We start from the raw sequence: 63281 nt of genomic DNA on the forward strand, positions 1-63281 counted from the left end.
CTTTTGACGTCACACACCCACCCAGCGTTCGCCCAGCCACGCCTGCGTTTTCCCCGACACACCTGCGTGTTTCTAAGCACTCCCTAAAAACGGTCAGTTGACACCCAGAAACGCCCACTTCATGTCAATATTCCTGCATTCTGCCGTGCGACTGAAAGCTTCGCTAGAACCTGTGCAAAACCACAAAGGACTTTGTACCCGTACGTCTTGCGCATGCGCATTGCGGTGCATACGCATGTGCAGAAATGCCAATTTTTAGCCTGATCGCAGCTCTGCGAACAACGGCAGCTAGCGATCAACTTGGAATGACCCTCATTGTAAAAATATGATTAGCATACAGTATACATTCGTACTTAATGGTGTGCATCTCCTTACCTGCCCATCAGAACATCCTGCTGGCCTCTGGAGGTAGCCCCAGTGGGGTGCGCAGCAGCAAGTTGTAAAGTCCCATACCCACGTCTAAATACAGAGAATCATGGCAGAGGGAGCGGAGGTATAATGACACAACTCATGTAGAATTGCACCATTACACACACACAGTTGCACAAATTGTGAGTAGTGTGCCCAAGTGTGAAAATATGCTTTGGGCCCTGTAGTGGCCGCTCCACCTCAAGTTTATAATGATGCAACATGGCAGAGGGTGACAGAGAGAGGGAGATAGGAAGAGGCAGCAGGTGACAAAGAGAGGCAGTGGGGGACAGGGACAGGCAGTGGGTGACTGGGAGAGGGTGACACCGGGAAGAGTTAGTAGATGATGGGAAGAGGGTGATGCTGGGAAGAGGTAGTTGTTGACAGGGAGAGAGTGCCATGGAGAGGCAGTGGGTGACAGGGAGAAGGTGACAGGCAGTGAGTGACAGGAAATTGGTGACGGGGACAGGCAGCGGGTGATGCTAGTGAGGTAACTGGTAGGGAGAGGGTGCCATGGAGAGGCAGTGGGTAACAGGGAGAAGGTGACAGGCAGTGAGTGACAGGAAATTGGTGACGGGGACAGGCAGCGGGTGATGCTAGTGAGGTAACTGGTAGGGAGAGGGTGCCATGGAGAGGCAGTGGGTGACAGGGAGAAGGTGACAGGCAGTGAGTGACAGGAAATTGGTGATGGGGACAGGCAGCGGTTGATGCTAGTGAGGTAACTGGTAGGGAGAGGGTGACATGGAGAGGCAGTGGGTGACAGGGAGAAGGTGACAGGCAGTGAGTGACAGGAAATTGGTGACGGGGACAGGCAGCGGGTGATGCTAGTGAGGTAACTGGTAGGGAGAGGGTGCCATGGAGAGGCAGTGGGTGACAGGGAGAAGGTGATAGGCAGTGAGTGACAGGAAATTGGTGATGGGGACAGGCAGCGGTTGATGCTAGTGAGGTAACTGGTAGGGAGAGGGTGCCATGGAGAGGCAGTGGGTGACAGGGAGAAGGTGACAGGCAGTGAGTGACAGGAAATTGGTGATAGGGACAGGAAGAGGGTGATGCTAGTGAGGTAACTAACTGGTAGGGAGAGGGTGACAGGGAGAAGGTGACAGGCAGTGAGTGACAGGAAATTGGTGATGGGGACAGGCAGCGGGTGATGCTAGTGAGGTAACTGGTATGGAGAGGGTGCCATGGAGAGGCAGTGGGTGACAGGCAGTGAGTGACAGGAAATTGGTGATGGGGACAGGCAGCGGGTGATGCTAGTGAGGTAACTGGTAGGGAGAGGGTGCCATGGAGAGGCAGTTGGTGACAGGGAGAAAGTGACAGGCAGTGAGTGACAGGAAATTGGTGATGGGGACAGGCAGCAGTCGATGCTAGTGAGGTAACTGGTAGGGAGAGGGTGCCATGGAGAGGCAGTGGGTGACAGGGAGAAGGTGACAGGCAGTGAGTGACAGGAAATTGGTGATGGGGACAGGCAGCGGTTGATGCTAGTGAGGTAACTGGTAGGGAGAGGGTGACATGGAGAGGCAGTGGGTGACAGGGAGAAGGTGACAGGCAGTGAGTGACAGGAAATTGGTGACGGGGACAGGCAGCGGGTGATGCTAGTGAGGTAACTGGTAGGGAGAGGGTGCCATGGAGAGGCAGTGGGTGACAGGGAGAAGGTGATAGGCAGTGAGTGACAGGAAATTGGTGATGGGGACAGGCAGCGGTTGATGCTAGTGAGGTAACTGGTAGGGAGAGGGTGCCATGGAGAGGCAGTGGGTGACAGGGAGAAGGTGACAGGCAGTGAGTGACAGGAAATTGGTGATAGGGACAGGAAGAGGGTGATGCTAGTGAGGTAACTAACTGGTAGGGAGAGGGTGACAGGGAGAAGGTGACAGGCAGTGAGTGACAGGAAATTGGTGATGGGGACAGGCAGCGGGTGATGCTAGTGAGGTAACTGGTAGGGAGAGGGTGCCATGGAGAGGCAGTGGGTGACAGGGAGAAGGTGATAGGCAGTGAGTGACAGGAAATTGGTGATGGGGACAGGCAGCGGTTGATGCTAGTGAGGTAACTGGTAGGGAGAGGGTGACATGGAGAGGCAGTGGGTGACAGGGAGAAGGTGACAGGCAGTGAGTGACAGGAAATTGGTGATAGGGACAGGAAGCGGGTGATGCTAGTGAGGTAACTGGTAGGGAGAGGGTGCCATGGAGAGGCAGTGGGTGACAGGGAGAAGGTGACAGGCAGTGAGTGACAGGAAATTGGTGATGGGGACAGGCAGCGGGTGATGCTAGTGAGGTAACTGGTAGGGAGAGGGTGCCATGGAGAGGCAGTTGGTGACAGGGAGAAAGTGACAGGCAGTGAGTGACAGGAAATTGGTGATGGGGACAGGCAGCAGTCGATGCTAGTGAGGTAACTGGTAGGGAGAGGGTGCCATGGAGAGGCAGTGGGTGACAGGGAGAAGGTGACAGGCAGTGAGTGACAGGAAATTGATGACAGGGACAGGCAGCGGGTGATGCTAGTGAGGGAACTGGTTGGGAGAGGGTGTCATGGAGAGGCAATGGGTGACAGGGAGAAGGTGGCAGGCAGTGAGTGACAGGAAATTGGTGATAGGGACAGGAAGCGGGTGATGCTAGTGAGGTAACTGGTAGGGAGAGGGTGCCATGGAGAGGCAGTGGGTGACAGGGAGAAGGTGACAGGCAGTGAGTGACAGGAAATTGGTGATAGGGACAGGAAGCGGGTGATGCTAGTGAGGTAACTGGTAGGGAGAGGGTGCCATGGAGAGGCAGTGGGTGACAGGAAGAAGGTGACAGGCAGTGAGTGACAGGAAATTGGTGATAGGGACAGGAAGCGGGTGATGCTAGTGAGGTAACTGGTAGGGAGAGGGTGCCATGGAGAGGCAGTGGGTTACAGGGAGAAGGTGACACGCAGTGAGTGACAGGAAATTGGTGACGGGGACAGGCAGCGGGTGATGCTAGTGAGGTAACTGGTAGGGAGAGGGTGCCATGGAGAGGCAGTGGGTGACAGGGAGAAGGTGATAGGCAGTGAGTGACAGGAAATTGGTGATAGGGACAGGAAGCGGTTGATGCTAGTGAGGTAACTGGTAGGGAGAGGGTGTCATGGAGAGGCAGTGGGTGACAGGGAGAAGGTGACAGGCAGTGAGTGACAGGAAATTGGTGATGGGGACAGGCAGCGGGTGATGCTAGTGAGGGAACTGGTTGGGAGAGGGTGTCTTGTAGAGGCAATGGGTGACAGGGAGAAGGTGGCAGGCAGTGAGTGACAGGAAATTGGTGATGGGAAAGGCAGTGGGTGATGCTAGTGAGGTAACTGGTTGGGAGAGGGTGCCATGGAGAGGCAGTGGGTGACAGGGAGAAGGTGACAGGTAGTGAGTGACAGAAAATTGGTGATGGGGGCAGGCAGCGGGTGATGCTAGTCAGGTAACTGGTAGTGGATGACAGGGAGAAGGTGACAGAGATACGCAGTGGGTGACATCAGGGAGATGGTGACTGGCAGTGTGTGGCAGGGAGAGGCTGATGGAGAGAGGCAGTGGGTGAGGCCAGGGAGAGGGTGACTGGCAGTGGGTGACAGGGAGATAGTGACAAACAGTGGTTGGTAAAGAGAGGCAGTGGGTGACAGGCAGAGGGTGATGGAGAGAGGCGGGGGTGATGACAGGGAGAGGGTGACTATTCTTAAATATATTGTACACTTTCAGGTTGCGTTGTAAATAATGGGTGATGCAGTTACAATACCGACTGTCGGGATCCCGGCGTTCAGGATACCAATGCCGAAATCCCAACAGCTGACAATGGCTCTCATTCCGAGTTGTTCGCTCGTTCTTTTTCTTCGCATCGGTGCGATAAGTCACAAACTGCGCATGCGCAATGTTCGCAGTGCGTCTGCGCCAAGTAAATTAGCACAAAAGTTTGGTATTTTACTCACGGCCTAACGAAGATTTTTCATCGTTCTGCTGATCGTAGTGTGATTGACAGGAAGTGGGTGTTTCTGGGCGGAAACTGGCCGTTTTATGGGTGTGTGTGAAAAAACGCAGGCGTTTCTGGCAAAAACGTGGGAGTGTCTGGAGAAACGGCGGAGTGGCTGGGCAAACGCTGGGCGTGTGTGTGACGTCAAACCGGGAACGAAACTGACTGAACTGATCGCAGTGGCAGAGTAACTCCCGAGCTACTCAGAAACTGCAAAGAAATTTCTAATCGCTATTCTATTCGCAATTCTGCACAGCTAATATTCACTCCCAGTAGGCGGCGGCTTAGCGTGTGCAAAGCTGCTAAAAGCAGCTAGCGAGCGAACAACTCGGAATGAGGGCCGATGGGCCTAATTCAGACCTAGTCACTGCAGTGGCAGCATACGCAGGCTGAAGACCTGTGCGACGGCATCTCACTTGTGTCGATCACCTCTGTCTGATTGACAGGCTGTGGCGAGGTGTTGCGGTGGCGTTTTCGGGGCATGGTCTGGACAATGCAGGCATGTCCAGACAGTTTGTGGGGTGAGCCGAAGCGGCTGTGTGACATCACACACAGCCACTGCGACCCTCAATATGGTGGGCACAGAGCTACTTGGCAGGTGCAAAAGTATCGCAGCTGTGTGATGCTTTTGCACGTCTGCGGGGGAGGGGGGAAGGACCTGACATGTGTGCCGGACTTACCCTGTCCTGAGCGTACCCCCGCATGTCAGAGATTTTGATCGTAGATGTGCCTTTTTTCACACATCTGCGATCAGGTCTGAATTAGGCCCCATGCCGGCAGCCGGAATCCTGGTGCACCAGGGCTATTCCCACTCGTGGGTGTCCAAGACAGCAAGCCCGCAAGTGGACTCTTAGTACTCGCCCTGCTACCGGCATTCTGGTGGGTGGCATTTCGCGCGCCGGGATTATGTATGTAACCCAGTAATGGGTATAGCATATCAATACCTGCCAGGCCCAGATTTTCCACAAGGCAACCTAGGCACCCTCCTAGGGCCCAATGAGTCCCAAGGGGCTTGCAGCCTGGCCGCACAAAATCTGTAGTCCATGATCCAACACAAAGGTTGGCTTGTAGTTATGTGTGTTACAGAGGCTCAGTACCGGGGCTCAGACCAATACTAATATCACAAGGATGCGGCCGCAATGTGATTGACAGAGGCAGGCATTTGCGGGGCAGCAACGCAACGGTGAGGGGGGCGAATGGGGGCGGTACAGAAGCATTTTCGGGGAGGCTGCGTGACATCACATACAGTCACTTTGATTAAAATTTATGGCAGCGCAGGGGACCACCTTTATTCGATGCGGACGCACCAGGAGGTGGCCCGCCACACATGCTGGGCGACCTTGCCATGTGATGGACGGCCCCCTGCATGTGAGAAGATGGAAGCAGATCTGGCTGTGTATGCAGCAATCTGTGTTTATCTCTGAATAAGGTCCAAAGTGCATATAAGTGTATATAAGTGTACATAAGTGCATATAAGTGCATATAAGTGTATATAAGTGTACATAAGTGCATATAAGTGCATATAAGTGTATATAAGTGTACATAAGTGCATATAAGTGCATATAAGTGTATGTACTGTAAGTGCATATAAGTGCATAAGTGCATATAAGTGCATATAAGTGTACATAAGTGCATGTAAGTGCATATAAGTGTACATAAGTGCATGTAAGTGCATATAAGTGTATATAAGTGCATATAAGTGTACATAAGTGCATATAAGTGCATATAAGTGTATGTACTGTAAGTGCATATGAGTGTATGTAAGTGCATATAAGTGTACATAAGTGCATATAAGTGTATATAAGTGCATATAAGTGCATATAAGTGTACATAAGTGCATATAACTGTATATAAGTGCATATAAGTGTATATAAGTGCATATAAGTGCATATAAGTGTACATAAGTGCATATAAGTGCATATAAGTATATATAAGTGCATATCAGTGTATTTAAGTGTACATAAGTGCATATAAGTATATATAAGTGCATATAAGTATATATAAGTGTATATAAGTGCATATAAGTATATATACTGTAAGTATATATAAGTGCATATAAGTGTATATACAGTAAGTGTATATAAGTGTTTAAAAAACATAAATACATGGGATGACACTGTTCAGGTGTACGAGTTTTGTCCATATGACAGTGGTTCTCAAACTGTGTGCCGTGGCTCCCTGGGGTGCCTCGGACACTTGCTGGGTGCCCTGGGTTAGTGGTCCAGGACCAATTCAAATTATTTATTGTCAATGTAATAGGCAAAAGCAGTGCTGGCAGCTGGCAATCATACCATATGTGGACAAACAGAAGCAAATCTTTTCTCTCATCACACAACTGACTCTAAGGATGACATATAGGGGGTCATTCCGAGTTGATCGTAGCTGTACTAAATTTAGCACATCTACGATCATTCACATTGATATGCGGGGGGACGCCCAGCACAGGGCTAGCCCGCCCCGCATGTCAGTGCCGGCTCCCCCGCAGAAGTGCAAAGGCATCGCACAGTGGTGATGCCTTTGCACTTCAAGAGTAGCTCCCGGCCAGCGCAGCTTTAGCGTGCTGGCTGAGAGCTACTCATCGCTCCCCGGCCCACAGCGGCTGCGTGTGACGGCCCACCCCCTGTTCGGTCTGGCCACGCCTGCGTTGGCCGGACCGCTCCCACGAAACAGTCGCCAAATGCCGCCATTCCGCTCCCTTCCCCCCCCCCAGCGATCACCTCTGTCTGTCAATCAGGCAGAGGCGATCGCAGCCCTGCTACGGCCTTCAGCCGTCTTGCATGCGCCAGCACACGCACAGTAGGGACCCGTTCGCTCGGCTGTGACAAAAAGCAGCGAGCGAACGGGTCAGAATGACCTCCATAAACACAATTAACTTCATTTATTATGCCTTGAAAAAAATTCTGATTCTCTAGAGCGCCGTGATTCAAAAAAGTTTAGGAAGCCCTGCCGTATAGGGTCTCTCACAAATCATAGAGGCTGCGGGGGATTTAGCATTTTTCAAAGCAAAACAATAGGACCTGGGCTGGAATCCATGGCACCACGGGAATTAACGCAACTGCCGATACCTAAATTATTGGTTATTTAGGAAAAGGGTGACTGGTGGCAGTGGATGACAGGGAGAGGATGGCAGACAGTGGGTAATGGAGAGAGGCAGGGACATGCAGTGGGTGACAGGGAGAGGATGGCAGACAGTGGGTGATGGAGAGAGGCAGTGACAGGCAGTGGATGACAGGGAGAGGATGACAGACAGTGGGTGATGAAGAGAGGCAGTGGGTGATGCCAGGGAGAGGGTGACTGGCAATAAGTGACAGGGAGAGGATGACAGACAGTAGGTGATGGAGAGAGGCAGTGGGTGATGTCAGGGAGATGGTGACTGGTGGCAGTGGGTGACAGGGAGAGGATGGCAGACAGTGGGTGATGGAGAGAGGCAGTGACATGCAGTGGGTGACAGGGAGAGGATGGCAGACAGTGGGTGATGGAGAGAGGCAGTGATAGGCAGTGGATGACAGGGAGAGGATGACAGACAGTGGGTGATGGAGAGAGGCAGTGGGTGATGCCAGGGAGAGGGTGACTGGCAATGAGTGACAGGGAGAGGATGACAGACAGTAGGTGATGGAGAGAGGCAGTGGGTGATGTCAGGGAGATGGTGACTGGTGGCAGTGGGTGACAGGGAGAGGATGGCAGACAGTGGGTGATGGAGAGAGGCAGTGACATGCAGTGGGTGACAGGGAGAGGATGGCAGACAGTGGGTGATGGAGAGAGGCAGTGATAGGCAGTGGATGACAGGGAGAGGATGACAGACAGTAGGTGATGGAGAGAGGCAGTGGGTGATGTCAGGGAGATGGTGACTGGTGGCAGTGGGTGACAGGGAGAGGATGACAGACAGTGGGTGACGGAGAAAGGCTTTGGGTGATGCCAGGAACTGGGTGACTGGCAGTGGATTACAGTGAAAGGATGGCAGACAGTGGGTGATGGAGAGAGGCAGTGGGTGATGCCAGGGAGAGGTTGACTGGCAGTGGATGACAGGGAGAGGATGACAGACAGTGGGTGATGGAGAGAGGCAGTAGGTGACACCAGGGAGAGGATGTCTGGCAGTGGGTGATGGGGAGATGATGACAGACAGTGGGTGATGGAGAGAGGCAGTGGGTGATGCCAGGGAGAGGGTGACAGGTGGCAGTGGATTACAAGGAGAGGATGACAGACAGTGGGTGATGGAGAGAGGCAGTGGGTGATGCCAGGGAGAGGTTGACTGGCAGTGGATGACAGGGAGAGGATGACAGACAGTGGGTGATGGAGAGAGGCAGTAGGTGACACCAGGGAGAGGATGTCTGGCAGTGGGTGATGGGGAGATGATGACTGACAGTGGGTGATGGAGAGAGGCAGTGGGTTATGCCAGGGAGAGGGTGACTGGTGGCAGTGGATTACAAGGAGAGGATGACAGATAGTGGGTGATGGAGAGAGGTAGTGGGTGATGCCAGGAAGAGGGTGACTGGTGGCAGTGGATTACAGGGAGAGGATGACAGACAGTGGGTGATGGAGAGAGGCAGTGGGTGATGCCAGGAAGAGGGTGACTGGTGGCAGTGGATTACAGGGAGAGGATGACAGACAGTGGGTGATGGAGAGAGGCAGTGGGTGATGGACCCAGGTGGAGGCTACAGAGTGGGAACAGAGAAGGCGGGGTTACCGCCCGGAGCCCTGAGGAGACCTGTGATGGGAGGGATGTGAGGAGAACACCTTGGCTGGAGTGATCTCTGCATGTGACTGGAGCCAGGCCGTGAGAGTGGTGGACGGTGCAGCAGGGAAGAACTGTTTGCTCAGAGCAGTGTCTGTGTGCAGACGGCTAGGAGGCTGAATAGCAGAGGTGCAGCCGGAGACCGATTCATTGACCCCAAGCCAGAGAGTGAGGCACCCGCAGAGTCGCAGGGGAGTGAGTCCCATCAGCTGCCTGGAGAGCCATGTCGGTGGCCCCTCGTGTTCACTGAGGTAACAGCCAGTAACAGCTACGTTGTTTAGCCCTGTCAGGAGATAGGGAGTAAGTGAGACACTGTATAACTGCATAATGGCTTGACTAATGAGGAACTACTTCACTTGCTACTGTGCGCTGCTAAAAGACCTACCTGCATCTGTTGTTATTAACTGAGGAACTACCTCCCTTGCTAACGCGTATCTCTACGGGATCAGTTATCCTTTTAATAAGCAGTAGACTTTAACAGTGTGGAACATGTAGTGAGTAGAACACTGACTCCTTAGGCCAAAGGGCGTATAGTACATGGGTGGTCATTCCGAGCTGATCGCTCGCTAGCAGTTTTTAGCAGCCGTGCAAACGCTATGCCGCCTCCCACTGGGAGTGTATATTAGTTTAGCAGAAGTGCGAACGAAAGGATCGCAGAGCGGCTACAAAAAAATGTTATGCAGTTTCTGAGTAGCTTCAGACCTACTCAGCGCTTGCGATCACTTCAGACCATTCAGTTCCTGATTTGACGTCACAAACACGCCCTGCGTTCGCCCATCCATGCCTGCATTTTTCCTGGCACACCTGCGTTTTTCCGAACACTCCCTGAAAACGGTCAGTTGACACCCAGAAACGCCCACTTCCTGTCAATCACTCTGTGGCCAGCAGTGCGACTGAAAAGCATCACTAGACCCTGTGTAAAACTTAGAGATGAGCGGGTTCGGTTTCTCTGAATCCGAACCCGCCCGAACTTCATGGTTTTTTTCACGGGTCCGAGCAGACTCGGATCCTCCCGCCTTGCTCGGTTAACCCGAGCGCGCCCGAACGTCATCATGACGCTGTCGGATTCTCGCGAGACTCGGATTCTATATAAGGAGCCGCGCGTCGCCGCCATTTTCACACGTGCATTGAGATTGATAGGGAGAGGACGTGGCTGGCGTCCTCTCCATTTAGATTAGAAGAGAGAGAGAGAGAGATTGACCTGATTTACTGGAGCTTAGGAGTACTGTAGAAGTGTAGAGAGTGCAGAGTTTACTAGTGACTGACCACAGTGACCACCAGACAGTGCAGTTTTATTTAATATATCCGTTCTCTGCCTGAAAAAAAACGATACACACAGTGACTCAGTCACATACCATATCTGTGTGCACTGCTCAGCCCAGTGTGCTGCATCATCTATGTATATATATCTGACTGTGCTCAGCTCACACAGCTTATAATTGTGGGGGAGACTGGGGAGCACTGCAGTGCCAGTTATAGGTTATAGCAGGAGCCAGGAGTACATATTATATTAAAATTAAACAGTGCACACTTTTGCTGCAGGAGTGCCACTGCCAGTGTGACTGACCAGTGACCTGACCACACTGACCACCAGTATAGTTAGTAGTATACTATATTGTGATTGCCTGAAAAAGTTAAACACTCGTCGTGTGACTTCACTTGTGTGGTGTTTTTTTTTTTATTCTATAAAAAACTCATTCTGCTGACAGACAGTGTCCAGCAGGTCCGTCATTATATAATATATACCTGTCCGGCTGCAGTAGTGATATATATATATTTTTTATATCATTATTTATCATCCAGTCGCAGCAGACACAGTACGGTAGTTCACGGCTGTAGCTACCTCTGTGTCGGCACTCGGCAGTCCATCCATAATTGTATACCACCTACCCGTGGTTTTTTTTTCTTTCTTCTTTATACATACATACTACTACATCTCTTTATCAACCAGTCTATATTAGCAGCAGACACAGTACAGTACGGTAGTCCACGGCTGTAGCTACCTCTGTGTCGGCACTCGGCAGTCCGTCCATAATTGTATACCACCTACCCGTGGTTTTTTTTTCTTTCTTCTTTATACATACATACTACTACATCTCTTTATCAACCAGTCTATATTAGCAGCAGACACAGTACAGTACGGTAGTTCACGGCTGTAGCTACCTCTGTGTCGGCACTCGGCAGTCCGTCCATAATTGTATACCACCTACCCGAGGTTTTTTTTTCTTTCTTCTTTATACATACATACTACTACATCTCTTTATCAACCAGTCTATATTAGCAGCAGACACAGTACAGTACGGTAGTTCACGGCTGTAGCTACCTCTGTGTCGGCACTCGGCAGTCCGTCCATAATTGTATACCACCTACCCGAGTTTTTTTTTTCTTTCTTCTTTATACATACATACTACTACATCTCTTTATCAACCAGTCTATATTAGCAGCAGACACAGTACAGTACGGTAGTTCACGGCTGTAGCTACCTCTGTGTCGGCACTCGGCAGTCCGTCCATAATTGTATACCACCTACCCGAGGTTTTTTTTTCTTTCTTCTTTATACATACATACTACTACATCTCTTTATCAACCAGTCTATATTAGCAGCAGACACAGTACAGTACGGTAGTTCACGGCTGTAGCTACCTCTGTGTCGGCACTCGGCAGTCCGTCCATAATTGTATACCACCTACCCGTGGTTTTTTTTTCTTTCTTCTTTATACTTATACATACTACTACATCTCTTTATCAACCAGTCTATATTAGCAGCAGACACAGTACAGTACGGTAGTCCACGGCTGTAGCTACCTCTGTGTCGGCACTCGGCAGTCCGTACATAATTGTATACCACCTACCCGTGGTTTTTTTTTCTTTCTTCTTTATACTTATACATACTACTACATCTCTTTATCAACCAGTCTATATTAGCAGCAGACACAGTACAGTACGGTAGTCCACGGCTGTAGCTACCTCTGTGTCGGCACTCGGCAGTCCATCCATAATTGTATACCACCTACCCGTGGTTTTTTTTTCTTTCTTCTTTATACTTATACATACTACTACATCTCTTTATCAACCAGTCTATATTAGCAGCAGACACAGTACAGTACGGTAGTCCACGGCTGTAGCTACCTCTGTGTTGGCACTCGGCAGTCCGTCCATAATTGTATACCACCTACCCGTGGTTTTTTTTTCTTTCTTCTTTATACTTATACATACTACTACATCTCTTTATCAACCAGTCTATATTAGCAGCAGACACAGTACAGTACGGTAGTCCACGGCTGTAGCTACCTCTGTGTCGGCACTCGGCAGTCCGTCCATAATTGTATACCACCTACCCGTGGTTTTTTTTTCTTTCTTCTTTATACTTATACATACTACTACATCTCTTTATCAACCAGTCTATATTAGCAGCAGACACAGTACAGTACGGTAGTCCACGGCTGTAGCTACCTCTGTGTCGGCACTCGGCAGTCCGTCCATAATTGTATACCACCTACCCGAGGTTTTTTTTCTTTCTTCTTTATACTTATACATACTACTACATCTCTTTATCAACCAGTCTATATTAGCAGCAGACACAGTACAGTACGGTAGTCCACGGCTGTAGCTACCTCTGTGTCGGCACTCGGCAGTCCGTCCATAATTGTATACCACCTACCCGTGGTTTTTTTTTCTTTCTTCTTTATACTTATACATACTACTACATCTCTTTATCAACCAGTCTATATTAGCAGCAGACACAGTACAGTACGGTAGTCCACGGCTGTAGCTACCTCTGTGTCGGCACTCGGCAGTCCGTCCATAATTGTATACCACCTACCCGTGGTTTTTTTTTCTTTCTTCTTTATACTTATACATACTACTACATCTCTTTATCAACCAGTCTATATTAGCAGCAGACACAGTACAGTACGGTAGTTCACGGCTGTAGCTACCTCTGTGTCGGCACTCGGCAGTCCGTCCATAATTGTATACTAGTATCCATCCATCTCCATTGTTTACCTGAGGTGCCTTTTAGTTGTGCCTATTAAAATATGGAGAACAAAAATGTTGAGGTTCCAAAATTAGGGAAAGATCAAGATCCACTTCCACCTCGTGCTGAAGCTGCTGCCACTAGTCATGGCCGAGACGATGAAATGCCAGCAACGTCGTCTGCCAAGGCCGATGCCCAATGTCATAGTACAGAGCATGTCAAATCAAAAACACCAAATATCAGTAAAAAAAGGACTCCAAAACCTAAAATAAAATTGTCGGAGGAGAAGCGTAAACTTGCCAATATGCCATTTACCACACGGAGTGGCAAGGAACGGCTGAGGCCCTGGCCTATGTTCATGGCTAGTGGTTCAGCTTCACATGAGGATGGAGGCACTCAGCCTCTCGCTAGAAAAATGAAAAGACTCAAGCTGGCAAAAGCAGTAGCACCGCAAAGAACTGTGCGTTCTTCGAAATCCCAAATCCACAAGGAGAGTCCAAATGTGTCGGTTGCGATGCCTGACCTTCCCAACACTGGACGTGAAGAGCATGCGCCTTCCACCATTTGCACGCCCCCTGCAAGTGCTGGAAGGAGCACCCGCAGTCCAGTTCCTGATAGTCAGATTGAAGATGTCAGTGTTGAAGTACACCAGGATGAGGAGGATATGGGTGTTGCTGGCGCTGGGGAGGAAATTGACCAGGAGGATTCTGATGGTGAGGTGGTTTGTTTAAGTCAGGCACCCGGGGAGACACCTGTTGTCCGTGGGAGGAATATGGCCGTTGACATGCCTGGTGAAAATACCAGAAAAATCAGCTCTTCGGTGTGGAGGTATTTCAACAGAAATGCAGACAACAGGTGTCAAGCCGTGTGTTCCCTTTGTCAAGCTGTAATAAGTAGGGGTAAGGACGTTAACCACCTCGGAACATCCTCCCTTATACGTCACCTGCAGCGCATTCATAATAAGTCAGTGACAAGTTCAAAAACTTTGGGTGACAGCGGAAGCAGTCCACTGACCAGTAAATCCCTTCCTCTTGTAACCAAGCTCACGCAAATCACCCCACCAACTCACTCAGTGTCAATTTCCTCCTTCCCCAGGAATGCCAATAGTCCTGCAGGCCATGTCACTGGCAATTCTGACGAGTCCTCTCCTGCCTGGGATTCCTCCGATGCATCCTTGCGTGTAACGCCTACTGCTGCTGGCGCTGCTGTTGTTGCTGCTGGGAGTCGATGGTCATCCCAGAGGGGAAGTCGTAAGACCACTTTTACTACTTCCACCAAGCAATTGACTGTCCAACAGTCCTTTGCGAGGAAGATGAAATATCACAGCAGTCATCCTACTGCAAAGCGGATAACTGAGGCCTTGGCATCCTGGGTGGTGAGAAACGTGGTTCCGGTATCCATCATTACTGCAGAGCCAACTAGAGACTTGTTGGAGGTACTGTGTCCCCGGTACCAAATACCATCTAGGTTCCATTTCTCTAGGCAGGCGATACCGAAAATTTACACAGACCTCAGAAAAAGAGTCACCAGTGTCCTAAAAAATGCAGCTGTACCCAATGTCCACTTAACCACGGACATGTGGACAAGTGGAGCAGGGCAGGGTCAGGACTATATGACTGTGACAGCCCACTGGGTAGATGTATGGACTCCCGCCGCAAGAACAGCAGCGGCGGCACCAGTAGCAGCATCTCGCAAACGCCAACTCTTTCCTAGGCAGGCTACGCTTTGTATCACCGCCTTCCAGAATACGCACACAGCTGAAAACCTCTTACGGCAACTGAGGAAGATCATCGCGGAATGGCTTACCCCAATTGGACTCTCCTGTGGATTTGTGGCATCGGACAACGCCAGCAATATTGTGTGTGCATTAAATATGGGCAAATTCCAGCACGTCCCATGTTTTGCACATACCTTGAATTTGGTGGTGCAGAATTATTTAAAAAACGACAGGGGCGTGCAAGAGATGCTGTCGGTGGCCAGAAGAATTGCGGGACACTTTCGGCGTACAGGCACCACGTACAGAAGACTGGAGCACCACCAAAAACTACTGAACCTGCCCTGCCATCATCTGAAGCAAGAAGTGGTAACGAGGTGGAATTCAACCCTCTATATGCTTCAGAGGTTGGAGGAGCAGCAAAAGGCCATTCAAGCCTATACAATTGAGCACGATATAGGAGGTGGAATGCACCTGTCTCAAGCGCAGTGGAGAATGATTTCAACGTTGTGCAAGGTTCTGCTGCCCTTTGAACTTGCCACACGTGAAGTCAGTTCAGACACTGCCAGCCTGAGTCAGGTCATTCCCCTCATCAGGCTTTTGCAGAAGAAGCTGGAGACATTGAAGGAGGAGCTAACACGGAGCGATTCCGCTAGGCATGTGGGACTTGTGGATGGAGCCCTTAATTCGCTTAACAAGGATTCACGGGTGGTCAATCTGTTGAAATCAGAGCACTACATTTTGGCCACCATGCTCGATCCTAGATTTAAAGCCTACCTTGGATCTCTCTTTCCGGCAGACACAAGTCTGCTGGGGTTGAAAGACCTGCTGGTGAGAAAATTGTCAAGTCAAGCGGAACGCGACCTGTCAACATCTCCTCCTTCACATTCTCCCGCGACTGGGGGTGCGAGGAAAAGGCTCAGAATTCCGAGCCCACCCGCTGGCGGTGATGCAGGGCAGTCTGGAGCGACTGCTGATGCTGACATCTGGTCCGGACTGAAGGACCTGACAACGATTACGGACATGTCGTCTACTGTCACTGCATATGATTCTCTCACCATTGAAAGAATGGTGGAGGATTATATGAGTGACCGCATCCAAGTAGGCACGTCACACAGTCCATACTTATACTGGCAGGAAAAAGAGGCAATTTGGAGGCCATTGCACAAACTGGCTTTATTCTACCTAAGTTGCCCTCCCACAAGTGTGTACTCCGAAAGAGTGTTTAGTGCCGCCGCTCACCTTGTCAGCAATCGGCGTACGAGGTTACATCCAGAAAATGTGGAGAAGATGATGTTCATTAAAATGAATTATAATCAATTCCTCCGCGGAGACATTGACCAGCAGCAATTGCCTCCACAAAGTACACAGGGAGCTGAGATGGTGGATTCCAGTGGGGACGAATTGATAATCTGTGAGGAGGGGGATGTACACGGTGATATATCGGAGGATGATGATGAGGTGGACATCTTGCCTCTGTAGAGCCAGTTTGTGCAAGGAGAGATTAATTGCTTCTTTTTTGGGGGGGGGTCCAAACCAACCCGTCATATCAGTCACAGTCGTGTGGCAGACCCTGTCACTGAAATGATGGGTTGGTTAAAGTGTGCATGTCCTGTTTTGTTTATACAACATAAGGGTGGGTGGGAGGGCCCAAGGACAATTCCATCTTGCACCTCTTTTTTCTTTTATTTTTCTTTGCGTCATGTGCTGTTTGGGGAGGGTTTTTTGGAAGGGACATCCTGCGTGACACTGCAGTGCCACTCCTAAATGGGCCCGGTGTTTGTGTCGGCCACTACGGTCGCTAATCTTACTCACACAGCTACCTCATTGCGCCTCTTTTTTTCTTTGCGTCATGTGCTGTTTGGGGAGGGTTTTTTGGAAGGGACATCCTGCGTGACACTGCAGTGCCACTCCTAAATGGGCCCGGTGTTTGTGTCGGCCACTAGGGTCGCTTATCTTACTCACACAGTCAGCTACCTCATTGCGCCTCTTTTTTTCTTTGCGTCATGTGCTGTTTGGGGAGTGTTTTTTGGAAGGGCCATCCTGCGTGACACTGCAGTGCCACTCCTAGATGGGCCCGGTGTTTGTGTCGGCCACTAGGGTCGCTAATCTTACTCACACAGCTACCTCATTGCGCCTCTTTTTTTCTTTGCGTCATGTGCTGTTTGGGGAGGGTTTTTTGGAAGGGACATCCTGCGTGACACTGCAGTGCCACTCCTAAATGGGCCCGGTGTTTGTGTCGGCCACTACGGTCGCTAATCTTACTCACACAGCTACCTCATTGCGCCTCTTTTTTTCTTTGCGTCATGTGCTGTTTGGGGAGGGTTTTTTGGAAGGGACATCCTGCGTGACACTGCAGTGCCACTCCTAAATGGGCCCGGTGTTTGTGTCGGCCACTAGGGTCGCTTATCTTACTCACACAGTCAGCTACCTCATTGCGCCTCTTTTTTTCTTTACGTCATGTGCTGTTTGGGGAGTGTTTTTTGGAAGGGCCATTCTGCGTGACACTGCAGTGCCACTCCTAGATGGGCCCGGTGTTTGTGTCGGCCACTAGGGTCGCTAATCTTACTCACACAGCTACCTCATTGCGCCTCTTTTTTTCTTTGCGTCATGTGCTGTTTGGGGAGGGTTTTTTGGAAGGGACATCCTGCGTGACACTGCAGTGCCACTCCTAAATGGGCCCGGTGTTTGTGTTGGCCACTAGGGTCGCTAATCTTACTCACACAGCTACCTCATTGCGCCTCTTTTTTTCTTTGCGTCATGTGCTGTTTGGGGAGGGTTTTTTGGAAGGGGCATCCTGCGTGACACTGCAGTGCCACTCCTAGATGGGCCAGGTGTTTGTGTCGGCCACTAGGGTCGCTTAGCTTAGTCATCCAGCGACCTCGGTGCAAATTTTAGGACTAAAAATAATATTGTGAGGTGTGAGGTATTCAGAATAGACTGAAAATGAGTGGAATTATGGTTTTTGAGGTTAATAATAATATGGGATCAAAATGACCCCCAAATTCTATGATTTAAGCTGTTTTTTAGGGTTTTTTGAAAAAAACACCCGAATCCAAAACACACCCGAATCCGACAAAAAAAATTCGGTGAGGTTTTGCCAAAACGCGGTCGAACCCAAAACACGGCCGCGGAACCGAACCCAAAACCAAAACACAAAACCCGAAAAATTTCAGGCGCTCATCACTAGTAAAACTACATCGTTCATTGTAATAGAATCAGAATCAGCTTTATTGGCCAGGTATACTTGCGTATACTAGGAATTTGTCTTCAGTTTGCTATACAACAGCCAAGTAGGTAACGGGTAAGCAGGTGTGTGTGTGTGTGTGTGTGTGTGTGTGTGTGTGTGTGGGGGGGGGGGGGGGGGAGGGGGGGGGGGGGCGCAAGTAAAGTTACACAGATAGGTATACCGTAGGGACACAAGTGAGTTACATGTACGTCTAGTCAGTCAATGTTCAGGAGTTCAGCGGGCGGACCGCTTGGGGAAAGAAACTTTTGAGGCTTCTGGTGGATCTGGCGGGGACGTCCCTGTAACGCCTTCCTGAAGGAAGCAAGTTACACATGCTGTGGCCGGGGTGTAGCTGTTCTTTTACTATCTTCATTGCCCGCTTTTTAGCTCTGGACAAGTACAGGTCCTGGACTGAGGGAAGGTCGGCCCCGATGATCTTCTCTGCGGTTCTGACCACCTTTTGGAGCCTGCATCTGTCCCTCGCGCTGGTGGAGCTGTACCATACGAGTATCGAGGAGCACAGTACCGACTCCACAATCGCGGAGTAGAAGAGGAGCAGAAGCTTCTGTGGGATGTTGAACTTCCTTAGTTGCCTGAGGAAGAACAACCTCTGCTGCGCTTTCCCAACAGTGGCGTCAGCGTTGGACCCCCATTTAAGGTCCCGGGAGTTTGGGGTCCCTAGAAACTTGAAGGAGTCCACTAGCGATACCACACTGTCAGCAATCGTTAGCGGAGGTGCACTAGATGACTTCTTCCTGAAGTCCACTATCATCTCGACAGTTTTGAGGGGGTTGAGCTCAAGGTTGTTGTGGATGCACCACTGGGCCAGCCGGTCTACTTCCCGTCTATAGGCCGATTCGTCCCCATCCTTGATGAGGGCCGATGACGGTGGTGTTGGCGAATTTGATGATCCTTACTGATTGCGCCTCTGAGGTACAGTCATTTGTGTTACAGGGAGAAGAGCAGGTGCGCATTTCGCAGCATACGCATGCGCAGAAGTGCCATTTTTTTGCCTCATCGCTGCACAGCGAACGAATGCAGCTAGCGATCAACTCGGAATGACCATCTTGGACTGAGAAATAGTGACATTTACACTGCCACCTGGTGGACTATTGGGATACAACTCTAAGGTTGGGGAATTGCAAGTTTATACTGAGAGTGTTTGTGGTATTTGTTACCTTGGACGGTAATTACGGTAATATATATAACCTGGTGTGATATTATATTAACTGTCATCAAATGTGATATTGGCTTGAAACGTTAAGCACTGAATTCCCTTTAACAGTGACAATATTTCCTGTTTAATAAAATTCCAGTCACTGTCCAAACGTTTGGCGACTTGTTTGGGGACCCTTATCTCTCTGCCTAAACATTGAGGGAGTTCTGAAGAGAACAGGGTCCAGGAGGCCGAATCAGTCGCCAGCATCCAGGGAAGTTCAGGTACCATCCAACCATCTACCCAGGGGCGTCTCTAGAGAGGAGGGGGACCCGTGTGCAGACTCCGTGTGTGGGCCTCCTCCTCTCTCGTAGCCGTCACCGCGCCACTGCTAGCGCTCTGAGTGCTGGAGACTCTGTCACAGTGCCAGAATCTACAGCGCATACGCAGGACTCCGAAAAATGGCCGCCGCGCCCTTTTTTAGGAGTCCTGCGCATGCACTGTAGCGTCCGGCACTGTGCCAGAGTCTCTAGTGGTCAGTGCGCTAGCAGCGGCGCGATGGCAACGGGAGAGGAGGGGGCCCATACACAGTCGCCGATGGACTCCGGAAAGGTAAGTATAGGAGAAATGGGTGCAGTGTGTGCGGTGTGCCCCCCCCTGTGTGCACCACACACACTGCACCCATTATAGATACGCCACTGCATCTACCCACTCCACTACTATGAGCTTGTTCCAATGACACAGACAGAAGGGAACTATGAGCCTGTCCCTCCCCCTATAGGGCGACACAGACAGAAAGGAGCAATGAGCCTAGCCATCCCCCATAAGAGTGACACAGACAGGAGGTGGCTATGAGCCTATCTCGCCCCCTGCAGGGTGACACAGACTGGAGGGAGCTATGAGCTTGTCCCTCCCCCTGTAGGGTAAAGCAGACATAACAGAGCTATGAGCCTGTCTCTCCCCTATAGGGTGACACAGACAGAAGGGAGCTATGAGCCTGCACCTCCCCCTGCTGGGTGAAACAGTGGACACGGACAGGAGGGGGCTTATGAGCCTGTCCCTCCCCCTGTAGGGTGACACAGTGGCACAGACAGTAGAGAGTTATGAGCCTGTCCATCCCCCTGTAGGGTAAAACAGACATAACAGAGCTATGACCCTGTCTCTCCCCTATGGGACGACACAGACAGAAGGGAGCTATGAGCCTGTCCCTCCCCCTGAAGGGTGAAACAGACAGAATGGAGCTATGATCCTGTCTCTCCCCCTATAGGGTTACACGGTTACACATACAGAAGGGAGCTATGAGCCTGTCCCTGCCCCTGCAGGTGACACAGTGACACAGACAGAACAGAGCTATGATCCTGTCCCTCCCTTTGCAGGGTGACACAGACAGTGCTGCATTGTAGTATATAGTAGGAGGACAGTGCAGAATTTTGCTGTGACCACCAGTATATATATAGCAGTACGGTACAGTAGTGCATTGCTCTACCTCTGTGTCGTCAAGTATACTATGCATCCATACCTATGCTGCATTTTAGTTGTGCGCATTATATATAGTAGGAGGACAGTGCAGAATTTTGCTGACCACCAGTATATATATAGCAGTACGGTACAGTAGTCCACTGCTCTACCTCTGTGTCGTCAAGTATACTATGCATCCATACCTGTGCTGCATTTTAGTTGTGCGCAGTATATAGTAGGAGGACAGTGCAGAATTTTGCTGACCACCAGTACTATATATAGCAGTACGGTACAGTAGTGCATTGCTCTACCTCTGTGTCGTCAAGTATACTATGCATCCATACCTATGCTGCAGTTTAGTTGTGCGCAGTATATAGTAGGAGGACAGTGCAGAATTTTGCTGACCACCAGTACATATATAGCAGTACGGTACAGTAGTCCACTGCTCTGCCTCTGTGTCGTCAAGTATACTATGCATCCATACCTGTGCTGCATTTTAGTTGTGCGCAGTATATAGTAGGAGGACAGTGCAGAATTAATTTTACTGACCACCAGTATGTATATACTGTAGCAGTACGGTACAGTAGTCCACTGCTCTACCTCTGTGTCGTCAAGTATACTATGCATCCATACCTGTGCTGCATTTTAGTTGTGCGCAGTATATAGTAGGAGGACAGTGCAGAATTTTGCTGACCACCAGTATATATATAGCAGTACGGTACAGTAGTCCATTGCTCTACCTCTGTGTCGTCAAGTATACTACAAAAGTTCAGTAAAATGACCCAAAAATCTAAATTAAAAGCGTCTGATGAGAAGCGTAAACTTGCCAATATGCCATTTACGACATGGAGTGGCAAGGAACGGCTGAGGTCCTGGCCTATGTTCATGGCTAGTGGTTCAGATTCACATGAGGATGGAAGCACTCATCCTCTCGCTAGAAAACTGCAGTGCCTCTCCTAGATGGGCCAGGTGTTTGTGTCGGCCACTTGGGTCGCTTAGCTTAGTCACACAGCTACCTCATTGCACCTCTTTTTTTCTTTGCATCATGTGCTGTTTGGGGACTATTTTTAAATCTGCCATCCTGTCTGACACTGCAGTGCCACTCCTAGATGGGCCAGGTGTTTGTGTCGGCCGCTTGGGTCGCTTAACTTAGCCATCCAGCGACCTCGGTGCAAATTTTAGGACTAAAAATAATATTGTGAGGTGTGAGGTGTTCAGAATAGACCGGAAATGAGTGGAAATTATGGTTATTGAGGTTAATAATACTATGGGATCAAAATGACCCCCAAATTCTATGATTTAAGCTGTTTTTGAGGGTTTTTTGTAAAAAAAACACCCGAATCCAACAAAAAATTTTCAGGGAGGTTTTGCCAAAACGCGTCCGAATCCAAAACACGGCTGCGGAACCGAATCCAAAACCAAAACACATGACAAAAAACGAAAAATTTCCGTTGCACATCACTGGTTACAGTGGGCTGACCTCCGCTTCCACGTTCAGCCAGCAGGGGGCGCCCCCACACGTGGTAGTGAGCTTTAGGCTGGGGCAATAGGATAGAACAGTAGGCCCTGCAGCGTATGGTGCCCTTCTCCTATTTCCAGGCTGGTCAGTGCAGAGCTCCAGCCAAATGACCACCTCCCACCCTACAGGTAACGGGAGGATAGCAATAGGACACAATACTGACCGCTACCGTCCCAGTGCTCCCTGCTATTGTGGTACTACATGTCCCAGCATGCACTGGCAGCTGTGTTGACTGTAAATGTATGCTGTAACATGCAGTCCCACCAGGGGCATCTTCTGAGAGATGGGGGTTGGGGTGCTGGTGTGCGGTACTGAGCAACCCCCCCCCACACACACACACCGGTGCATGACCCTGGTACTGTGACAGATCCTACTGCGCATATCTCTTGCAAAATGGCAGTGGCGCACTGCGAGGACAGTATATGGAATGGCGCAGGAAGTGCAGTGTGGCACAGCGGGCACGTACACCCTAGTACCCTTTATAGAGATGCCAATTGGTGGGTACACACTAGGCCATGGGCTCTATGAGTAACGTAGCCTAGTGTTTCCCCTCCCGGGCCGGGCCGGGCCGCCCGCCAGCGGGCAAACACACTGTGCGATGTCACTAGTGATATCGCACAGTGACGTCACGCCGGAGCATGCAGTTTCTGACAATGAGTCCAAATTGAGCTGCACGTGCGGCTTATACCGAGGGCCGGTAACGACCCGCAGGGCCGCGCATCGCTCGGCGGTGGCATACACACTTAGCGATAAAGTAAACGACGTTTACGTCTGAAATAGAAAAAGAAATGAATAAAAAAGAATCATACTGGGGGTTCAGCACACTGTTACTGAAGTGACGGACGCCCAGAGCGCCATTCTTACCACATTATTATATCCTGACACTCTCAGGTGCTGCGACAACAACAGGTTAAGAAAAAGGATTTACAAAACAAATCTGCTGTCACTGTGCCAGTGTTTCCTGAGGACACAGAACCAAAGCAGCATGTGATAGGGGAGAGGGCGCTCCAGTCATTCTCCTCCATTCCCCTGTCATATCCTTACAGCCCTGCAGTGTTTCAGCATGTTACTGTTTTAGGATATCCATGCTTTAGCACAGGTGACTCAGTTAATAATATCTGGGTTATACACTGCTGTATATGGTGCAGAACAGGTATAGTAGATGGTATTGTGTAAGCTGCTGGGCTGGCCCCAGGTGTGTGCTACCTGTCCTGCCTCTGCTGTGTGGAGTGGGCGGCTCTGGGTGGAGTGTCAGTGGATCTTGAGGGAGGGTTAGTGCTTCCCATGTTTGGTGTTTAGATGCTGGTGAGTGTCTGTCACTGCAGTCATTCTACAAGGGCAGCACCTGGTAAGACACAGAGGCTTCTATCACATGGCGGACTGTCTGCTGTCTCAGGGGGTCCATGTCTTGGGGGTGCTGGCTCTGTCCTACCTGGTTCTCAAACAGTCATGGAGGCTGCTGAAGGGATTCGGAACCCATATTCTCTCCCGGTGGTGGAGGACTGACCTTAGGAAGTATGGAGCCTGGGCAGGTAAGTGGCTCTAATGTAATGCCAGAGCCGTAACTAGACGTTATCCTGCTCTGGCTAGGACCTGCTCCAGATTGTGTCCATAGGAGGTCACCATTAGCAGCAAATGTTACCAGGCAATAGTGCAGCAGTCCCCAGCAGTTTCTCAGCAGTAAATGGACATGAATGGTTGCTGAAGGGGGAGCTCAGATAATCTTGAATGCTGCACTTGTTTCCCAATGGAGAGTAGCAGTCCAAATAAAGGGGGTCATTCCGAGTTGTTCGCTCGTTATTTTTTTCTCGCAACGGAGCGATTAGTCGCTAATGCGCATGCGCAATGTCCGCAGTGCGACTGCGCCAAGTAAATTTGCTATGCAGTTAGGTATTTTACATTATGAGGTTTTTTCTTCGTTCTGGAGATCGGAGTGTGATTGACAGGAAGTGGGTGTTTCTGGGCGGAAACTGGCCGTTTTAGGGGAGTGTGTGTAAAAACGCTGCCGTTTCTGGGAAAAACGCGGGAGTGGCTGGAGAAACGGAGGAGTGTCTGGGCGAACGCTGGGTGTGTTTGTGACGTCAAACCAGGAACGACAAGCACTGAACTGATCGCACTGGAAGAGTAAGTCTCGAGCTACTCAGAAACTGCAAAGAGAAGTCTTTTCGCAATTTTGAGAACCTTTCGTTCGCAATTTTGATAAGCTAAGATTCACTCCCAGTAGGCGGCGGCTTAGCGTGTGCAATGCTGCTAAAAGCAGCTTGCGAGCGAACAACTCGAAATGAGGGCCAATACCAGGGCAGAAATCACAGGAGTCCAGATGGCAAAAAGGTAGGTGTTCTCAAGCTCTAGACCAGAGGTTCTCAAACTCGGTCCTCGGGGGCACACACAGTGCATGTTTTGCAGGTCTCCTCACAGAATCACAAGTGAAATAATTGGCTCCACCTGTGGACGTTTTAAAATGTGTCAGTGAGTAATTAATACACCTGTGCACCTGCTGGGTTACCTGCAAAACATGCACTGTGTGTGCCCCCGAGGACCGAGTTTGAGAACCTCTACTCTAGAGTCTCTGATCATGAGAAAACCTCCCTTATTGCACATTAAACAAATGACTTGTAACATGGGCACAAGAGGCATGTACTGTAGGGGCCAAATGTAATAGAGTGAGAGACTCAGAAAGTGAGAGATTTGGGAAGGTTTTTTTTAAAGTGGCAATCATTTACACTGTAACACCAGGTTGATCTTGCTGTGTGAATGAATGATTGCCACTTTAAAAGAAAAACGGCAAAACTTTACCAAATCTCTCACTTTCTGAAACTCTCACTCTATTACATTTGGCCCCAGGTGTCTGTGACCTGCGCCTGGTGGAAAGCAGATGCACACATGGGCAGAACGCATCTCGAGCTCCGCATGTGGAGGAATGTAAGTTACACACGTGTGCGAGCTGTGTACACGGCTTATTACCACTAAGTAACAGCGCCTGGCGATATGATGGTAAATTGAAGCAATAAAGGATCACTAGTTTGGTTTTAAATAAATATATATTTACTGTATATAATTGTCGGTCAAATTCTCAGTGTGCGGAATGCATTGTTGTGATAACATCTGACACCGTAAACGCGATTTCCTGATCTAACGTTCACCTTTCATTAACACTGGATGCTTTCAAATAAACAGTTTTGTCAGTGGCGGATTTAGGGGTCTGGCCGCCTCTTGGCACAACATTATAGGCGGCTCCCCCCACCAAAAAAAAGGTTTATAGTGGGTGACTGTGGAGGCAGGGGTGACAGGTAGATAGTGGGTGACTGTGGAAGCAGGGGTGACAGGGAGACAGTGGGAGACATGGACATAGTGGTTGACTGTGGAGGCAGGGGTGACAGGGAGACAGTGGTAGACAGGGACATAGTGGGTGACTATGAGGAAGGGGTGACTGGTAGATAGTAGGTGACTATGGAGGCTGGTGTGACAGGGATACAGTGTGTGACAGGGAGACAGTGGTAGACAGGGACATAGTGCGTGACTAACGACTGTGGAGGCAGGGGTGAGATAGTTGGTGACTGTGGAGGCAGGGGTGACAGGTAGATAGTGGGTGACTGTGGAGGCAGGGGTGACAGGGAGATAGTCAGTCACTGTGGAGGCAGGTGTGACAGGGAGATACTGTAGTGATTGACTGGGGTGGCAAGGGTGAGAGGGAGATAGTGGATGTCTGGGGAGGAGGGGTGACAGGCAGATAGTGGGTGACTGGGGAGGAAGGGGTGACAGGCAGATAGTGGGTGACTGGGAAGGCAGGGGTGACAAGCAGATAGTGGGTGACTGGGGAGGCAGGGGTGATAGGCAGATAGTGGGTGACTGGGGAGGCAGGGGTGACAGGCAGATAGTGGGTGACTGGGGAGGCAGGGGTGACAGGCAGATAGTGGGTGACTGGGGAGGCAGGGGTGACAGGCAGATAGTGGGTGACTGGGGAGGCAGAGGTGACAGGCAGATAGTGGGTGACTGTGGAGGCAGGGGTGACTGTGGAGGCAGGAGTGACAGGGAGATAGTGGGTGACTGTGGAGGCAGGGGTGACAGGGAGATATTGGGTGGCTGGGGAGGCAGGGGTGACAGGGAGACAGTGGGTGACTGTGGAGGCAGGGGTGACAGGGAGATAGTGGTTGACTGTGGAGACAGGGGTGACAGGGAGATAGTGGGTGACTGTGGAGGCAGGGGTGACTGTGGAGGCAGGAGTGACAGGGAGATAGTGGGTGACTGTGGAGGCAGGAGTGACAGGGAGATAGTGGGTGACTGTGGAGGCAGGGGTGACAGGGAGATATTGGGTGACTGGGGAGGCAGGGGTGACAGGGAGATATTGGGTGACTGTGGAGGCAGGAGTGACAGGGAGATAGTGGGTGACTGTGGAGGCAGGGGTGACAGGGAGATATTGGGTGACTGGGGAGGCAGGGGTGACAGGGAGATATTGGGTGACTGGGGAGGCAGGGGTGACAGGAAGACAGAGATAGGGTGTGACTGTGGAGGCAGGGGTGACAGGGAGATATTGGGTGACTGGGGAGGCAGGGGTGACAGGGAGATATTGGGTGACTGGGGAGGCAGGGGTGACAGGAAGACAGAGATAGTGTGTGACTGTGGAGGCAGGGGTGACAGGGAGATATTGGGTGACTGGGGAGGCAGGGGTGACAGGGAGATAGTGGGTGACTGTGGAGGCAGGGGTGACTGTGGAGGCAGGGGTGACAGGGTGATATGGGGTGACTGTGGAGGCAGGGGTGACAGGGTGATATGGGGTGACTGTGGAGGCAGGGGTGACAGGGAGATATTGGGTGACTGGGGAGGCAGGGGTGATAGGGAGATATTGGGTGACTGTGGAGGCAGGAGTGACAGGGAGATAGTGGGTGACTGTGGAGGCAGGAGTGACAGGGAGATAGTGGATGACTGTGGAGGCAGGGGTGACAGGGAGATATTGGGTGACTGGGGAGGCAGGGGTGACAGGGAGATATTGGGTGACTGTGGAGGCAGGAGTGACAGGGAGATAGTGGGTGACTGTGGAGGCAGGGGTGACAGGGAGATATTGTGTGACTGTGGAGGCAGGGGTGACAGGGAGATATTGGGTGACTGGGGAGGCAGGGGTGACAGGGAGATATTGGGTGACTGGGGAGGCAGGGGTGACAGGGAGATATTGGGTGACTGGGGAGGCAGGGGTGACAGGGAGATAGTGGGTGACTGTGGAGGCAGGGGTGACTGTGGAGACAGGGGTGACAGGGTGATATGGGGTGACTGTGGAGGCAGGGGTGACAGGGAGATATTGGGTGACTGGGGAGGCAGGGGTGACAGGGAGATAGTGGGTGACTGGGGAGGCAGGGGCGACAGGGAGATAGTGGGTGACTGGGGAGGCAGGGGCGACAGGGAGATAGTGGGTGACTGGGAGATATTGGGTGACTATGGAGGCAAGGGTGACAGGGAGATAGTGGGTGACTGTGGAGGCAGGGGTGACAGGTAGATAGTCAGTCACTGTGGAGGCAGGTGTGACAGGGAGATACTGTAGTGATTGACTGGGGTGGCAAAGGTGAGAGGGAGATAGTGGATGTCTGGGGAGGAGGGGTGACAGGCAGATAGTGGGTGACTGGGGAGGCAGGGGTGACAGGCAGATAGTGGGTGACTGGGGAGGCAGGGGTGACAGGCAGATAGTGGGTGACTGGGGAGGCAGAGGTGACAGGCAGATAGTGGGTGACTGTGGAGGCAGGGGTGACTGTGGAGGCAGGAGTGACAGGGAGATAGTGGGTGACTGTGGAGGCAGGGTGACAGGGAGATATTGGGTGGCTGGGGAGGCAGGGGTGACAGGGAGACAGTGGGTGACTGTGGAGGCAGGGGTGACAGGGAGATAGTGGTTGACTGTGGAGACAGGGGTGACAGGGAGATAGTGGGTGACTGTGGAGGCAGGGGTGACTGTGGAGGCAGGAGTGACAGGGAGATAGTGGGTGACTGTGGAGGCAGGAGTGACAGGGAGATAGTGGGTGACTGTGGAGGCAGGGGTGACAGGGAGATATTGGGTGACTGGGGAGGCAGGGGTGACAGGGAGATATTGGTGACTGTGGAGGCAGGAGTGACAGGGAGATAGTGGGTGACTGTGGAGGCCGGGGTGACAGGGAGATATTGGGTGACTGGGGAGGCAGGGGTGACAGGGAGATATTGGGTGACTGGGGAGGCAGGGGTGACAGGAAGACAGAGATAGGGTGTGACTGTGGAGGCAGGGGTGACAGGGAGATATTGGGTGACTGGGGAGGCAGGGGTGACAGGGAGATATTGGGTGACTGTGGAGGCAGGGGTGACAGGAAGACAGAGATAGTGTGTGACTGTGGAGGCAGGGGTGACAGGGAGATATTGGGTGACTGGGGAGGCAGGGGTGACAGGGAGATAGTGGGTGACTGTGGAGGCAGGGGTGACTGTGGAGGCAGGGGTGACAGGGTGATATGGGGTGACTGTGGAGGCAGGGGTGACAGGGAGATATTGGGTGACTGGGGAGGCAGGGGTGACAGGGAGATATTGGGTGACTGTGGAGGCAGGAGTGACAGGGAGATAGTGGGTGACTGTGGAGGCAGGAGTGACAGGGAGATAGTGGGTGACTGTGGAGGCAGGGGTGACAGGGAAATATTGGGTGACTGGGGAGGCAGGGGTGACAGGGAGATATTGGGTGACTGTGGAGGCAGGAGTGACAGGGAGATAGTGGGTGACTGTGGAGGCAGGGGTGACAGGGAGATATTGTGTGACTGTGGAGGCAGGGGTGACAGGGAGATATTGGGTGACTGGGGAGGCAGGGGTGACAGGGAGATATTGGGTGACTGGGGAGGCAGGGGTGACAGGGAGATAGTGGGTGACTGTGGAGGCAGGGGTGACTGTGGAGGCAGGGGTGATATGGGGTGACTGAGGAGGCAGGGGTGACAGGGAGATATTGGGTGACTGGGGAGGCAGGGGTGACAGGGAGATAGTGGGTGACTGGGGAGGCAGGGGCGACAGGGAGATAGTGGGTGACTGGGGAGGCAGGGGCGACAGGGAGATAGTGGGTGACAGGGAGATATTGGGTGACTATGGAGGCAAGGGTGACAGGGAGATATTGGGTGACTGGGGAGGCAGGGGTGACAGGGAGATATTGGGTGACTGTGGAGGCAGGAGTGACAGGGAGATAGTGGGTGACTGTGGAGGCAGGGGTGACAGGGAGATATTGGGTGACTGGGGAGGCAGGGGTGATAGGGAGATATTGGGTGACTGGGGAGGCAGGGGTGACAGGAAGACAGAGATAGTGTGTGACTGTGGAGGCAGGGTTGACAGGGAGATATTCGGTGACTGGGGAGGCAGGGGTGACAGGGAGATATTGGGTGACTGGGGAGGCAGGGGTGACAGGAAGACAGAGATAGTGTGTGACTGTGGAGGCAGGGGTGACAGGGAGATATTGGGTGACTGGGGAGGCAGGGGTGACAGGGAGATAGTGGGTGACTGTGGAGGCAGGGGTGACTGTGGAGGCAGGGGTGACAGGGTGATATGGGGTGACTGTGGAGGCAGGGGTGACAGGGAGATATTGGGTGACTGGGGAGGCAGGGGTGACAGGGAGATATTGGGTGACTGTGGAGGCAGGAGTGACAGGGAGATAGTGGGTGACTGTGGAGGCAGGGGTGACAGGGAGATATTGGGTGACTGTGGAGGCAGGGGTGACAGGGAGATATTGGGTGACTGGTGAGGCAGGGGTGACAGGGAGATATTGGTTGACTGGGGAGACAGGGGTGACAGGAAGACAGAGATAGTGTGTGACTGTGGAGGCAGGGGTGACAGGGAGATATTGGGTGACTGGGGAGGCAGGGGTGACATGGAGATAGTGGGTGACTGTGGAGGCAGGGGTGACTGTGGAGGCAGGGGTGACAGGGTGATATGGGGTGACTGTGGAGGCAGGGGTGACAGGGAGATATTGGGTGACTGGGGAGGCAGGGGTGACAGGGAGATAGTGGGTGACTGGGGAGGCAGGGGCGACAGGGAGATAGTGGGTGACTGGGGAGGCAGGGGCGACAGGGAGATAGTGGGTGACTGGGAGATATTGGGTGACTGTGGAGGCAGGGGTGACAGGGAGATATTGGGTGACTGTGGAGGCAGGGGTGACAGGGAGATATTGGGTGACTGGGGAGGCAGGGGTGACAGGGAGATAGTGGGTGACTGGGGAGGCAGGGGCGACAGGGAGATAGTGGGTGACTGGGGAGGCAGGGGCGACAGGGAGATAGTGGGTGACTGGGAGATATTGGGTGACTATGGAGGCAAGGGTGACAGGGAGATATTGGGTGACTGGGGAGGCAGGGGTGACAGGGAGATATTGGGTGACTGTGGAGGCAGGAGTGACAGGGAGATAGTGGGTGACTGTGGAGGCAGGGGTGACAGGGAGATATTGGGTGACTGGGGAGGCAGGGGTGACAGGGAGATATTGGGTGACTGGGGAGGCAGGGTTGACAGGCAGACAGAGATAGTGTGTGACTGTGGAGGCAGGGGTGACAGGGAGATATTGGGTGACTGGGGAGGCAGGGGTGACAGGGAGATAGTGGGTGACTGTGGAGGCAGGGGTGACTGTGGAGGCAGGGGTGACAGGGTGATATGGGGTGACTGTGGAGGCAGGGGTGACAGGGAGATATTGGGTGACTGGGGAGGCAGGGGTGACAGGGAGATATTGGGTGACTGTGGAGGCAGGAGTGACAGGGAGATAGCGGGTGACTGTGGAGGCAGGAGTGACAGGGAGATAGTGGGTGACTGTGGATGCAGGGGTGACAGGGAGATATTGGGTGACTGGGGAGGCAGGGGTGACAGGGAGATATTGGGTGACTGGGGAGGCAGGGGTGACAGGAAGACATAGATAGTGTGTGACTGTGGAGGCAGGGGTGACAGGGAGATATTGGGTGACTGGGGAGGCAGGGGTGACAGGGAGATATTGGGTGACTGGGGAGGCAGGGGTGACAGGAAGACAGAGATATTGGGTGACTGGGGAGGCAGGGGTGACAGGGAGATATTGGGTGACTGGGGAGGCAGGGGTGACAGGGAGATATTGGGTGACTGGGGAGGCAGGGGTGACAGGAAGACAGAGATAGTGTGCGACTGTGGAGGCAGGGGTGACAGGGAGATATTGGGTGACTGGGGAGGCAGGGGTGACAGGGAGATAGTGGGTGACTGTGGAGGCAGGGGTGACTGTGGAGGCAGGGGTGACAGGGTGATATGGGGTGACTGTGGAGGCAGGGGTGACAGGGAGATATTGGGTGACTGGGGAGGCAGGGGTGACAGGGAGATATTGGGTGACTGTGGAGGCAGGAGTGACAGGGAGATAGTGGGTGACTGTGGAGGCAGGAGTGACAGGGAGATAGTGGGTGACTGTGGAGGCAGGGGTGACAGGGAGATATTGGGTGACTGGGGAGGCAGGGGTGACAGGGAGATATTGGGTGACTGTGGAGGCAGAAGTGACAGGGAGATAGTGGGTGACTGTGGAGGCAGGGGTGACAGGGAGATATTGGGTGACTGGGGAGGCAGGGGTGACAGGGAGATATTGGGTGACTGGGGAGGCAGGGGTGACAGGGAGATATTGGGTGACTGGGGAGGCAGGGGTGACAGGAAGACAGAGATAGTGTGTGACTGTGGAGGCAGGGGTGACAGGGAGATATTGGGTGACTGGGGAGGCAGGGGTGACAGGGAGATAGTGGGTGACTGTGGAGGCAGGGGTGACTGTGGAGGCAGGGGTGACAGGGTGATATGGGGTGACTGTGGAGGCAGGGGTGACAGGGAGATATTGGGTGACTGGGGAGGCAGGGGTGACAGGGAGATAGTGGGTGACTGGGGAGGCAGGGGCGACAGGGAGATAGTGGGTGACTGGGGAGGCAGGGGTGACAGGGAGATATTGGGTGACTGTGGAGGCAGGAGTGACAGGGAGATAGTGGGTGACTGTGGAGGCAGGGGTGACAGGGAGATATTGGGTGACTGGGGAGGCAGGGGTGACAGGGAGATATTGGGTGACTGTGGAGGCAGGAGTGACAGAGAGATAGTGGGTGACTGTGGAGGCAGGAGTGACAGGGAGATAGTGGGTGACTGTGGAGGCAGGGGTGACAGGGAGATATTGGGTGACTGGGGAGGCAGGGGTGACAGGGAGATATTGGGTGACTGTGGAGGCAGGAGTGACAGGGAGATAGTGGGTGACTGTGGAGGCAGGAGTGACAGGGAGATAGTGGGTGACTGTGGAGGCAGGGGTGACAGGGAGATATTGGGTGACTGGGGAGGCAGGGGTGACAGGGAGATATTGGGTGACTGTGGAGGCAGGAGTGACAGGGAGATAGTGGGTGACTGTGGAGGCAGGGGTGACAGGGAGATATTGTGTGACTGTGGAGGCAGGGGTGACAGGGAGATATTGGGTGACTGGGGAGGCAGGGGTGACAGGGAGATATTGGGTGACTGGGGAGGCAGGGGTGACAGGGAGATAGTGGGTGACTGTGGAGGCAGGGGTGACTGTGGAGGCAGGGGTGACAGGGTGATATGGGGTGACTGTGGAGGCAGGGGTGACAGGGAGATATTGGGTGACTGGGGAGGCAGGGGTGACAGGGAGATAGTGGGTGACTGGGGAGGCAGGGGCGACAGGGAGATAGTGGGTGACTGGGGAGGCAGGGGCGACAGGGAGATAGTGGGTGACAGGGAGATATTGGGTGACTATGGAGGCAAGGGTGACAGGGAGATATTGGGTGACTGGGGAGGCAGGGGTGACAGGGAGATATTGGGTGACTGTGGAGGCAGGAGTGACAGGGAGATAGTGGGTGACTGTGGAGGCAGGGGTGACAGGGAGATATTGGGTGACTGGGGAGGCAGGGGTGATAGGGAGATATTGGGTGACTGGGGAGGCAGGGGTGACAGGAAGACAGAGATAGTGTGTGACTGTGGAGGCAGGGTTGACAGGGAGATATTGGGTGACTGGGGAGGCAGGGGTGACAGGGAGATATTGGGTGACTGGGGAGGCAGGGGTGACAGGAAGACAGAGATAGTGTGTGACTGTGGAGGCAGGGGTGACAGGGAGATATTGGGTGACTGGGTAGGCAGGGGTGACAGGGAGATAGTGGGTGACTGTGGAGGCAGGGGTGACTGTGGAGGCAGGGGTGACAGGGTGATATGGGGTGACTGTGGAGGCAGGGGTGACAGGGAGATATTGGGTGACTGGGGAGGCAGGGGTGACAGGGAGATATTGGGTGACTGTGGAGGCAGGAGTGACAGGGAGATAGTGGGTGACTGTGGAGGCAGGGGTGACAGGGAGATATTGGGTGACTGTGGAGGCAGGGGTGACAGGGAGATATTGGGTGACTGGGGAGGCAGGGGTGACAGGGAGATATTGGTTGACTGGGGAGACAGGGGTGACAGGAAGACAGAGATAGTGTGTGACTGTGGAGGCAGGGGTGACAGGGAGATATTGGGTGACTGGGGAGGCAGGGGTGACATGGAGATAGTGGGTGACTGTGGAGGCAGGGGTGACTGTGGAGGCAGGGGTGACTGGGAGATATTGGGTGACTATGGAGGCAAGGGTGACAGGGAGATATTGGGTGACTGGGGAGGCAGGGGTGACAGGGAGATATTGGGTGACTGTGGAGGCAGGAGTGACAGGGAGATAGTGGGTGACTGTGGAGGCAGGGGTGACAGGGAGATATTGGGTGACTGGGGAGGCAGGGGTGACAGGGAGATATTGGGTGACTGGGGAGGCAGGGTTGACAGGAAGACAGAGATAGTGTGTGACTGTGGAGGCAGGGGTGACAGGGAGATATTGGGTGACTGGGGAGGCAGGGGTGACAGGGAGATAGTGGGTGACTGTGGAGGCAGGGGTGACTGTGGAGGCAGGGGTGACAGGGTGATATGGGGTGACTGTGGAGGCAGGGGTGACAGGGAGATATTGGGTGACTGGGGAGGCAGGGGTGACAGGGAGATATTGGGTGACTGTGGAGGCAGGAGTGACAGGGAGATAGCGGGTGACTGTGGAGGCAGGAGTGACAGGGAGATAGTGGGTGACTGTGGATGCAGGGGTGACAGGGAGATATTGGGTGACTGGGGAGGCAGGGGTGACAGGGAGATATTGGGTGACTGGGGAGGCAGGGGTGACAGGAAGACATAGATAGTGTGTGACTGTGGAGGCAGGGGTGACAGGGAGATATTGGGTGACTGGGGAGGCAGGGGTGACAGGGAGATATTGGGTGACTGGGGAGGCAGGGGTGACAGGAAGACAGAGATATTGGGTGACTGGGGAGGCAGGGGTGACAGGGAGATATTGGGTGACTGGGGAGGCAGGGGTGACAGGGAGATATTGGGTGACTGGGGAGGCAGGGGTGACAGGAAGACAGAGATAGTGTGCGACTGTGGAGGCAGGGGTGACAGGGAGATATTGGGTGACTGGGGAGGCAGGGGTGACAGGGAGATAGTGGGTGACTGTGGAGGCAGGGGTGACTGTGGAGGCAGGGGTGACAGGGTGATATGGGGTGACTGTGGAGGCAGGGGTGACAGGGAGATATTGGGTGACTGGGGAGGCAGGGGTGACAGGGAGATATTGGGTGACTGTGGAGGCAGGAGTGACAGGGAGATAGTGGGTGACTGTGGAGGCAGGAGTGACAGGGAGATAGTGGGTGACTGTGGAGGCAGGGGTGACAGGGAGATATTGGGTGACTGGGGAGGCAGGGGTGACAGGGAGATATTGGGTGACTGTGGAGGCAGAAGTGACAGGGAGATAGTGGGTGACTGTGGAGGCAGGGGTGACAGGGAGATATTGGGTGACTGGGGAGGCAGGGGTGACAGGGAGATATTGGGTGACTGGGGAGGCAGGGGTGACAGGGAGATATTGGGTGACTGGGGAGGCAGGGGTGACAGGAAGACAGAGATAGTGTGTGACTGTGGAGGCAGGGGTGACAGGGAGATATTGGGTGACTGGGGAGGCAGGGATGACAGGGAGATAGTGGGTGACTGTGGAGGCAGGGGTGACTGTGGAGGCAGGGGTGACAGGGTGATATGGGGTGACTGTGGAGGCAGGGGTGACAGGGAGATATTGGGTGACTGGGGAGGCAGGGGTGACAGGGAGATAGTGGGTGACTGGGGAGGCAGGGGCGACAGGGAGATAGTGGGTGACTGGGGAGGCAGGGGTGACAGGGAGATATTGGGTGACTGTGGAGGCAGGAGTGACAGGGAGATAGTGGGTGACTGTGGAGGCAGGGGTGACAGGGAGATATTGGGTGACTGGGGAGGCAGGGGTGACAGGGAGATATTGGGTGACTGTGGAGGCAGGAGTGACAGGGAGATAGTGGGTGACTGTGGAGGCAGGAGTGACAGGGAGATAGTGGGTGACTGTGGAGGCAGGGGTGACAGGGAGATATTGGGTGACTGGGGAGGCAGGGGTGACAGGGAGATATTGGGTGACTGTGGAGGCAGGAGTGACAGGGAGATAGTGGGTGACTGTGGAGGCAGGGGTGACAGGGAGATATTGGATGACTGGGGAGGCAGGGGTGACAGGGAGATATTGGGTGACTGGGGAGGCAGGGGTGACAGGGAGATATTGGGTGACTGGGGAGGCAGGGGTGACAGGAAGACAGAGATAGTGTGTGACTGTGGAGGCAGGGGTGACAGGGAGATATTGGGTGACTGGGGAGGCAGGGGTGACAGGGAGATAGTGGGTGACTGTGGAGGCAGGGGTGACTGTGGAGGCAGGGGTGACAGGGTGATATGGGGTGACTGTGGAGGCAGGGGTGACAGGGAGATATTGGGTGACTGGGGAGGCAGGGGTGACAGGGAGATAGTGGGTGACTGGGGAGGCAGGGGCGACAGGGAGATAGTGGGTGACTGGGGAGGCAGGGGCGACAGGGAGATAGTGGGTGACTTGGAGATATTGGGTGACTGTGGAGGCAGGGGTGACAGGGAGATATTGGGTGACTGGGGAGGCAGGGGTGACAGGGAGATATAGGGTGACTGGGGAGGCAGGGGTGACAGGAAGACAGAGATAGTGTGTGACTGTGGAGGCAGGGGCGTAATAAGACCTTTGTGGGCCCCATAGCAACATTTTGAAAGGGCCCCCCAGCACTCTGCAACAACGAGTGAGAGTTTGGGGGGTCGGAAATGCAGAGGGAGAGGGGGTCTGACAGAGTAGACGGCAGGACCAGACAGGATGGAGACTGAGGCGTCATGCTAAAATATAAACAAACACACACACACATTTAGATGCAATGTAAATATGTACCTCCCTATGTTAAAATATGTGTATGTGGGCAGCACAGATGGTGTAATGGTTAGCATTACTGCCTCACACCATGGCCCTAATTGTGTGGAGTTTGTATACTCTCCCTGTACTTGCGTGGGTTTCCTTTGGGTGCTCAGGTTTTCTCCCACACTCCAAAAATATACTTGTAGGTTACTTGGCTAAGAACAAAATGAATCGTAGTGTGAATGTGCGTGTACATGTGATAGGGAATATAGAGTGTAAGCTCCAATGGGCAAGGAATTATGTGAATGGCCAAATATTCTCTGTACAGTGCTGCGGAATATAAATGAATGGTTATATATAAATTGATATGTACATAAAATGTTTGCGCAATGCAAATATATGATAAAAAAAATCTGAATTTAATTTCTTTAAATAAATGAATTAAGGAACAAAAAAGCATTATAATATATTTTATTCACCTGATGGTTTGCTACAGTATACACCAGTCAGACTTTTCCAGTAATAATTCAAAAAAAAGAGGAAGTCACAGGCAGGTTTATACTATTAGGGGGTTATCCGATTACCTGAGAAGAAACATCAGGTGTGAAAAAGCAGACGTTTATCGCAATTTTTCCCGATGGTTCACCCGCATTTTTTTTTTTTTTACAAGCTATGCAATTTGGTCGCCTGTAAAAAAAATACTTTTTCTCAGGAAAACACACAGGTTCAGTGACACTGCGTTCTGTAGAAACACCCCCCTTTTCAGATGAAAACGAGGCTGTTTCTGGTATTTGGTTTTGCCTACCTGAGGCAGGTGAAACAAAATCCCAGATAAGACGCGGCTCGCTACTATCAGGGATTTTAGCTGTCAGGATTCCGGCTTCAGCCTCCTGACCACCAGGATTCCACACTTGACGCGTCTATTACACTATACTGAGACTGGCACACAGCGGGTGGAGCCCTGGGGTCCCAGGTGTGGCCCCCAGGTGTATGTATGTAGGTATGGCCCCAGAGTCCACAGGTGTGTGTACAAAGGTGTGGCTCCCAGGTGAGTGTGTGTATATTCAGATGTCCCCCAGGTGTATGTATGTGCAGGTGTGGAGCTCCCAGGTGTGTGTGTAGGTGTGGGGCCCCCAAGTGAGAGAGTGTGTGTGCGCACAGGTGTGGCCCTGTCTGTGTGTGTGTACAGATGTGGCCCCCCTGCCCCCCTTACATATGTGCAGGTGTGGCCCCCTGGTGTCCCCCAGGTGTGTAGTGTACACATATATAAATGCTCACCTTTGTTCAGCCGCACCTTGGAAGTCGCCATCTACTCTGGCTCCATGTCACGGCCCGGGGCCCCCAGGGTGTGAAGGTGCTGCTGCTGCGGCAGGTCCCGGGGGAGTAGGTGCGCGGGGCCCAGCAGCCAGACAACTGGCAGCAGCGGTAACACAGCAGGGACTGCTCCCCTCCGCTCACTCCGCCTGCTGTTCCGTCTTCACAGTGGCCCCTCCTGATTGCTGGTACTAGATGACAGGTAGCGGCACTGGCTGTGTGTAACGCGGCTCCCTCTTTCTCCTCCTCCCCAGAGAGACTGCACGCAGTGCGCAGCCTCATCCCACACATAGCGCCGCTGCCACCGACATCCCATGCTGCTGAGAGGATTGGTGGCGTGGCCTTATTGCAGGAGGCGTGGCCGCGTCCCCTTATGGAAAAAGTCTTTGAAGTGCCGAGTGGGGTGGGTGCAGTGCCTGACCCCTGGACCTCCAGCCCTCAGCTATTGTCAATTCGAGGGGGGGGGAGGGGGGGGGGGGTGATCAGTGTTACTCCTCCCCCCTACACATACAGGAATAGGTAGAGGATCAGCGATAGCAGCAGCCTCTCTGCCCTACTGCAGCACAGGTCACTGCATCAGTCACACACAGCTGCTCCGAAACAAAAATGGCTGCTGCCTGCCAGGGGTCAACCTTAGATAATATGTCTGCAATCAAATTGCGGATGCATCTGGAGGCGGCCCCACATATGCTGAGCGGCCTTGCCTTGTGCCCCCCACCAACGCAAAGCCGTCCCAACGCCACCGACACTCGATATTTTGGTAAGATCAGCACAGAGGACACGTGGACACTCGCTTAGGTTAGAGGAGAGGCGATTCCGCACATTGAGGCGAAAAGGTTTTTTCACGGTAAGGACAATACGTGTTTGGAATTCCCTGCCTGAGAGTAGTAATGGCGGACTCAGCAACACCTTTAAGAATGGGTTAGATAAGTACCTAATGGATAAGGATATCCAGGGTTATGTTGCGTAGTCACGCACTATAGTTATTAACAAAGAGAGGAATAAAACACAACGGCCGACATCAGCATCAGACAAAATGAGTCCAAATATAGGCCCTCATTCCGAGTTGTTCGCTCGGTATTTTTCATCGCATCGCAGTGAAAATCCGCTTAGTACGCATGCGCAATGTTCGCACTGCGACTGCGCCAAGTAACTTTACTATGAAGAAAGTATTTTTACTCACGGCTTTTTCTTTGCTCCGGCGATCGTAATGTGATTGACAGGAAATGGGTGTTACTGGGCGGAAACACGGCGTTTCAGGGGCGTGTGGCTGAAAACGCTACCGTTTCCGGAAAAAACGCAGGAGTGGCCGGAGAAACGGTGGGAGTGCCTGGGCGAACGCTGGGTGTGTTTGTGACGTCAACCAGGAACGACAAGCACTGAAATGATCGCACAGGCAGAGTAAGTCTGGAGCTACTCTGAAACTGCTAAGTAGTTAGTAATCGCATTATTGCGAATACATCGTTCGCAATTTTAAGAAGCTAAGATTCACTCCCAGTAGGCGGCGGCTTAGCGTGTGTAACTCTGCTAAATTCGCCTTGCGACCGATCAACTCGGAATGAGGGCCATAATACAGTGTAGGAGACCACAAATGGGTTGGACTGGATGGACAAATTGTCTTTTTTCAGCCTCAGATACTATGTTACCGACCACCCCACAACCGCCTCTGCCTCTCCATATCCCCAAATGTAACTGTATCCCCAAACTGTTCCAAAAAATTAATTATACTGTATCACCTGAATTCAGGGCAGAAAAAAACTGGCAAGGGCATCGCTGCAATTCACACCCCAAAGTGAAAAAGCGTCACCCTACTTTCTGTATGGGAAAAGAATCACGAATTTGGGCCTAATTCAGACCTGATCGTAGCCGTGCTAAATTTTGCACAGCTACGATCAGTCACCCTGACATGCGGGGCGACGCCCAGCACAGGGCTAGCTCGCCCCGCATATCAGGCGCAGGCCCGTCGCACAAATACAAAAGCATCACACAGCGGCAATGCTTTTGTACTGGAGAGTAGCTTCCATCCAGCGCAGCTCCTGCACACTGGCAGGGAGGAACTTGTCGCTGTGCTGGTCGCAGCGGCTGCGTGTGACATCATGCAGATGCCGCTGCCCGCCCCCGGGAACGGTCTGGGCACGCCTGCGTTGCCCGGACCGCGCCCCCTAAACAGCTGTCAAACACCGCCGTCCCGCACCCTCCCTCCCAGCGACCGCCTCTGCCTGTCAATCAGGCAGAGGCGATCGCAGGGCTAAGACAGCCGTCGGCTGTCTGCCATGTGGTGGCACACTGCGGCGCATGCGCAGTTCAGACCTGATCGGTGATAACGCACAGCACCGATCAGGTCTGAATTAGGCCCTTTGACAAGTTGTTCCTCAGCAACCTGACCACTTATCAGACTTCTGCATCACACACACTATCGAATGACACCTGAACCACCAAAATCGATGTTGTCATTGCAGAGTAGTTACTTTCACAATATAATTGCTTAGCCGATTCAGTATAGAGATATGATAATTAATAGTATGGATCATAACACTGTATTCCTCAGGCATACTTACTCAGTCATTAAACACACATTTATAGCAAACAGAAGAAACAGCCACAGTCTCAGGATTATGTTGCAAAATAGGTTTTTACAAGAACAATTGGGGTCATTCCGAGTTGTTTGCTCGTTGTCGATTTTCGCAACGGAGCGATTAAGGCAAAAATGCGCATGCGCTAAGTATTTTAGCACAAAACTTAGTAGATTTACTCACGTCCGAACGAAGAATTTTCATCGTTGAAGTGATCGGAGTGTGATTGACAGGAAGTGGGTGTTTCTGGGCGGTAACTGGCCGTTTTCTGGGACTGTGCGGAAAAACGCAGGCGTGTCGGGGAAAAACGCGGGAGTGTCTGGAGAAACGGGGGAGTGGCTGTCCGAACGCAGGGCGTGTGTGTGACGTCAAACCAGGAACGAAACGGCCTGAACTGATCGCTATTTGTGAGTAAGTCCGGAGCTACTCCGAAACTGCTAAGAATTTTCTATGCTCTATTCTGTGAATCTTTCGTTCGCTATTCTGCTAAGCTAAGATACACTCCCAGAGGGCGGCGGCCTAGCATGTGCAATGCTGCTAAAAGTAGCTAACGAGCGAACAACTCGGAATGAGGGCCAATGGGGGTAATTCAGACCTGATCGTAGCAGCAAAGAACATTGGGGGTAATTCAGACCTGATCGCAGCAGCAAATATGTTAGCAGTTGGGCAAAACCATGTGCACTGCAGGTGGGGCAGATGTAACATGTGCAGAGAGAGTTAGATTTGGGTGGGGTGTGTTCAAACTGAAATCTAAATTGCAGTGTAAAAATAAAGCAGCCAGTATTTACTCTGCACAGAAACAATATAACCCACCCAAATCTAACTCTCTCTGCACATGTTATATCTGCCTCCCCTGCAGTGCACATGGTTTTGCCCAACTGCTAACAAATGTGCTGCTGCGATCAGGTCTGAATTACCCCCAATGTTTCAAGGGCATGTATGTATGTATGTATGTGTAAGAGAGAGCACTAGGTAAGCAGGTAAATCTACCATTTAATTAACAATTTCCATAAGCATTTTCCAATCTATACTTTACTCTTTATAAACACCATGCTCCACAAACTGTTTTTCCTCATAGCACTTCATGGTATCCTCTATAAAATGACATCGTCCTTCACTATTCCTGTTATTTATCGCTCTGTACACATTGCAGCCTCATTAATCCACTCCCCTCTTATTAACACTCATGAGCTTTTAACCTATCTATGTACACTAACTGTCACATCCTCTACCTGTCACCATAAGAAACTATCACACACCTCCCCCAACTATACCTATCTCTCTCTTCTTCTGCTTCTACTAGCTGGTGACATATCCCCAAATCCAGGTCCCATCCACATACCACGCTCACATTCAGCTGATTCACAACGGAATATAAAATCAACAAACCTTATCAACATCACTTGTCTCCCATCTACCTCCAAGTCACTAAAATGTGCTTTATGGAATGCACGCTCTGTTTGCAACAAATTAACAGCTATTCATGACCTTTTCATAGCAAAAAAATTCAATATGCTGGCTATAACAGAAACCTGGCTCACACAATCAGACACTGCCTCCCCTGCAGCACTGTCACATGGTGGCCTCCACTTCACACACACCCCCAGGCCTGGTAACATCAAGGGAGGGGGTGTTGGAATATTACTGTCCAAATCTTACACGCACATCGTTTTACCACCTGTTCCCTCACTCACATTTACATCCTTTGAAGTACACTCTATTAGGATTTTCACCCCTTTCTCTCTGCGTGTTGCAGCTATCTATCGCCCACCTGGGCAACCCAAAAAGTTTCTGGAAGATTTTTCTGCATGGCTCCCTCACTTTCTATCCTCTGACATCTCCACCATCATTATGGGTGATTTCAATCTCTCTATTGACAGTCCACAATCTCCCCATGCCTCTAAACTACTCTCTCTAACCTCCTCTCTTGGCCTCTCCCAATGGACTGACTCCCCTACTCATCAGGAGGGCCACTGCCTTGATCTTGTATTCACCAGACTATGCTCTGTTTCTGAACTCACTAACACTCCTTTCCCTCTCTCAGATCACAACCTTATCACATGCATGCTCTCCTCCATTACTTCAAACTCCATGTCCCTGAAGTCTACAAGGACACCTCTTACCCGCAGAAATATTAACGCTATTAATTTTCAACAACTATCTACCTCTCTGCAACCACTACTTTCACCAATTTCTACATTCACCTCTCCAGAGACTGCTGTGTCACACCTTAACCAAACTCTAGTAACAGCACTTGATGAAGTGGCTCCAGCTACCCATCACACTCCACGTAGACTTAGATGTCAACCGTGGCACTCTAAATACACTAGACACTTACAAAAACTCTCACGAAAAGTTGAACGCCAGTGGCGTAAATCTCGTAGTTCAAGTGACTTTCTCACATATAAGACCACCTACCACTCTTATCGTACTGCTCTGGACACTGCCAAACAAACATATTTTCAATCTATCATCTCTGCTCAAGCCTCTAACCCCAAGCAACTTTTTAATACATTTAAATCACTTCTTGTCCCTCCCTCACCTAACCCACCAGCCACTGTCAGTGCGCAAGATCTTGCTTCCTATTTCAAGGACAAGATTGACAAGATCCGAAATGAAATGGTATGCTCTTCCACAGCAAGTGACCTTCTCAATTCCCTGCCTGAACCCTCTAACACCTTCTCTTCCTTTGATCCTACAAATGAAGATGAAGTATCTGCACTCTTTTCATCTGCCTACTCTAATACCTCTCCACTTGACTATATACCCTCACAAATTAGTAAAGCTCTGTCTACTGTGCTCATCCCAACCTTAACGAAAATCTGTAATCTCTCCCTGTCTACTGGTATCTTTCCTTCTCTATACAAGCATGCAGTGATTACTCCCATTCTGAAAAAACAAAACTCTGACCCGAACACTCTCTCTAACTACCGTCCCATCTCTTAGCTCCCATGCCCCTCCAAGCTACTGGAGAGACTTGCCTACACTCGCCTCACACACTTTCTTAACTCACACAGCCTACTGGACCCACTTCAGTCAGGATTTCGTGCCCAATACTCCACAGAGACAGCACTGACTAAGGTAGTGAATGATTTGGTCACTGCTAAATCTAAAGGACATTTCTCTCTACTTATTCTCCTTGATCTCTCTGCTGCTTTTGACACTGTTGATCACTCTCTTCTCATACAAACACTACAATCCCTAGGTATTCAGGACACAGCCCTTTCTTGGTTCTCATCCTACCTATCTAATCGCTCCTTCAGTGTTCGTTTCTCTGATTCCACCTCTCCTTCGCTACCTCTCTCAGTTGGAGTACCGCAAGGCTCAGTCCTAGGTCCTCTGCTTTTCTCTATCTATACCACATCTCTTGGCAAACTAATCAACTCTTTCGGATTTCAGTACCATCTGTATGCGGATGATACTCAAATCTACCTATCCTCCCCTGATTTGTCACCATCTGTATTGGGCCGTGTCACTGAATGCCTTTCTGCCATTTCATCTTGGATGACATCTCGCCACCTCAAACTTAATATTTCCAAAACAGAATTAATTATATTTCCACCGGCCAATAGTAGTTTCCAACCTGATATCTCTATCACTGTTGAGAACTCTGCAATCACCCCTACCCCACAAGCTCGCTGCCTAGGTGTCATTCTTGACTCTGAACTGTCCTTTGTTACCCACATTCAATCTGTCTCAAGATCATGTTACATACATCTAAGAAACATATCCAAAATACGCCCTTATCTTACACAAGACACAGCAAAAACTCTAATCCATGCTCTCATTATCTCCCGCATTGATTATTGTAATAGTCTCCTGACCGGTCTTCCCAAACATAAGCTCTCACCACTACAATCCATTTTGAATGCAGCTGCGAGGCTAATCTTCCTTGCCAGACGTTCATCGTCTGCAGATCCGCTCTGTCAGTCCCTCCATTGGTTACCGGTATTCTACCGTATTAAATATAAAATACTTTTACTCACATACAAGGCTATTAACCAAACTGCACCAACATACATCTCTTCACTCATCTCAAAATATCTCCCTACCCGACCTCTCCGCTCTGCACAAGATCTACGTCTCTCATCCACACGCATTACTTGTTCACACTCAAAATTACAGGACTTTATCCGGGCTTCACCCACTCTGTGGAATGCCCTCCCACGCACAGTAAGACTCGCCTCTAGTCTCCAAACCTTTAAATGTTCCCTGAAAACTCACCTCTTCAGACAAGCCTATCAAATTCCAGACCCACCCACATAACCTTCAGTGCTTCCCTATCTAATTACATCCTCTGTAGAGTATTCATAACATCACATATCTTGTCTTTCTTTAGTCTCACACCCTCCTGACACTTGGATAACTTTGTGGGGTATCATCATACAACCCATTAAGAACCTAGCAATCTGGTGGACCATTATGCAATAGGTAGCATCAATCTTTGTGTCACGATCCAGGTAATTCCTTATTAGTATTTACCTTCCAAATGCCTCCTGAGACTGTCCCAGTGTCCCAAGCCTGGATTCCATCTGCGCTGTCTGTGTGCAGCATGCTGCATCTCATTGTCTCAAATCTCTTTACTGTGATTCTGGCAGCTTCATGGTTAAAACTCACATGCAAGTTACAAACAGTCTTTCCCTCCAAGTTCAAACATGGGCGCAGCCATGTTTGTTTTCATCACATGTTACTTTTCAGCCAATCAGCTGCACTCTGCTCCCAGCCTGATTACACAGCAGCTGCACTCTGGTCTCTGGTTAATTGCCCACCAATCCCTGCTAACCTGTGGGTTTAAATAGCCTGTCCCAGCATTGAAGGATGTCAGTGCTTCAATGGTCTTCAGTGTTTCCAGTGAGCAGTTCTTCCATGGACTTTCTCTGCAGTGCTTCATTTGTCTCCAGTGGTTTCTGTGTGCAGTCTTCTACAGATTCTCCAGTGAACTCTCCTGCTTTCAATCCTGACTCCTCTGTGTTACACTCTGTGGTGTAACACGACACCTCTGTGATTAACCCTCTACAACATCACCTTACTCACCTGTGTCTGTATTCCGGCTTTCCAGCAGCCACTCTTCAACAACTACAGTCTTCCAGCGAACCCTAGTTCATTTACAGTTTACAGAACTTTTCTCTACATTCCAGGTTACTGGTATTAACCAGATGCACGCCTAAATTTCCACTTGTGACTTTCTATTGTTTTTGCAAGTTTTATGACTTCTCATTTAATAAAATCACTGAAAGATATTTCCAGTCGTCGTGGTCACGCCTTCGGGCATCCTTGCTACGGTCTTTACGCATGTCCAGGAGTCACATGGCTCCCCCTAAGTTCAAGTACCCGTCAACCCCTACAACTGAGGCTCCCAGTCACGGTCATCAGCCCTCAGTTGTGACAGTAAGCACTGACCTAATGGATCTGGCCGGAGACCAGGCCCAAGCGTTTAACCCGATGCAACGACTTGCAGCACGCTTAGAACTTCTGGAGGCTGCACAGGGTCAAGTTTTTCGCTGTCTCCAGGGCCTTTCCACCCGGCTGGATGGAATCCAAGTAACCCTTAATGGTTCAGGGGCATCCAGTGTCCTGACTCTCAGTCAACTGTTGGTTCAGTTACAAGACCTTCTTTCTAGTATCGTTCCAGTTATTTCAAAGTGTCTCTGTGATACTCCTATTATCTCTGCTCCCATCTCCATGAAAGCCTTCCCACAGTCTGCTGAGAACACAGATGCAACAGCTGCCAATCTCTCTATGTCCAAGTCGTTTCCCCTTGCTCCAAGTAAAGATAAGTTCCGGAGTAAGCCACGGTCTAGACTTTCTGAAGAGGAACGCAAGCGTCGCATGCAGTTTCAACTCTGCTTCTGCTGTGGGGGTTCTGATCACTTTATTAAAGACTGTTCTCTCCGTAAACCAAGGAAGTGGGATAGATCTCCAAATCTCAGCATTCTTAGTTTCCAACCTTCCTATGTGGAATCTTCAGCTCCTTCTGAGCCGGTCAAGAAAAATATAAAAGTTGATCAAAGAAAAACCCAATTCTACAATTGGGGTCCTGTGTCCAGGAGCCCCATTTCCAATTCCGGGAAACAAAAGAGATTTAATGAGACTTTCTTCACCAAAAGAAAATCTAATTCTGCAACCCAAGACGGGGCGTCTGTTTCTACAGCTCCAGGAAAGGTATCCAATGTTCAAGCTCTACTAGGGGCATATGAGTCTTCTCAAAAAGGAGTTTCTGATCTGTCAACCCCAGGAGGGGTGCTGGAGAAAACAACCCTGAGAGAAGTGTCTGATTCGTCAACCCCAGGAGGGGTCACCGAAATTTCAGCCCCAAGGGAAGTATCCAGAGCCGAGTTCCCAGATGGAAATTTTTGTGCTACAGATGCAGTTATGAACTCCTGTTTGTCGTTTTCAGAGAGCACCACCCTGTTGGCATCCAGCATGGACCTGGTCCAGGATGGTCTAACTGAACACTTGGATACCACTCATTCCGGTTCCAACCGGATTCACACTCCTTCGGTTCCAGCCGATTCCAGTAAGCCTCCTTCAGTTCCAGCCGATTCCAGCACCTTCGAATCTAATCAAGTCCTATCCGTCAGTCCAAAGACTCCTCTGGTTCCAGCCAGTTCAAGTTCATCAGGATTCAATTCAGGTTCCGAAGGTGAATTTGTTGATGACTCAAGCTACATTATGGGAGGTCCTGCTCTTTCCTGTTACGCTTTCACGCATGAAGAGGTTCCAGAATTACCAAAAAGCTCTACAGGTCTCTGTATGAAAAGTCCTCGTTCTAGAACAAGATTTAATTTAAGACTTATTGGAGTGCTAGCTTCAAAAGCACGATTTTCTCGTACTTCTAATCCAGGAAAGGGACCTTCTACATGTTATTCCTCAGTCCTTTCAGATGAAGAAGATTGGGAGGACTTCTAGCAATCCAGTTGCTTCAGGCTTTCCACGCCAGATTTCCTCCTCAAGCCTAAGAAGTGTCCTGGGGCCACTCCTAAAGGGGAGGGTACTGTCACGATCCAGGTAATTCCTTATTAGTATTTACCTTCCAAATGCCTCCTGAGACTGTCCCAGTGTCCCAAGCCTGGATTCCATCTGCGCTGTCTGTGTGCAGCATGCTGCATCTCATTGTCTCAAATCTCTTTACTGTGATTCTGGCAGCTTCATGGTTAAAACTCACATGCAAGTTACAAACAGTCTTTCCCTCCAAGTTCAAACATGGGCGCAGCCATGTTTGTTTTCATCACATGTTACTTTTCAGCCAATCAGCTGCACTCTGCTCCCAGCCTGATTACACAGCAGCTGCACTCTGGTCTCTGGTTAATTGCCCACCAATCCCTGCTAACCTGTGGGTTTAAATAGCCTGTCCCAGCATTGAAGGATGTCAGTGCTTCAATGGTCTTCAGTGTTTCCAGTGAGCAGTTCTTCCATGGACTTTCTCTGCAGTGCTTCATTTGTCTCCAGTGGTTTCTGTGTGCAGTCTTCTACAGATTCTCCAGTGAACTCTCCTGCTTTCAAGCCTGACTCCTCTGTGTTACACTCTGTGGTGTAACACGACACCTCTGTGATTAACCCTCTACAACATCACCTTACTCACCTGTGTCTGTATTCCGGCTTTCCAGCAGCCACTCTTCAACAACTACAGTCTTCCAGCGAACCCTAGTTCATTTACAGTTTACAGAACTTTTCTCTACATTCCAGGTTACTGGTATTAACCAGATGCACGCCTAAATTTCCACTTGTGACTTTCTATTGTTTTTGCAAGTTTTATGACTTCTCATTTAATAAAATCACTGAAAGATATTTCCAGTTGTCGTGGTCACGCCTTCGGGCATCCTTGCTACGGTCTTTACGCATGTCCAGGAGTCACATGGCTCCCCCTAAGTTCAAGTACCCGTCAACCCCTACAACTGAGGCTCCCAGTCACGGTCATCAGCCCTCAGTTGTGACACCTTGTGTATCTATGCCTATTTCCCTATAGATTGTAAGCTTGCGAGCAGGGCCTTCCTACCTCTGTCTGTCTGTTTTTACCCAGTTTTGTTCTATTACTGTTGTTCTAATTGTAAAGCGCAACGGAATATGCTGCGCTATATAAGAAACTGTTAATAAATAAATAAATAAGTATTGCTAATAGTGACACATGGGGGGGGGTGAGGGGTAATAACAGCTGTTGTAAATCTTTCACAGTTAATGGGGTTGGGTATGCATGACCGGCGGTCTCCTCAGCATACCTCCGCCAGGATCCTGGAAGCGGAATGCCAGCTGGGGGGGGGGGGCATTGGGGCGAGCGTAGTGGGCTCAGTGGCGACCTGTAGTTGCCACAGGTTCTATTCCCACTCTATGGGTGGGATGTAGGGGGAAGTGTTGTGACCGGCGGTCTCCTGAACGCCGGTCACAGAACCGCATCCCCAACAGGCAATATAACAGCTGATAACAGTGACATTCAAACAGGTTCATCTGAGACTGAGAATACCATATATAATAGCGTATAACTGGTACATCAACCATGGGCAAATGAAACATGACTTGTGTCAGTCACTTCAGGGTTTATGAACAAAAGTTTGGAGTTTCTTACTAGGCGCAATACGAAGCAGCCAAACTGTAGATCTAAGTGATACACCAATCACTTTACACAATATACGCAATAGAAATTCGATCAAACAGAAACAGCGCTAAGTATAGGAAGAAAAATATCTACTCCCCTGTTCAAATGAGTTCCTTGTTATCTTCACAGGTGAGGATTCAAATAACATGAAAAGAAAAAGACAAACACGAAAAAATAGTGTAATCCTGTTACAATATTTCACAATATTTCAACACTTCTTATTAGATTCCTGGAACTCTACCACCACCACTCTTATATGTGTTCATTACCGGGGTTACCCCCTATGTAAAACACTCACACTTGAGTGCTAATACAATGAGTTGAAAATAATATAGTCCTGTGATGATATTCCACAGTATTCTGGAGTCTCTTTAACACCTTTCTGGAGTTATCCCACCACCTGTGTATAACTGTTCTTGGGGTTACCCCCTTACACAGAGTACTCACAAAAAAGGGTTGTTTTAAAAGCCTTTCGTTATATCTCTTTTTCTTTGATTGAAACCACCATACAGATAAAATGTGTCGGGGTTCCCCCCTCTACATCCGACTCACTGTGGTCCTCTTGACTTGTTTGCATATAGTAAACACCTCAGGCGTCTTCCTCATTAGTTCCACATCAACTCCGTTATTTATAGAGGGCGATCACCACCAGATAGTATAAAAATGACAAATTTTATTCCACAAAATTGGAAATGGTCTCCAAAACATACGAAATATTCCATAAAAACACATAAAAATTAACATAAAAAGGTGACCCTTTTTGTCCGGTTAGGAGAGACTTATTTCCCTAGATGTTAAATGGATCCCAGAAATTGGGAAAAAAAGTCTCACCGCTTTTCCAGACAGGTACACCATGGAAAGAAGAAGTCCCACCGACGTGTTTCGATCCTATGGAGGATCTTTTTCAAGGTATAAGGGACTCCTGTACAATCACAGATATTTATACCACTCCTTCAATCTTTCCACCAATGGCCTGTTAAGTTAATACAAAACCAGCATTTTTAAATTTCCCTATGACTAATACAATGGTTTCCTATTCTAATACATGTTTCAGGGTTACCCCACTCCCCGCCCCCACATAGGCGTTATTTCCACAATTTCCCGCCAGAAAGGGGACCATCCCCTTTGCCAAACATCCGTGTCCGACCTCCGCTACCGGAAGTGCCTAGACGTAAGTGTCCAGCTGCTTCCGCCAACCAGTTCCCTCACATCGGCTGTGTTACAATGCCAGCCGGAACCGGAAGCGTCCCCACATCCGGTCGCGTCACCTCCCGTGTTCGCTGCATAATGTGGCTCGGATCTAGCTGCATAATTCTCCCTTAATCTTCCCGGAAGTGACGTCACCGGATGTAGCGAGGCGGCCATTATCCCGAGGTCCCTCCCGACATGACATCTTTTTAACTCTATTTTAAAATGTCCATTTCCTCCATTTTCAGTTGGTCCCTCTTCTCATGTTCTTTCTCTTTATATTCCATAACCACAATAGTCCTTTTAAAGTCCATTGTTAAATGCTGAAAAAAATTAAAGTATGCATAGACAGAAGATGTTGAATCGATATATGACATATTCCAAGACTATCACAAAAACCATTTTACTTCAAAATCACTGTTTAATCCACCAGGGATTAAAGTTCCATATTGAAAGATCATTTTCATTTCGCTTTTAGCAATTGAACTTGTAATATTACAGTGTCTTTTATCCTTCCTAATTTGTTTCAAGTCAAAGAAATTTTTTTTATGTGGCCTGTATCACAATTATGATTCTGTTTAAAATGTGAGGAAAGGGAGTGAGTTTCCAACCCCTTCCTGATGTTACGGAGGTGCTCCCCTATTCTTACCTTCAGGGGTCTGGTTGCGTACTTCAGGGTTTATGTTTAAGTATAGATTAAAAAAAAAGGAAAAAGGGGAAAAAAAGAAGAAAGTATGAAGGTTATGTGGATATTCTTCCTGCCTCTGCTGCTCCCCTGTGTGCTACTGAGCAGTGAACAGGATAGTGAGAGAACGCAGACAGCTATCCAACCTTGGTAGAAAAACAGGAGTACTGTATGTGGTTGGATCTGCTTTTGAGGCAGAACCTTGATGGGATTAACACAGCACAGGAGTCTGAAAATAAGGATCTCAAAGAGAGTCCATCCTAGAAAGAAGACCAGGGTACATAGATTCTGGGATTAATGCAGGGGTGATAGAGGCAGCCGTCCCAGGGCCCCCCACACATTAGCGTCCCTCACTCCCTGCATTTTGAATTGTAGGAATCTCCTTTCTGTCTTGCGGGATATGGGAAACAGTGACTGACAGCCACCGGTGTCTGCTGCTCGGCCTCTGCTCCCTGATGTTGCTCTGCAAGTGATGTGTGTGTGTGTGTGTGTGTTTGTCTGTAAGTGACAATGTATGTGCGTCTTTAAGTTATTGTGTGTGTGTGTGTGTGTGTGTGTGTGTGTGTGTGACTTTGACAACAATAGTAGTAGCAGTGGGGGCTCCCACCAGCCTTAATCCAGCCCTGTATAGATAGTATAGTGAATGGGTGAGCAATAAGCGGTCCACAAGCTGCTATGGGACTACACATGCCAGCATGCCCTGCCATAGTTTTGCTTGCTTGGTGGGCTTAGTAGTTCATCAGCAGCTGTAGAGCCACTTATTGCCCACTCCTGTGAGTGTTAATATGCATAGATCATACCCTGGTAGATGCCTAAACAGAGCAGTGCGATCAAGCCACCACACGGTGAAACGCGTGTTAAAGAATATGCATGTACCGGGCAATGGCGCAGTACCTGGTATTATTTTCATACATGAGCAAAAGTACTATGATGTTCATTTGCATATACTAAGATTTTTGTGGCTATAGCAACATCATTCTGGGGACCATATAATATGTGTTTATGCTGAAAGACTGAAGGTATTTCATTATTGCACACTGGCAATCTTGAACACCTCTGAGAATTTTGTTTTGCGCAAGAATTTTGGTTCTGACAGAGTAAGTTATCCAAAGTCTGTTAGTAGATATAGAGGCATATTTATCAATGAATGCTGTATTTGCAGAATATCCCCTGAAAACATCAGTTTTCAAGGGGTACTTGCAATTATTATGCACTGCAGGGACCGTAGCTGATATCAGAGATATTAGATGTGGTCCCCCGTTTTCGACTGCAACAGCAGCTGCCATATAAACCTATAGATGCTGCTTTCTTGATGAATTTACCCGGTTCCGGAAACACTCAGGAGCTTGACTACAGCGTTAGCCATTGTAGCCTCTAGATAGTCCCAAAGGTGAGAAACTCCACCAACATGGCTGATGAGAAGCGGAATAGATTTGGGATATTTTTATGAGACATCTTTGCTTAACGGCCATAGTAATTATCTATCATATCTAGGTCCTGATAATTAGAATGTCTGATGGTCCATTATCACAGCAATAAGAAATTAAGGATCACTCTGAATGTACCATAGATCACATGCAGAGACCAAGACCATTTCTGCAATGTTTTAGAATAAAAGGATCGGTAATGCCAACTCACCATTGCATGACTTTCTTCGGGCTGCACCCACTCTGTGGAATGCCCTCCCACACACAATAAGACTATCCTCTAGTCTCCAAACCTTCAAACGTTCTCTGAAAACTCACCTCTACAGGCAAGCTTATCACATTCCAGACCCACCCACATAACCTTTATACTGTCAGTTTTCCTTTCCAATGACATAACCTGTATACAGTCTACACACATCCTCACATCACTCCCATCCTCCTGATCCCAGGGCCACATCACTGTGTGACCATAACATACAGCTCATTAAGAACCTTTGCAATCTAGCAGAACCATTATGTAGTAGGTAGCACCTATCCTCTAGTATCCCTACTTCCCTATAGATTGTAAGCTTGCGAGCAGGGCCTTCCTACCTCTGTTATTACTAGAGATGTGCGCCGGGCCCAAATCTTGGGTTTTGGATCTGTATCTACTTTGTGTTTTGGATGTGGATTGGTTTTGCCTGAACCGCCTTTGTGGTTTTTGGATCTGTATTTTTTTTAAAAGACAGCTAAACTCACAGAATGTTGGCCTGTTTTTATTCCTACAGTATTATTAACCTCAATGACATTAATTTCCACTCATTTCCAGTCAATTTTGACCACCTCACAGTTAACAATATTGATTTCATCTGTCTTAGGCCAAAGGTAATAGTGAGCTGGCTTGTTACTAACTGACAGAGCAGCAGCACAAACATATGGCAGTTTATAGCACATCTATGAAACATTTACACATATTAATGCAGAAATGAAAAGTGGTGCAAGATGGAATTGTCCTTCCCTCCCTCCCACCCTTATGTTGGATATTAAAAAGAACATGCACCGTGTAACAAACCAAGCACTTCAGCGACAGGGACTGACACTTGTGTGGCTGAAGTGCTTGCTTTGTTTGGACTCCCATAAAACTATTTTTTTGAAGGACTACCTCCAATTACTAATGAGGAGGTTGATGATGAGAGTGTTAATTACATTATATTCTTGTAAAAAAAAATCATACATTCACCGCAAATGACGTAACATGGAGGAGGTGCCTATTTAACTAATATGCCTATCTCTGCTAACTTTGGTCTCACAAATGGAGCAGATGCCTTCACAATCAATGTCAGGATGACTTACATACACAACGTCATCAACATTCTAAGTGTCAGATAGTAGTAGCATACACATATCCCCCTCATCTTGTTCCACTTCCACACATGAATCCTCAATTTCTATTATGCCCTCATCACCATCTTTACATGTACAGCTCCCCACATGTGTAGATGGTTCAGAAATGGTGGAAGGAGGTGAAAGAGGCTTCTCTATGAGGACAGCGTGAGAAATGTCAGACTCACAAATAGCTAATGTTGACACCCCTAAACGTTCCCCAGGAATGTGTAACATTTCTGAATGCAGTTTTTTTCTACTACTTAGTTGTTTTCATTTTTTTGACACCTCTTCTAGACTCTGAGTGAAATGTTTCTGTATCGTCATGATAAGCAGAAGATGCCTCACTAATAGTTGCAGAACCACCACTTATAAATAAAGGCCAAGCCCTGAGTCTTTCCTTGCCACTTTGTGTGGTGAATGGCATATTGCCAATTTTATGTTTTTCTGCAGCTACATTTTCTATTGATGTTATTTTCTTTACCACTGTATTGTATTGCTTCTTTGATTTTACATGCCCTGACTTAAGCCCTTTATGCCACTGGGCATCGGCTTTAGTAGATGACGTTGACGAACTTGTATTGTCATGACTGGTGGCAGCTGCAGCACTAGTATGTGCTTCCTGCTCTCCTCTCAATTGTTGCTCCTTCATATCTATCAAGTATTAACAAACATAATCAAAGTGGGGTACAGCACACGCCACAATTTGTACAAAAAATGTACCACCTACAGAGTCACAATACGAGTATGACTCAGAAATAGTAATCAAACACTGTGGTTTAATTTCACCCACAGTGTCACACAATACGCGTATGATTAAAAAATAAAATGTATTACTGTGATACACCTTCACCCACAGTGTCACATAATACGTGTGTGAGTCAGAAATAGTAATCAAACACTGGTTTAATTTCACCTGCAGTGTCACACAATATGTATGAGTACGAAAATATATTACTGTGATACCACCTACACCCACAGTGTTGCGCAATATGTGTATGAGTCAGAAATAGTAATCAAACACAGCGGTTTAATTTCACCAACAGTGTCGCACAATATGTATGAAATAATAATATTCTGCATAAAAATTGTATAGTTCACTGGAGTACAGCACAAACAAAAAAATCTATATATATTTTTGTTTACAATTTTAGGCTTTTTAGCTTTTATTATTGTAATTTTACACTGGGGCGGAGCCCCTGGATGGATGGACAGATCACGCCTAGGTGGACAGAGCACCCCTTGTTATCAGATACACCACCAGGCGACAGAGAGAGCACCCCTGGACTGATACACCAGCAATACAGCAGCCACCAGCCCCACAACCCAGCACTGAGGCGGACACGTCCGTTCAGTGCACTCTCCACAGCCGAAGTGAATATGGCGCAGATCACCGGGACCTTTAAAGAATCCAAAACACTGTGAGAATCCGACAGTGGGATGATGACGTTTTTCATCATTTTGGGATACGAGTCTGGCGGGAATCCCCAAGCCGGATCGTGGAGTTTGTGTGGGTCCAGTTCTCCGAGATCCAAACCCGCTCATCTCTATTTATTACGAAGTTTTGTTCTATTACTGTTGTTACAATTGTAAAACACAATGGAATATGCTTCTCTACTACTGATGATAATAATAATAATAATAATAATAATAATAATACCTGGGATGGATCCTACAGGTCCCTCTTCTGGAAACTTTTGCAAAAGGTAGAGTCAGAATCAGGGATCTCACGGTCCTACATACATTTAGGGGATCCTTAGTATTTGCGGGTACCCCCTGGAAATTGGCGTTTTAAAGACTTGTACGTAGTTATCACTCAAAAAAGAAACCTGTAAAACATTCTAGTATAGTAAGGTGGTTATTAGCCTGATGAGACACTGACCAATTACTGTAAATCTGCTGATTGTTTATGCTGTAACAAGTTGTTCTGTACAAGGATTACATTGACACCGTTCTCCTGGTTTCTCTACTTAAAATCTGTATTTGTATTTTTTTGCATATAGTGGTAACAGGGGCATCAGATGGAATAGGAAAAGCCTACGCAGAGGAGGTCAGTATACATCATGGTGTCTGTCACCCACCTGAATGTGGACTCTGTATCTCACACACGTTTCTTGTCCATAGTTGGCCAGGAGGGGACTCAATGTCGTCCTCATCAGTCGGACTCTGAAGAAGCTGCAGAGCGTTGCGGAAGGTATAGGTGAGAGATCCCGGCGTTTGGTCGCCATCTGTCAGTGGTTTGCATGGTATCACATAGTAACATAGTAAGGTTGAAAAAAGACAATTGTCCATCGAGTTCAACCTATTTGTGGTCTCCTATGCAGTCTTATTATAGGACTAGTTATTTTTATGTTAGGACTAGTTAAATTAACTTTAATGCGTGCCTACGCACCATAACCCTGAATAACTTTATCCAATAGGAATTTCTCTAACCCATTCTTAAAGTTGTTGACTGAGTCCGCCGTTACTACTCTCTCAGGCAGAGAATTCCAAACACGTATTGTCCTTACTGTGAAAAAACCCTTTTCCTCAATGTGCGGAAACTCCTCTCCTCTAATCTAAGCGAGTGACCACGTGTCCCTGTGCTGATCTTATAGAAAACAGGTCCCTCCCGAGCTCTGTGTATTGACCCCTTATATATTTGTAGATGTTGATCATGTCCCCTCTTAGTCTCCTCTTTTCCAATGTAAACATGCCTAGCCTTGCAAGCCTTTCCTCGTATTCCAGCGTCTCCATGCCCTTGATTAGTTTGGTCGCCCGCCTCTGAACCTTTTCTAGCTCCAGGATATCCTTCTTGTAGTATGGTGCCCAAAATTGCACACAGTATTCAAGATGTGGTCTCACTAGTGATTTATATCACAGGACACTTAGACGCATCAGAGCTTTAGGCACAGAATCTGTGTCATCCATGAGCGTCCCGGTTTAAAGGGATGGTATGGTAAACCCAGTAATACTGTACAGTACATCAGACAAACAGATGGAGCCACATTCATCTAGCCTTCTCTGCTGCACCAAGGTGCACCAAGATTTATTAGCATAAGCCTTCATCTATTGTTCTCAGCTGCAATACAATACAGAGAGAACATTACAGCAGGGGATTATGGGCCTAATTCAGACTGGTCGCACGCCGGCCGTTTTTTGCGCTGCTGCGACCTGGTAATCGCCGCCTAAACGGGAGGGGGTTAGGGCTGTGCAGGGGAGCGATCACTTGTGCAGTCCCTGCACAGCTCAGGATTTACCCACCCACTGCGATGACCCGGTTTAGAGCGGACATCAGGATCCCTCCCTAGAAACGTCCGGGCACGCCTGCGTTCGTCCGGACTCTCCCAGGAAACGGTGATTATCCGCCCAGGTCCGCCTTCTTCCTGTCAATCTTCTTGCGATCGCCGGTGTGATCGATTTCTTCGTAGAAGCCATCGCTGTCCGGCGACCTCCGTCGCCGTGCAACAACGCGCCCAGCGCATTGCAGCCCCCCACGCGTGCGCTGTTCAGACCCGACCGTACGGCTGCAAAAAACTGCAGCGTGCGATCGGGTCTGAATGACCCCCTAAATCCGACTGCCCTGGCTCAGTTAATCCTATTATAGGGATAGATGAGGATGGCTCCCTCTGTATGCCGGCCAATGATCACGGTAACCACTTACCAGATCCTCTCTCTGGTGTGATGACTGAGCTCTCAGATCCACAGACACACACAGCAGACCTGGTAGAGGAATCTGCTGCCACTCGGAATGTGGATCAGCCCCATCCCGCCCTTATTACTGCATGTAGTGGCCGCTGACCAGGCTGTGAGGAAGGGGGAGTTTCAGGGCAATTGGAAACCCCCCCCTGCGTTTGCCTATGTCGATGGATTCTTTACAAGCAATAGTATCTGTATCACTAATAGGTAAATGGCGATATGTCGGTAAAAACCACAACGCTCAGAAGAAAATTGTAAAACTAGTAAAACAACATGTTGAATTTACTTAATAAATAAAATATGATAAAGTATAATTAAATAAATCTGCTAATGACTGTGACAAGGATAAAACTCCTTATAGTGATCAGAACATCAGTAACTAGTAAGTATGGGAATCGCTCTCAGTAGATTCAATTTAATGTCTTCAAAAACCTGTTTTCTTTGGGATCCGGTCTCTAGGTCGACAGTGTCTAGGTCAACAATGTTTAGGTCGACTTCTAGGTTGACAGGGCCTCTAGGTCAACATATTGTAGGTCAAAAGGTCAACATGAGTTTTCACATTTTTTTTTCTTTTTTTGAACTTTTTCATACTTAACGATCCACGCGGACTACGATTGGGAATAGTAACCTGCGTCGAGCGCCGCGAGGCACCTTGCCCGAAGCATGGCGAGCGAACACTGTGCACTAATTGGGGTTCCCAGTCACTGTACGGAGAAAACGACACAAAAAAAAAAACATTAAAAAACTCATGTCGAACTTTTGAGCTGTCAACCTTGACCATGTTACTGTCGACCAATAGTGGTCAACCTAAACATTGTTGACCTAGTTACTGTCGACCAATAGTGGTCGACCTAGTTACTGTCAACCCTACATACCACACCCGCTTTCTTTATATCCACAGGCGCTAACAGTATATAATGCTGCCTAGATGATGTAAAGGCGAGGTGGAGAGAGAGAGAGACGGGGAGATTTTGTTTTAATGTTACAATGTTTTCCATTTTTAATAGTAATTATTATTATTATTATTATTGTTAGAGTCGAAAACCCAGGTTTAGGCAATCTATTCCATTATGCATGTCCAACAGGGTCACCCTTGTTTATGCCTCCCCCCCCCCCTCCTCCTGTTCCTCCAGACCGGCCAGGCAAAGTTGAGGGTTAGCCCTTAGCCACTCCGGGCTAGTAAGTTCCCGTCATTGGAGTACGGCTCAGCTGCATCAATTTAATAATCAATTATAGCGATACAGTAGGTGACTTTAAGCTAAAAACACCCAGATACTCAGGGCTACATTCACTAAGCAGCAGTTTTTACCAAAAAATGTCAACCGTCAATGATATTAATTGTAAAACGCGTCTGGTTTAGTATTTAACAATATTGCTGTTTTACATTTTGGGGCAAAAATCACAGCTTAGATGATCTTTACCTAGTTTAGCAATAGGACCATTGGGGGTGTAAAAGTTTCCAGAGAGCGTACAGTGTGTACACGTAATGATACCACCATCTGGTGTGACTGTGATACCAACTGGCTTCATCCTGGCAGGAGAACCGGTTCCCCGCCCCGGTTACAGCTAGAATAGGGATCTTCATCCGGCTGCTGAGTATGTTTGTGACCTGCGTGTATGTTTCCTCCACAGAGCTCCAGACAGGACGCAAAACCAAGATAATCCAGGTGGATTTCACAGGAGGACCTGAAATCTACCCCAAAATTGAAGAAGGTTTAAAGGACATGGACATTGGAATCCTTGGTAGTTATCAAACCAGGGCTTGGTGTTTCCATCTGACGTTGTGGGTAAAGCACATAGGGGCCTATTTACTAAACCTTGGAGGGAGATAAAATGGACTGAGATAAAGTACCAGCCAACCAGCTCCTAACTGCCATGTCTCAGGCTGTGTTTGAAAAATGACAGTTAGGAGCTGATTTGTTGGTACTTTATCTCTCTCCATTGTATCTCTCTGCAAGGCTTATTAAATAGACCCCATAGTTCTTAGGGGTAAATCTGTGTTATTCCCCAACAGTTTCTATAGTGATTCACGTGGTGGCCAGGAGATCTTATCCTGCACACAGGAGCATTCCCCGGTTAGACTCCCACATTTGTTAAGTTCCTCCTCAGGATCCTGGGAGACTAGTGCAATAGCATTAAACCTCCCCCATCCCTGGGCATGCATAATGCTGTATTGCCATTACTATGGGAATCGCATGATCATGACCCCCACACCAGCACCCTGTACCTATCTTTGAGAGATCTCCTGGATGGGGTGCCTCTGAAAGCAAATACAGTAAGTATGCTCAGTCATTTGGTCCTGGACGGGCTCTTAACACAAGGTTACCAATGGCAAATAGCACGTACTGTAACTGAGTAAAGACACACAATCAGATGTATAAAGTAAAATACAAAGCAGACAGCAATTTATTAAAATAATAATGTATATCAAAAATGTACTCAGCTTGGGTACACTTTAGAGCAGTTCAAAGTGAAATCAACTTACATTGCAATTAGGTCACATTTATGGAGCCCCCCTTCCCCACTTTTCTCCTGGAAATGGCCTACATCCAGCAGCAAAGCAGGTTTGGTGAATATCTGCAGTCTCAGATTTCACCTGAAGCTCTCGTAGGTGATATGGCAAGCTAAGGGCAGTCTATTAGCTCCCATTTAATGTATACAAATGTATATTATACATACTGTATATTAGTGCTCTATTAGTTATTAGCAACAGAGGGCAGCATTGCCTGTGACAATAATATTAACAAAGAGATGTAGTTTTCTTGTAAGAAAACTACATAATTGGATAACTCATATTAGTGTTATACAATGCATTAATGTTTCAAGACCTGGTCTATGAGGGAACAATAGCACATTGGTCTTGAGCTGCAGGTTGTGAGTCTGTATGCGGGACAAAGATCACATTCAAATCCACTAACCTTAACTGGTTACATTTGGTTTCACACAATCAATGAAAATATGTAAGAGGCATTCATCTAAAATCTAGGAATGATATATAAAAGACCGTACAATATTGCTGAATTGTGTGATAAAAGTCACAGTTATTAACTCAGGATTGGGTATGGGTTACCGGTGGTTGGAATCACGGCCGCAGAATGCCGGTTGGGGGGGTGGCAAGCGCAATGAAGCCCCTTGCGGGCATTTCTCTAACTCTTACCTTTTTTTATCACCTTATGTAATGCCAACATGAAATTAATTACGTGGTTCTCTGTTACAGTAAATAATGTTGGAATATTATATAGTGAATTGGAATGTAAGATTCTCGATGTGCCCGATGTAGACCAGGTACAGTAAGTGTGATAAATACTGGAGTTGAATATGCATACATTACATTTTGTTCTAGTTTATTACTATTGTTAATTTTGTATTAGTGAAACTGTGAACACAAACCATACTTGCCAACTTTCTGGCAGGGGTAGCAACCTGGTTGGCTCAATAGGGAGAGGGGCATTATGGAGGCAAGATTGGGTCCCATAGACATCTGCACGCAGGCCTCCTTTAGTCTAAATGGGTAGCAGTTGATTTACTGGCGGACGCAATACCAACGGTCAAAACTCGGAATGACCACCCATATTACATACACCTCTATACCGTACACTATATTACATACCCCTCTATATCCTACACTATATTACATACCCCTCTATACCCTACACTATATTACATACCCCTCTTTATCCTACACTATATTACAAACCCCTCTATACCCTACACTATATTACATACCCCTCTATACCCTACACTATATTACATACCCCTCTATATCCTACACTATATTACATACCCCTCTATATCCTACACTATATTACATACCCCTCTATACCCTACACTATATTACATACCCCTCTATACCCTACACTATATTACATACCCCTCTATATCCTACACTATATTACAAACCCCTCTATACCCTACACTATATTACATACCCCTCTATACCCTACACTATATTACATACCCCTCTATATCCTACACTATATTACAGACCTCTCTATACCCTATACTATATTACATACCCCTCTATACACTATACTATATTATATACCCCTTTATACCCTACACTATATTACACGGACCCTTCTATACCCTACACTATATTACAGACCCCTCTATACTCTACACTATATTACATACCCCTCTATACTCTACACTATATTACATACCCCTCTATACTCTACACTATATTACATACCCCTCTATACCCTACACTATATTACATACCCCTCTATACTCTACACTATATTACATACCCCTCTATACTCTACACTATGGCCCTCATTCCGAGTTGTTCGCTCGGTATTTTTCATCGCATCGCAGTGAAAATCCGCTTAGTACGCATGCGCAATGTTCGCACTGCGACTGCGCCAAGTAACTTTACTATGATGAAAGTATTTTTACTCACAGCTTTTTCTTCGCTCCGGCGATCGTAATGTGATTGACAGGAAATGGGTGTTACTGGGCGGAAACACGGCGTTTCAGGGGCGTGTGGCTGAAAACGCTACCGTTTCCGGAAAAAACGCAGGAGTGGCCGGAGAAACGGTGGGAGTGCCTGGGCGAACGCTGGGTGTGTTTGTGACGTCAACCAGGAACGACAAGCACTGAAATGATCGCACAGGCAGAGTAAGTCTGGAGCTACTCTGAAACTGCTAAGTAGTTAGTAATCGCAATATTGCGAATACATCGTTCGCAATTTTAAGAAGCTAAGATTCACTCCCAGTAGGCGGCGGCTTAGCGTGTGTAACTCTGCTAAATTCGCCTTGCGACCGATCAACTCGGAATGAGGGCCAATGTTACATACCGCTCTATACCCTACACTATATTACACGGACCCCTCTATACCCTAAACTATATTACAGACCCCTCTATACCCTACAATATATTACAGACCCCTCTATATCCTACACTATATTACATACCCCTGTATACCCTACACTATATTACAGACCCCTCTATACTCTACACTATATTACATACCCCTCTATACCCTACACTATATTACATACCCCTGTATACCCTACACTATATTACAGACCCCTCTATACTCTACACTACATTACAAACCCCTCTATACCCTACACTATATTACATACCGCTCTATACCCTACACTATATTACACGGACCCCTCTATACCCTAAACTATATTACATACCCCTCTATACCCTACAATATATTACAGACCCCTCTATACCCTAAACTATATTACAGACCCCTCTATACCCTAAACTATATTACAGACCCCTCTATACCCTACACTATATTACATACCGCTCTATATCCTACACTATATTACAAACCCCTCTATACTCTACACTATATTACATACCGCTCTATACCCTACACTATATTACACGGACCCCTCTATACCCTACACTATATTACAGACCCCTCTATACCCTACACTATATTACATACCGCTCTATATCCTACACTATATTACATACCCCTCTATATACTACACTATATTACAGACCCCTCTATACACTACACTATATTACATACCCCTCTATACCCTACACTATATTACAGACCCCTCTATACTCTACACTATATTACATACGGCTCTATACCCTACACTATATTACACGGACCCCTCTATACCCTAAACTATATTACAGACCCCTCTATACACTACACTATATTACATACCCCTCTATACCCTACACTATATTACAGACCCCTCTATACTCTACACTATATTACATACGGCTCTATACTCTACACTATATTACACGGACCCCTCTATACCCTAAACTATATTACAGACCCCTCTATACCCTACACTATATTACAGACCCCTCTATACCCTACACTATATTACATACCCCTCTATATACTACACTATATTACATACCGCTCTATATCCAACACTATATTACAAACCCCTCTATACTCTACACCAGGCTTGTCCAACCCGAGGCCCGCGGGCCGCATGCGGCCCAGGTCGGCTAGTAATGCGGCCCAGTGCAATTTTTTATGAAATTCTAAACTAAAGTTTCAAGTTACACTGCCGGCGCTTGCGCCAGGAATGCGGCCGGGGCACGTCACAACGGTGACGCCAGTGCGCCAGCGCGCTTCACCCGCCCCATCCATTATTTTTTTTGCAGAGTACGGA

General features: G+C 49.2%; 1 protein-coding gene across 1 annotated transcript; it reads left to right on the forward strand.

Annotated features, from left to right (window-relative positions):
• Positions 1–23387: 23387 nt before the first annotated feature.
• On the forward strand, positions 23388–60478 carry LOC135000243 (very-long-chain 3-oxoacyl-CoA reductase-B-like). The gene is made up of 5 exons (XM_063951489.1): positions 23388–23674; positions 55494–55540; positions 55615–55690; positions 58801–58911; positions 60386–60478. The coding sequence occupies exons 1-5, from the start codon at positions 23515–23517 to the stop codon at positions 60460–60462; spliced, it is 471 nt and encodes a 156-aa protein (XP_063807559.1). The 5' UTR covers positions 23388–23514; the 3' UTR covers positions 60463–60478.
• The last annotated feature ends 2803 nt before the right edge of the window (positions 60479–63281 follow it).

The sequence above is a fragment of the Pseudophryne corroboree genome, unplaced genomic scaffold, assembly GCF_028390025.1.
Source record: "Pseudophryne corroboree isolate aPseCor3 unplaced genomic scaffold, aPseCor3.hap2 scaffold_1531, whole genome shotgun sequence".
NCBI classification, from domain to species: Eukaryota; Metazoa; Chordata; class Amphibia; order Anura; family Myobatrachidae; genus Pseudophryne; species Pseudophryne corroboree.

Bases quoted from the DNA above. Each gene is read 5' to 3' on its own strand.
- LOC135000243 (XM_063951489.1), top strand. From the start codon at position 23,515: ATGGCGGACTGTCTGCTGTCTCAGGGGGTCCATGTCTTGGGGGTGCTG. The intron at 23,675-55,493 runs GTAAGTGGCTCT...TTTTGCATATAG, and splicing joins GAAGTATGGAGCCTGGGCAG to TGGTAACAGGGGCATCAGAT. The intron at 55,691-58,800 runs GTGAGAGATCCC...TTTCCTCCACAG, and splicing joins GAGCGTTGCGGAAGGTATAG to AGCTCCAGACAGGACGCAAA.